General features: G+C 41.4%; 1 protein-coding gene and 1 long non-coding RNA gene across 2 annotated transcripts; both read left to right on the top strand.

Moving 5' to 3' along the window:
* Positions 1-38,728: 38,728 nt before the first annotated feature.
* Positions 38,729-70,277, top strand: LOC117257848 (uncharacterized). The gene is made up of 4 exons (XR_004501734.1): positions 38,729-38,894; positions 42,844-42,989; positions 69,604-69,715; positions 69,993-70,277. It is a non-coding gene; the product is annotated as an uncharacterized LOC117257848 (long non-coding RNA).
* Positions 43,297-45,104, top strand: bhlhe23 (basic helix-loop-helix family, member e23). Its single transcript, XM_033628195.2, has one exon. The coding sequence runs from the start codon at positions 43,720-43,722 to the stop codon at positions 44,401-44,403; it is 684 nt and encodes a 227-aa protein (XP_033484086.1). The 5' UTR covers positions 43,297-43,719; the 3' UTR covers positions 44,404-45,104.
* Positions 70,278-70,567: the final 290 nt, after the last annotated feature.

Genomic DNA, 70,567 nt, shown 5'->3' with positions numbered 1-70,567 from the left:
TAAACATTTGGGAAGATATTGTTGCTTGTTTTCATTGTTTGGTATTCCTGTGAGCTGCTGTCTCACTGTGAGAAGTCTGAAAGTCAGGCGAGAGCAAAAATTCATGGAATTCAAATAGAACTTTCTCACAAAGTGAACAGCACGCAAATAGATCCCTTAGATGTATCAGTCACATTGATATGCTGTGATTAAAGAAGGGCGAGATAAGGCGAATGAAAGAGATAGAGATAGGAGAAATGTAGAGCGAGATAGGCACATAAAAGGACAGAGCAGTGGCCCCTTCGGGCGGCTTGATTAACTTCTCTGAATGCAGCACTCCTCGTTCTATTTTCAGATTTTAACATCGACAAAAAAGCCAAAACAGAAATAAGCATTATCATGACTGTCCTCCTCTTCCTCACCTTCGTCAGCGGTGCTGTCCTTGTTAAATGTATCAGTCCCCTCATCGACATGATAGTTGTCATCTTCCCCTCTTCAAATGTCAGACTTTATCAAACATCCTCCACTTTTTACTCATCCTCATCACAATCATCTTTAACAAGGCCGTTCTTCTGAAATGCTCCTGCTAGAATACTTTCACAATAACAGTGGTTGTGTTTAAGTAAAAAACATTTACTGCTCCAACTTCTTCCTTCCTGCATACACAGTACTTCTCTGATTGACCATCAGCGCAGCAAGGTGTATGTCATTTGTAACTGGGCTGATTCTTAGATGCCACCATTGTCTTGTATGTGTTTAACAGCTCTGCCAAATAGACTTCCTCCATCTCAATTGCTGAAAGCCCAGTCAGTCTCATGGCATGTGAGCATCTCTCATTACTTCCAATTCAACACTAAACCCCAGAGAAAAGAGGGGTTGGCAGTCGGAGAGAAGAACAGGAGAGGAGGGAGAAAAGGATGAAAGGAATGAGAAAAGCGGGAGAACCAAAAATAACACACCATACCCCTCCACCCCACCGATTTACACCCACACCCTCAACCCCACCCTCTCACAGAAAGAGAGGGAAAAAATATGCAGACCCCCGTTGGAATTGCCAGTACCACTCAAGCATACTCTTATGCAAATTTTGCTGTGTCCGTGTCAACGGTTGCCGTGTTAACAGGGGGAGCTGTGGTACGCAGGCCCTCCTCACTGCCACATCATTTGTTTAAGTCATCCAAACAAAAGCCAGGGGAGAGAGCCACATGATTGGTGAAATATGCTTGTGTGGGACCACTGCAGTGGAATAATGATTGCGGCATTACTCCTGCGTGTGCCAGGGGCTGTGTGGCCATTTCATGCCAGCACTGAGTGAATGTAAGGGATGTTTATTCATGAGGGAGAGGCAGAGAGAGAGAGAGTAAGAAAAAGAGGGGTAATAAAGGATGGCGGGGAGGTGGGGGACACTGATATTACTCCTGTGTGAGCTGCCTGTGTCTGAATGTGCTGAGACTGTGGACCAGCAGAGGGAGGACGTGCAGGATGAAAAACAGAAAAGGTCTGCAGGTGCAAAGAAAAAAAAGATCACTTTGTTGTATGTCATTCAAATGGAAAAGCATTTTTTTTTCACATGGAGGTCAAGACAATTATGGGTTAGTGAAAATCTAAAACGTCTGCACTGCACATTCTTTATTATTCATAGCTATCGGAGGGTGTAAAGACTTCAATGTGGGCATTTATTAACATCATTTTCTTGATCTGTGACCATTCAACACACAAACAAAACCTATTTTAAGTGCTTTTAATTTGAAATCCAGTCAACATTTTCCTACAGTTTCTCCATCTGGAGCTTTTCAATGTGCGTGTGTTGCGCTGCAAGTTAACAGTGGTCGTTACGTGCTAATGCTGTGATGTGCTTCACTTGTTTTATGTTTCTGGGGGGATTTATCAACTTAAAGACATAAAACCACCTTAAAATGGTGACTGTAGTTACTTTAATTGAATTTAGCAGCCAGTGTCCTCTTTTGTGAATCATAATTAATGTGTGTCCTTCTCCAGCTTGTTTGATTTTTCATGTTTCCACCTGAGACGAGTACCAACATGTAAGATTTGGCATTTTTACAGAAGGTTATACAAATCTGCAACAAAAGCCTAACACCAAATTCTGGACCCTATGAATAAGCAGTCTCTGTGTGTAGGCCCCCACTCCCCCTCTGTCAGGGACAGTAAAAATGGAAGCTTATTTTGAAAAGACACAATGCATGTACCAGGCGGTAATTGACACACCGTCCCTGAGAGTCCAAAACTGATGAAGGAGGGGTACCTAGCACATTAATTTTGCACTCAGTCTTGGACTCACTTACTTATTACTCCCTGCCAACAGTAATTCTTTACATTTCTCGTTATGTTACTTTTCTGTTACAGCCCATAAAATTTAAAGCTTCATATCTTCCCAAAATTCCGATGTGTGCCTCTGTGTGAACATTCCACACCTGCCCTGTTTGGTTCGGTTCAATTGAACTCAAGTTCGTTTGCCCCCTAAGTGCGGTTTGTTCAGGCAGGTGTGAACAGAGCATGTGAGCGGAGCGAACCAGGTGAAAATTTCCACTCCTTGCTCGCAGACCTGTCACTTTGCGCCGCTCGTCCGCTCCGCCTGGTTCTGCGCATTCTTCACTCCGCTCCGGTCCACTCCATCATAAATTTTATCCCACTCCACTCGCTCACCACTCCGCTCAAAAAAACTGCGTCGTACTACCCTAACCTGTAATCTTTATTCACAAATAAAACATGAGCTTGGTAGATTTGATTCTGTCTTTCCCCAGACTACATAATTTCATTTAATTTAAAAAATACCACAACCCAACTCAACTAAGACATAAAGGTAATATTTCATTTTTAAGCAAAAACAGTGAGACCGTGGGTTATTAATTTAAAACGTATTATTTTTAAACCAAGAGAGACAAAACTGAGAAAATTGAGCAGAACTAGAGCTCCCAAAATTGTCGTCAATCTTCTAAAAGACCTGAGCAGCCAGAATGACAGTTTACTCCATAGTTTTGAAAGAAAATAGCGTGGGTGTGCGCAGGTGCAAAGATGCATTCTGGGTGGGGCATGAGCGACCGGAGCGAAATTGGAGCGAGAGAAAAGGCTCCGCTCCACCTTTTAAAAAAAAGAAGCTGCTCCTCACTCAACAACCTTCTTGAAGAGGTGGTCTCAGTCCGGTTACAAATGAACTCTGATGCAGTTCATTTGTGGTGAGAACGTGTTCCAACCTCGATCTGAAGCAACTACAGTTACATGACACATTGTTTGGGTTAAACATGAGCGTGTTAGAGTCCTGGAGGATTATTAATGTGCACCTCCTCCTGTACTGCCTTAATATGCACATTCAGCACATCCAATGCATCAAAACATTGTTTTCTAGTTGGAGCCGCGCCTTGTTTTCAAACTGTATGGTTTGACTAAAATGAACAATGACAGCAATATAGTCCACGATGACCAGCGCTAAAATCAACCTGCGTAGTTGTCTCTCCATTGTGACATTAGAAAGTTTAACTTTGTAACTAAATAAGTCCCTAATTTGGACCAAAGCAACTGAACCCTAGGTCTGAAAGCACTGAGTAATCGCCAGTAAGTGTAGATAAGGCTAGATAGCAAATTTTTTGTTTGTATGATTTTTACCCGGGGGTCTTCAGTTGCCTGTGACTAGTATTTTCCAAAGGCTCTGCCCGAAAGACAGAGAGACACTCATTGGGCAACATTTCATCTACAACATATCTGGTCACAAGCCTCATGACTTCTTCATAGCTGCAGCTGTCCACCAGTAAAATTGAGCTTTGGTTGTTTAATGCTACAGCTGACGTCTATGGCCGAAGAGGGCTCACCTTTGGTGGAGTGCATTTCCTCCAGCTTGATAATTAGTCACACAACACGTTCCTGGAAAAAGTAATATTATTACTGCCCAACAGTGGTTGTGCTCACCTTTCTTTTGAAAGAAAGAAGTCAAAAGCTGTTTTCCCCAGTTTGCTTTCTTTCTCTTTGCTTTCTGCCTTTGTTTTGTTGGAAACCTGATTTCCCTTTCTTGGAGAAAAACATGACAGTGTACATTTTTGCTCCAGCAGCATAAGCAGTCACTCACTCTGGCTCTTGCTGCATTTAGAGATAAATTCTAGCACAGGGGCGACTAAACCATTTTGCATATTTTGTAAGGGGTGAGAAGAGCCTCAGACAGTCTCCTTTTTTTCTAATACAAAGTTCAGTCTCTCAACCAGTTTATTCACCCATTTTTTATTTAGAAATGGCATCATTTACTTAGAAATAAAAAAAACTGCAAACACAACTAAACTTTTCATTCCAGGTTTTTCCAGGCCCTGGGTAATCGGTCCCATTTTCCCTCCACCAGTGTTACAGTAATAATATTACTTTTCCCAGTTATGAGTAGTGTAACAAATCCCTACTACAATTTCAGTAATAATGTCACAGTTATCCTCAAAACAAATAACCCTTTACACAGTGGTGGACGGTTACAAGGTACATTTAATTAAGTCATGTACTCGTACTTTTTTTTTTCAAACTTATTACTTTGACTCCTCTACATTTCTATGAAGGCTCTCAATACTCGTTACATTCGCTTTGAAGTCAGCAGATGATTTCTTTTTCCTTTCTAAAATGCAAAAGTCCATGAAGTGTAATCATGCAGTTCTACGTGTGGTTTGTTTGTAGAAGTGGTTTTTCCTGTACCTCTACCTCACACATGCGTTGCTCAGATTGGACAGCTCATAGGCACAGACAGATAGACAGGAGAGGTCATCAGCAGGCAGTTGTATTTGGTTAAGCAGTGTTACTATGGCTATGGCAGCAGATGGAGATGAAGATTCCCCACCAGATCACCCATGGCCATACCTCAAGTGTTTGGAGTTTTTGAGATGTAGAATGATTCGTATGGTTTTAAATGTTTGCTCTGTTTACTGCGCACACGCTAAATCATGGCCTACAAGAATTTGCCATCCAACCTGAGAAAGCATGTCAAGGTATATAAACATTTGCATAATTCCAGATGGATATTTCAAACAAAGTTGTCTGTGCTTGTAGTAGTTACAGTTTTTGTGATGCGTTTGGACTGTTGATGGATTTGCTCATGAAGTTGTCGTGCACTGTGTAATATTTTTACTCAGCATTTTCACTTTAGCTGTGGATTCATATTGGCCATATTGTGTGTGTGTGTGTGTGTACAACAATGCCATGAGATTTTTTTTTTTAAAAAGAAGTAAAAATAGTTGCATTAATGCTCCCTCCTCTGTTAAATGGTACCAAAGAGCATGGATACCAAGAGGCGAAGCTCAATAGAACGCCCCATAGCAACAAATTCCCCCATGGTTTCGTCCTACCGCCACCATTTTGGACTGTCAGCAGACCGCAGCAGACCCGCTTGCATACAAAAACACACAGACAAACTGAAGTATACTGCTATTAATTATGCTTACAATGCTACTCACCTCGTGATAACTTGGTCACAGCTGCTTCAAAATCACCCCATAAGCCAATCTACCAAAAAAATAAATAAATAATAAAAAAAAAATCAATATTTTAACTAGAAACACATTAATGGCGATGCCACATAGTCAGGAATAAAGATTTATTTACAGTTTGTACAGTAAGGGGACAGTAATAATAATAATAATAATATATAAGCTATTTTAATATGATATATTTTAATGCTAAAGCAGTAATCAGTTCTGATATAAATGGTCCAAGAGGTCATATATAGGCCTATATATGTATACATATATATACAGTACAGGCCAAAAGTTTGGACACACCTTCTCATTCAATGCGTTTTCTTTATTTTCATGACTATTTACATTGTAGATTCTCACTGAAGGCATCAAAACTATGAATGAACACATGTGGAGTTATGTACTTAACAAAAAAAGGTGAAATAACTGAAAACATGTTTTATATTCTAGTTTCTTCAAAATAGCCACCCTTTGCTCTGATTACTGCTTTGCACACTCTTGGCATTCTCTCCATGAGCTTCAAGAGGTAGTCACCTGAAATGGTTTCCACTTCACAGGTGTGCCTTATCAGGGTTAATTAGTGGAATTTCTTGCTTTATCAGTGGGGTTGGGACCATCAGTTGTGTTGTGCAGAAGTCAGGTTAATACACAGCCGACAGCCCTATTGGACAACTGTTACAATTCATATTATGGCAAGAACCAATCAGCTAACTAAAGAAAAACGAGTGGCCATCATTACTTTAAGAAATGAAGGTCAGTCAGTCCGGAAAATTGCAAAAACTTTAAATGTGTCCCCAAGTGGAGTCGCAAAAACCATCAAGCGCTACAACGAAACTGGCACACATGAGGACCGACCCAGGAAAGGAAGACCAAGAGTCACCTCTGCTTCTGAGGATAAGTTCATCCGAGTCACCAGCCTCACAAATCGCAAGTTAACAGCAGCTCAGATCAGAGACCAGATGAATGCCACACAGAGTTCTAGCAGCAGACCCATCTCTAGAACAACTGTTAAGAGGAGACTGCGCCAATCAGGCCTTCATGGTCAAATAGCTGCTAGGAAACCACTGCTAAAGAGAGGCAACAAGCAGAAGAGATTTGTTTGGGCCAAGAAACACAAGGAATGGACATTAGACCAGTGGAAATCTGTGCTTTGGTCTGATGAGTCCAAATTTGAGATCTTTGGTTCCAACTGCCGTGTCTTTGTGAGACGCAGAAAAGGTGAACGGATGGATTCCACATGCCTGGTTCCCACTGTGAAGCATGGAGGAGGAGGTGTGATGGTGTGGGGGTGTTTTGCTGGTGACACTGTTGGGGATTTATTCAAAATTGAAGGCACACTGAACCAGCATGGCTACCACAGCATCCTGCAGCGACATGCCATCCCATCCGGTTTGCGTTTAGTTGGACGATCATTTATTTTTCAACAGGACAATGACCCCAAACACACCTCCAGGCTGTGTAAGAGCAATTTGACCAAGAAGGAGAGTGATGGAGTGCTGCGGCAGATGACCTGGCCTCCACAGGCACCGGACCTGAACCCAATCGAGATGGTTTGGGGTGAGCTGGACCGCAGAGTGAAGGCAAAGGGGCCAACAAGTGCTAAACACCTCTGGGAACTCCTTCAAGACTGTTGGAAAACCATTTCAGGTGACTACCTCTTGAAGCTCATGGAGAGAATGCCAAGAGTGTGCAAAGCAGTAATCAGAGCAAAGGGTGGCTATTTTGAAGAAACTAGAATATAAAACATGTTTTCAGTTATTTCACCTTTTTTTGTTAAGTACATAACTCCACATGTGTTTATTCATAGTTTTGATGCCTTCAGTGAGAATCTACAATGTAAATAGTCATGAAAATAAAGAAAACGCATTGAATGAGAAGGTGTGTCCAAACTTTTGGCCTGTACTGTATATCTTCCCACGAAAACTGGTATATTAAATTGATATTAAAACACTTTAAAACGTACACCTCTGTCGGGATCCTTCGGGAAACGGTGGAAGGCCAGGTGCGGAGTGTTCCACCGATAGTTGTTGCAGTTAATTGCACTACACTGTTTTCTTTTATTTTTTTTCTCCTCTCTCCTTGACATCTTGCATGTTGTCTGGGCGCAACAGTCCAAGCTCAACAGTCCAAAATGGCGGCAGCGCCCCTAGTGGCTCTTGGCAAAAATTCAACGGAGCTTCGCCTCTTGGTATCCATGCTCTTTGATGGTATCTCCCAGGCACATTACGTCATCAAACCATGTGATGTTTGGTATTGCCGGATTCAGGAAACTCTCGACTTTTCAAAAATGATATCGTTTTTCTTTTATTTCTTATGTATTTCGCATCAGAGCAGCCTAAACACACAAATTCCAAAATCGCGATGAGTGGTGACAAGTCATGTCATGCCGTTTTTCGAGGGGAAAAGTTAAAGGATTACTCGCGATCTTATGCGGAGCCATCAGTGGAGACTTAGCTCTTTTATAAAAGGTAAGAGTCTTACTCGTACCACTATTTTTGGCTGAGATATACCGCCTAGAAAGTGGGATCATAACTTTCACGTTTCATATGGCTTTATTTGGTGATATTTTATGATGTTTCTGTGTCATAAACAACATCAGCTATCATAATCACACCTGATTTCAATAAGGTACAGTGTTTTAAGCTGGCTGAGTGTTGTTTGATCACTGATAGTACTGTTTTGAAGCCGAGTGAGCGTTCTTGTCATTTGGAGCTCCGCCTGGATCTTTTCATGGAAAAAACACTGTAGAATGGTCATACTTTGAGCAATTTTCTTTAAATTTGAATTCATCCTGAAAATCATTTTTTATTTTATTTTAGGCAAAATCTTCAACTTTTTACTGACTTCAGAGGCCCATTACTCTGTCTCTGTATCACCTAGAGTGTTTCTGACACATTGACAAGAAACTTCAGAGAGTTTTCTTTCTGGCAAGACCTCATGCATGCATGTAGTCAGAGCGGTTCAGACGCTACAGTCATTTTAATTTGGGTATGTCATTTTAGGCGTTTTCGCTACAAAATGGGGGTGGAGTGCAAGAGGTTAAATGCTGCAGTGCTATAACTCAAGTGAAAATTTTACTCAACAACTTTCACTTGTATTGGAGTAATATTTGACCAAGAGTATCCATACTTTGACTCAAGTAATAGAGTTCTGTATTTTGTCCACCACTGTCTCTACAACTTTACTTTTGTTGTCATCCTCCAACAATTGATGACATCTGTGATTAATTTTCATAATCGTCGCACATGCGCATCACAAAGTAGCAGGCTAGCTTGGAAGGTAGAAATGCTTAGCTCGAGTAGCTGGAAATATTCCCATTACTTTGATTTTGTCAGGAGGAAAGACAACAAGAACATCATTGTTCCAGGTAGAGGTACCAAGACTCTTTACACTGTGAAAAAAAAAACATAGACTGTAAAAATAATAGACGTAGCCTCCGTAACGGCCCCCACTGGTTTGTGAACTCTCATTTTGAATTTGGCCGTCACCATTTTAGGTTTTTGTAACTATATTTGGGCAAGAAGTTGGTAGTGGAGCAAGGGATGGATCTAACTGAGAAGCTGAGGATACCACTCAAAGCACCCCCAACCTTAATTATTCGTAACTTTAAGCCTTAATAAAATGTAAACAAGTGAGTTCCAAAAATGGAATTGAATATGATGAGTATGTTTTATTTTGTGTATAAACCACTGAAAATAAGAATCATTTGATTTTTGTTACCGTGCATGAGCTGTTTAAATCTACATAGGGTGCGTTCTGAAACCTTTGTGTTTTTTGAGGCAGTAGAGACCATATTTGTGCGAGAGGCACTGTGGAGTAGCGAGGAGTGGATCTGACTGAAAACCCAAGGACACTATCGGCAGACCACCTGTCACTCAAAGTGGCCTGCCCTTAATTATGCATAACTTTAAGCCTTTATAAAATGTAAACGGGTGAGTTATGTAAAAATTCACCCATGTCATGAGGGGGGATATAATCCCTAGAGACCAAACCGTGTTTTGTACCAGGCTGTAAACATGTTTATTTCTGCTGTGAAGTTGGGCATTTTAACATGGGGTTCTGAGGGGATCGACTCGCTTCTGGAGCCAGCCTCAAGTGGCCATCAGAGGAACTGCAATTTTTGGCACTTGGGTGGTGGCCTCATTTTTCAGCCCCTGAGGCAGCTGCTTGCTTGTGGCTGGATATGTGGTGGATGAAATGTTGCCTATCTCCAGGACTGACTCTGGTTTTCACACAGATTCTTAGGCAAATAGTGGTCACAGGCAACAGAAAAGTTCCAGGTGAAAAAAACATTTGCTATTGGCTGTACAGGGGGTTAACCAGACATTCATACAGAGGTGCACATGTGAAGTCTGAATTTTGAGAAAGAACATAATTACCAATATTGTGGGGCATAATGGAAAAGTAATGTAACAAGTAGTGTAATGAATTGGCATGAATTACATTTTTTGAGTAACGAGTAACACTGCCCATCACTACGACGCCCCTGAGTGTAAGCGCTGATCAATGGTCGGTCCTACGTTGATAGTTGAGGGTGATAGTTACATTCTCGCTACGCAGTGATCATCTGTTGGGTTTGCTGCTTGATCTCTCTTGTCTCTCGTGTTTAACACCAAGCTAATTAGAACATGTCTCACTCAGATGATCAAAGACACAGAGAAGTGTGTGTGTGTGTTCGGTGCTTCACTAGAGAAATGTAACCCTGCAAATAAATACACACACACACACACGCTGCATTGCCTGCGCACATCAAGAGAGGCTTTCACAGAAAGCTATCAGTCATCCACATGATGACATGCATATTTTAGGCTTCCCTTCCTGCACTCCACCTCTCCTCACTTTACTTCCTCCACTCCTCCTCTTCCATGTTTTCTTCCCTCACATTTCCCCCTCATTATCGGCGTGAGATATGACACGCTCTCTCCCTGTTCGGTAACTATTCCTCAACCCTGAACTCATTTGCAAAACGGGTCACTGCCACCTGCGTTGAGGTGTCCTTTGAAATATAGATAGTACAACGTACAGGGGCAAAATCTCCCGTGCTCGCCACAAACACACACGTATTGATGTGTACGGCTGCATGTGCAGGAATGTAAAACGTTTTAAAAGCCCCCTATTTTGCTCCCTGCTGTTATTGCATCTATATATATGGAGGGACTATGGGCCCAATCACAGCAGAAAGCGACATAGCATCAAAGAAATATGACAGCAGGATAAACAAGCCATTGTGATTGTGTGTGACAGAACAACAGGAAGATTGCAGATATTAGTCACAACAGGAGGTAACATTTCTGTAGCCTGCTGTTACCACATGGTCTGCACAAAAGGAGAAAGGTATTTATTTATAGCAGTGAGTGTGACTACTGGCTACTTATTTCGAAGACACTGATTTTCTGATGATCTTACACTGCATTTTACTGTGGACTGCAATACCAGGACCAAATCTAAAATGAACTTGACTGAGCAAAGGTCATCTGGTGAGCGCATGTGTGTATGTGTGTGTGTGTCAATGCAGTTAGCCCCTCGGCAGACATCCCCGGGCCCAGTGGCACATTTAACCAGCCAGGTGTGAAACATGCAGAAGGCCAGATGAGGAGAAAGCAACGTTCAAGTGGAGCAGAAATAACGCTGTGTTGCTTATTTGCATGGTTCTTCTGTTCTGTGCAGCAACCCGGCGGCATCCCTCAGAACCACAGCTAGTATTTTGCAATTTGCTATTTCTGTTGTTCTGTGTCTTTGATGTCGGAAAGGCTTTGTGTGGCTCTTCTCCACGCAGAGAACAAAAGCCAATGCTGACGACGCAAAGCTTGAATGCATATTCAAGTTGCCGCTGCAGAGTAATCCGGTAATCGCTATCTGTTCGACACAAGAGTTTGCAGAATGTGTGTGTGTGTGTGTGTGTGTGTGTGTGTATATAATAGCACATAAGGGTGTGCCTTTGAACATGTGTGCACGTATGTGTTGTTTTTGTGTGCTTGGACTTGAATGCATGTGTGTGTTTGTGTGTGTGTGTGTGTGCGTGTGTGTGTGTGTGTGTGTGTGTGTGTGTGTGAATATGTGTCAAGGCCTATACGGCATGCTAATTCAGATGAGAGGCCACACTAGTTATCGGTATTGAACACGCGCCACTGTCGGTGCGTGAGCCTTTGTTTGGGGGCTGTGCTGTTTAGTAATGAGAGGGACTCTGTCGCCTCCGTGTGAGCTGTGGAGGGAGAGGAGAAAGACGCAGGAGTAACACACACACACACACACACACACAAACACACACACACAAACACACGTCTCTTTCCAATCATGGACTCTGCTTCCTTAACCAACCTCAACAGTACATAAATTGTCAGGGGCAGTTGTGGAGCAGTGCTCCTTTCAAGAGCTAATAGCAATACATCTTTATTTCTCCACATTTCTGTACGTAGTTTGTTTTTATTTTTCTGTTCTGTGAGATTCTGCCACTTCATGGTGACATAATATCTTATTTTCAACAATGCATGTAACAAAAGATCATTTCTGACATGTAGAGAAATCCCGAATTCTGCTTACAGGTTACACACGTCTCTAAATTCTCTTGAGCTTGTACTACAGATTATGTGAAACTGTAACCCGGGGTTCATTTATTCTGTACCCTGAGCATCCTTACGATGGACAGATTTATTATGTATCAGTATATCAAAGCTAACGGAAGCCATTATATACACAAGTTGCCGTGATGAATAGGTTAATGAAAATCACATCTCACTAAAGGATCAGGGGGAGAGGAGAGGAGAGGAGAGGAGAGGAGAAGAGAGAAGAGGCATGGTACGACTTGTTGTGACCAGAGTGGTTGAGGGGGGGAGGGGGGTATAAGGAGGTGGATGGAAAAGGAGGAGTGCTGAGGAAAGAGGGGAACTTTGAGCCATGTACACCAGCCATTCAGAGCCGACCTTGTAATCAAAGAGAGTTGAAAAGCAATTAACTGGGACAATTATAGCAGCCAGAGGAGGCTGAATGGTTGGCTAAGTAAAGCAGTGTGTCATTGAATGGAGATTAATTGATGAGGGGAATATTTCAAGGTCTCTATTTGGCCTCTAGAAGTTTAAGTCAAACATGTTTTGTCACTGTCAAAGCACAGGAGCCTATTCAGGGATTTACCCATTCTCATTATCTGGCTGAGGTATCAAAACATTGGAGGTCAAAAAATGTAATCATCTTTCTATTAAGGTGCTATACAGTAAAAGGTTCATGAAACAGAATTAAGTTATTAATTTTACATGGCTATTATTATTAATATGGGGACTTAAAGGCATGTCTAATATGTCACATTAAAGATCACCTGCATAATGTAATCTGTTGCTAATGCTAATGGGGCTTTGGCTACATTTTGGTTTTTAAAGAGATGTTACAGTGGAGTTTAATAGAAGGACGACCCCACTGGTTCCTGTCACTCCGCGCTATGAGAGGGCAAATATCTTGACAAATTGAAAGCTCAGATTCCAAAAGAAAAATCCCAGCGACTGCTGGGCAAAAGCCAATCTGATATAATTTCAAGCTTTTCACCAGGATCAGCTAATTTAGGATGCAGGACAGAAAAATGAAAAGATGATTACAGTATACAGAGAGTTTATACGAGGGCAGCTACTGGACAAGCAAAAAGGGAGAGGGTCAGAAAGGTGATTTGTGTACTTGTTCAGACAGAGATGGAAGATAAGCATTTACACAGTGGTTCACATTTGACTGAATAATGAGTGCCTTCTGACTAACTACCTCATCTCCTTCAGTTATTTTTTTTTCTGCTGGAGCATTGTGTACTTGGACAACAAGATACCAGCTGGCTTGTCTGGCACGTACAGGTTCTCTACAGTCACCATGGAGAAACTTGGTACTCCTCCTCACTCTGTTACAAGAATCCACACAGCATGCATCACACATGAATAATCAAATTTGATCACTACATTCAAACACACTCGAGCCCATCGCTTCTCCTCCCCATTTCATTTTCTAGTGCAGTTTGCTCCGTCTATCAATAATTCAACAAGCGACAAGATGGAGGCGAATGATTGGGCTTGTTTTCTCTTTATGGTTGGTCGACAGTCAGTCCAATTAAAAGTGGAGACAGTGTTTTTTCAATTTCCCTTTCGTTTTGGGATTAATTAACGCGTATGTGTGTGCGTGAGTGCGTGTTCATGCGTGTGTGTGTTTTGAATAGAGGCTGAGAGCACAGGGTTCTGCCTGTGCCTAGTTATCAGTGAGGGCCAGCCACGCTGCCGTCTCACTCGGCCTCACACGCAGTCAATGGTGAACAAAATAGCAGAGAGAACCCTGTCGCTCACTCCCACGTGCACATGTATGCCCGTACAGTATGCACAAAAGCACATGAACATATCTCTAAATATGAACGCACACAAGATGCATTTGACTTTAGAAAAATCAAGCACAGCACACTCACAATTTAGAATCCATTTACATAAAGTTAAAGCGCCTTAAAGGACAACTCCTGTTTGTTACCACTTGGGTCTTTTTTTCCTTGGTTCTGGGCATTATTTCCATGATGATACTGTAATTGTTGAGCTCTGGGAACACGACAGCAGTGAATAATGTGGTTAAACGGGGCAAGAAACACAAGCAGTGAGACGACCTGCAGGGCTTTTCCATTGCCACTTTTGGCCACGCTGAGTAAACCATGCTGCGTTGATTTGTGGTTTAATTACCAAATCAAATTCGCAGAGTTTTGCCTGGTCTCACTCAAGATGGACTATCTCCTGAGTTGGCCACAGTGCACCCAACCGCCTCCAAGAGTGTGGCGGTGATGTCAGATGAGCTTCATCATGATTATTTAGAAAATAAAGCAAAAATCGCAAATTAGAAAAAAAAGTCAAAAGAGTGATGCACATTTCTTATACCAGTGGTTTTCAAACTTTTTGTGCCCAAGGCATCCCAAAGGGTGAGCCAAAATCTCAAGGCACACCTGTATTTATATCTGTACACAATAGCCTCTATAACATGTTATCACTCCTGTCACAACATAAATGCTTTATTTTTTTGCTAATATAATATATAATATAATACAAATAACAATTGACGAACCAACCATTACTCATGAAATAATTATTAACAAAAGGATTCAAGAATTGATTTTAAACAATTTTGAATTACATCAAGGCACCAATAACACATTCATTTAAATGGGAAAAAAATGTAAGATACCGCAAGATAATGTGATGTGTCACACCCTTATAATGCCCTCACGCAAACAGTGACAAATAGGTTCACTGTGAAGGTTTTTTTTTTCATTTTTTTAAAAATTCAATTAAATCAAACTTTTTAAGGGACAGTTTGCCTCTTTAGTTGGAAATTGGTCAATAACATACTGATACAGTTAGCAGTGTTGGGCTCGTTACTCTAAAAAAGTAATAGTATTACTTTACTTATTACTCCCTGCCAACAGTAATTCGTCACACTACTTGTTATATTACTTTTCCGTCACACCCCATAAAACCGATAGTTACGTATCTCCCAAAATTTCAGATATGTGCCTCTGTGTGAATGTCAGGGTAATCACTGGTAAGTGTAGATGAGGCTAGATAGATAGATTTTATTTGTTTATTTGTTTGTTTTTTAACTGGGGGTCCAGTATTTTCCCAAGGAGCTGCCTGAAAGATAGAAAGTCACTCATGGAGCAACATTTCATCCACCACATATCCAGCCACGAGCTTCATCACTTCTTTGTAGCTGCAGCTGTCTGCGATTAAAATCCAGTTTTGGTTGTTCAGCCAGTGCAGGGCTACAGCCGATGTCCACGGCCGAGGAGGGCTCACCTTTAATGGGTGCATTTCTTGGAGCTTCACGTTGTTGTGCTGTTGGTGTTTCAGACTGGTAAACGTTTCCATCTTCAAACCTAGCTTGCTGCTTTGTGATGTGCCTGCGCAGCGAGACAATTACAAAAATGAGTCTGCTGATGGGCTTGTTGTATTTCAAGTCAGTAGTGACGTGATAACGAAAGTAACATAATGAGTTGTTTGGTTTTGGGGTAACTTTAATATTATTCCTGAAATTTTATTTGTAATTAGTTACACTACTCGTTACTGGAAAAAGTAATGTTATTACAGTAATGCATTCCTATAAAACACTATAAAAAAAATGAGTTACCAGTAATGTGTTACTGCCCAACACTGACAGTTACCTAGCTATAGACTTGTACTTGTACTCATCATCCTCCGCTTATCCGGGTCCGGGTCGCGGGGGCAGCAGCCTCAGCAAAGAAGCCCAGACAGTCCTCTCCCCTGCCACTTCTGTCAGCTCTTTCGCGGGAACCCCGAGGCGTTCCCAGGCCAGCCGGGTGATGTAGTCCCTCCAGTGTGTCCTGGGGCGGCCCCGAGGTCTCCTCCCGGTTGGACATGCCCGAAACACCTCCCGTGGGAGGTGTCCGGAAGGTATCTTTACCAGATGCCCGAACCACCTCAACTGGCTCCTCTCGATGTGGAGGAGCAGCGGCTCTACTCCGAGTCCCTCCCGGATGTCCGAGCTCCTCACCCTATCCCTAAGGCTGAGCCCAGCCACCCTGCGGAGGAAACTCATTTCGGCTGCTTGTACTCGCGATCTCGTTCTTTCGGTCACTACCCAGAGCTCATGACCATAGGTGAGGGTTGGAACGTAGATTGACTGGTAAATCGAGAGCTTCACTTTCTGGCTAAGCTCCCTTTTCACCACAACGGACCGGTTAAGCGCCTGCATCACTGCTGACACCGCCCCAGTCCGCCTGTCAATCTCCTGCTCCATCCTATCCTCACTTGTGAACAAGATCCCGAGATACTTAAACTCCTCCACCTGAGGAAGGACCTCCCCCCCGACCTGGAGTGGGCAATCCACCCTTTTCCGGCTGAGGACCATGGCCTCAGACTTGGAGGTGCTGATTCTCATCCCAGCCGCTTCACACTCGGCTGCGAACCGTCCCAGCAAGAGCTGGAGGGCACTGTTCGATGGAGCTAGGAAGACCACGTCATCCGCAAAAAGCATGGACGAGATCCTCCCGTCACCAAACCTGACACCCTCCACCACTCGGCTGCACCTAGAAATTCTGTCCATGAAAGTTATGAACAGAACCGGTGACAAAGGGCAGCCCTGGCGGAGTCCAACCCACACCGGGAAAAGATCCGACTTACTACCGGCCACATGAACCAGACTCACGCTTCTTCGGTACAGGGACTGGATGGCTCTTAGCAAGGGGCCACCAACCCCATATTCCCTGAGCACCCCCCACAGGATGCCCCTGGGGACACAGTCGTAAACCTTCTCCAAATCCACAAAACACATGTGGACTGGTTGGGCGAACTCCCATGCCCCCTCCAGCACCCTGGTGAGGGTGGCAACAGAAGTACCAGCAATAGTTCTCAACTTCTTCTGTCATGCCCCCCATCAGAGGCCAAAAAGAGTTCATGCCCCTCCAACCCACAATTTTTTTAACAATCAGTAACAATAACTGGGAAATCAACTCATAATAAAGGATCCATATTGATTTTTGGGGAAATAAAGGTCAGCTTGATGGCATCTGTGAACTCTTGTTTGTTTTTTTCCCTACATAAATTATATTAATTCAACTTAGTTTCATTTCATATTTTCCCCTGGTCATTCACACCCCACTGCAGTAGCTTTCTCTGGGCCTGCCCCACAGGTTGAGAACCACTGAGTTAAAGGCACACCTTCAAGCAGGTAGCCCTGTTATATGGAGATGCAAATCCCTTCCATGCTGGGCTACATGCCAAGCCAAACTGAGTCAAGTGAAACCAGCACGTGTATGGAACAGGGCTATTGATAGTTTGGCCAGATTATCTGAACCTGAAAGTGAGCCCACCTGAAATGCAGATAAAACCCCTCATTGTAGGTCTCAAGAATAGAGTGTGTGTACACAGCAACAGAAAGATCAGCAGGTCAAAACTGAACCAGGAAGTCAGTCTGTTAGGTGTGATGAATGTTTACAATGGACAGTAATAATTTAACCATATATATTTGTCTTCGAACCTCTGGTTTGATAGCAAACTAAGCTTAAACACAACACAGACATCTTAATGTACTGGTGGGGCAAACATTGCTTGTGTATACCTATCCAGCAGACAGAGCAGCATTATCAATCCTCTGGAGTCATGATTGTCTTTTTGATGAATGTAAGTGCAGCTCTCCTTTAAGCTCTATTTTGGTCTCCATCAAATCCTGAGAGGAATAATCTGACTCTTTATCTGCTAAATGCTCCGCTTTGTTCACAAGCTAGCCGCTAACAATGTCTGTCTGCCAGGCAGGTCGCAGACAATCGGTATGTCGGAGCTTTTTTTGTTGAATCAGAAACAGAAACAGAAAGTTTGCACATAGGCTACAAAGACTTTGTCTTGGTGTTGTGGTGCATAACAAACACAGTGCAAAAGTCAAGAGACATAATATTAAATAGAAATAACTTGCAAAAGAAAATGAAAACATAAGGAATACCTGAAGAAAAAATATCAGTTTTCAACAGCAGGCTGCTGCTGATTGAATCAGAGTTGATGAGACTGAAATTCTGGGGATAGTTTAACTGATTTTTAGCAGGTTTAGTGTCCTCCAGTTCAGTGGTTCCCAACTGGTCCAGCCATAGGGTCCGGATTTCTCCATAGTCATTGGTTCAAGGTCCAGAAAGTTTAATATATTCAGCATCATACTCTTGTTTGGCCATGTCGTTGAGCTGTTTTGCTGTCTCTCTTAAGTAGCTGTCTGTTATTCATTCACTCTACAACAGGAAATGACACTTCAAAATAAAAGCTTGTGAGTAAATTTACTACAGTTCAGAAATAAAGAGCATTTTTTACAAACATGACAGACATTTGCAAGTCACCTGCAATCCATTCAGAATGGACCCATGACCCACTTTTGGACCGTGACCCACCAGTGGGGAACCTCTGCCTAGTTCGTCTTGTTAGTGTGCTAACATTTGGAAATCAGCAGTAAACCCAAAGTGCAATTGAGGCTGGTGGGAATGTTATAAACGTCGACCTCAAGATGGCAATGAGTGAAAAGTTATGTTATGAGTGAAAATGTTATGGCAACCTGTCCAATAGTTGTTGAGCTACATCACAAAACAATCAAAGATATCAATCAGAGGAGACATCAAAGTCAATAGAGCCTCTTTCCCAGTCTACAAAAAAACCCTCTCTAACATCTGCGAAGCTTACAATGGGCATTCACACCCGGGTGAAATGCCTCTGTAGTAGTCAGGGGTATTTATCCGCTCTGGCTCCAATCAGCAGTGATAAAAATACAATACTTGAGTGAATGTGTTAATATTAGCCCCTTTATCGGTGAGATGCAATGACACTCCACCACAAAATACCGTCCGTCTTCACCCAAGCAGCGCTCAACATGGTTCCAAATTAATCAGCACAGAGTTTGAAAGAAAGACTGAGTAAGTCAGAGATATATAGAAAGAAGTAACCACTTTAACATTTTCACTTACACTTCATACTGCTTTCTACTGTTTACTAACCTGTTTTCCAGCCTGTCCATGATATTGAACGTGACACACTAGTAGAAAAAAAACAGAAAGGCATACTCACCTGCTGCAAATCTGTGTACACGACTCTAGTCTTCTGACAATGGGAAAGGAGTCTATCGCCTACTTTAGGTAGGTTTTCCCATGTTTAAAAAACCTGCATACGTGCGCTAATTTTGGTGGGAAAGAGGTATGCGGTTCATCTTCTGGGCACCACAAATATCTGTACAAAATGCCATGTCATCCAACAGTTGCTGACAGGGGCAATTCTAGGATCAGAGGTTTAGGGGTGCTGAGCACCCAGAGAGCTGCCTGGCCAGGCAAGATAAATGTTACTGTTTTGTACATTTTAACTCAGTTTCATTCCCACATTTGTGAAAGAAAAGTACAACACTTTTTGGGAAGGTCTGTGACTAAACCAACAAATCTGATAAAGGTTATTTAAATGCTGAGCCACAGCAAAAGAGGAATGGATTGGAATCATAAAAGAAACATATCGTAACCCTAATTTCTGGGGGAAGACAACTCATTTTGATACAGCAGGTCCTCAACATACACATAAACAGTATGTATGTTTCTGGAGTAAACCAGCCCCCTATAGTGAGTACCAAAAATACCAAAAATGGACCTTGGACTTATTTTTTGGACTTTTATTTGAAATGCAATGCACAACATGTAACATTAACACATTAACAGTAATTGACTTTTTCAATGTTTGTCTCTGCTTTTTTCCTTCTTGTCTGTATTATATAACACAAATACATAAATAAAAATACACTTCAAAAAAAGAAAAGTGCTTGAAATCTACAAAATAATAATAACAAATACACACAATAGGAGTTATAATGTTAATGGGCATCCAGTCAGTTAGCTAGTCAGTAGCACCTTGGCTTTAATATTAATTTTTTTTTGTTGTTAAAATATTACGTTGCAACCAAGTACTGTATGGTTTTGACACTTTTCTAGCTTGTTAAAAAGGGACATACTGTAAAAAAATAAATAAATAAAAAATCTCTCAAATTTTAGGGGTGCTAGGATTCAATTCAGGGGTGCTTCGGCACCCCCAAAAATGGGCTAGAAACGCCTATGGTTGTTGAGATATTTTAGTCTGAACCAAAGTGTAAGGCCGATTTAAGACAAAACTGCCACCTCTACCAATAGCTAAAATTGTTGATAAGTGCAGCATGAAACCTTAGTTGACTTTACTTCCAGTGGTCTGGATTCCCAGACTTTAGCAAACAATGTGATGAGTAAAAAGTCATTATCACTTGTTGAAATGTTGGTTAAAACAGTGAAAACAAGAGCCAGATTGTAATAAACCACAGTTCAAGCTGAGGGACCTGAGACTTGACCTGGACCTGCTTTGCTTTGTTTAGTTCTCCAGGAATATTTATAGTATAAAGGTTGAGTGCGTTCATCTTATTTCTCAGCCACAGCAAGAGGAGCCACATTTTCATTGCACAATATTTGCACGGAAATGCCTCAGAAACCTACATATGCCTTGATATTGAGTCGTCGCCCCAATGATCTCTATTAGGCTAATTAAGCCAATTAACCTACTGAAACAATTCAGCGAGGCCGCTGCAACACCTCGCCAACGCTGACCGAAACCCTGAAGGTACATCGCGCAGAGGCGTGTGTGTGACTGATCCCTTCCCAGATACACCAAAAGGACAAGCACTGTTTCATATCATTACCATAAACAAATTAGGGCATCGCTCCCTCGTTAGGCCAAATATGTCTCATTAGTGCCACAGCTGAACAAACCTCCTGATTAGGCCTCACTGTCTCCCTTTGAAGCCCGCAAAAGGAGAGTCTATTTTTTAATTAAGCTCATTTGCATTTACAAATGAGAAGCTAATTAATGAGACTCGTTTTCTGGGGCTTTTCTAGTTTGGCAGGAAGCATGTGGAACAGTTTCTACTTGCATGCAGAGAAGCAATAAGTAAAAAAGAGACCAAGAAAGCAGAAAGTGGAGTAACAGAGAGCCGTAATGATGCTGTCTGCACTCTTGAAACGGCCGGCCAAATTGGTGCTGTTACATAATTCCAAATGACTTAATGCGCACAGCAGAGAAAACATTATAATTGAGATGTTTTTCATCCTTTATGTGTTTTCGGCTATATGAATTTACAAACAAGCCTATAACCAATCATAATCTTAGATAAGACGCGCACAACATTTTGCTGCTCTGATGGGAGCGATTGATTCAAGTTGGTTTTTGCAGGTTCACACGAGCTACAGGCCATCACAAATCTCCAGGGAGCTAAAGGTGGGCAGGATGGAGCCAGGAGAAGCGTGGGCTGTGTGTCACGCAAGGATAAGAAGGTGACAGGGCAAATACGGTGTGTGCGTTGTGTGTGTGTGTGTGCGTGAATGTACATGTTTGAGGAAGAAAAGAGGGAGAACAAGAGGGAGAGAAAAAGGGAAAGAGAGGTGTGATATCATCAATTAAATAACCCTCCCACACAGCATCTGGTGCTCTCTCTCAGGCCGTCTGTCTCTTTCCCGACCATTGCACGCTGATTTTCTGCTTCTGCGTTTCTTCTTCCTGTCGTTTGGTAGCATCAGTCCCTTTCGTTTCTCAGCCTGAGCATGCTAGTTAGCCCAGGTCACAGAGTGCAGCTTCACCCCCTCTGCCTCTCTGAGTGTTACATCTTCCATCCACCTCAAAAATACACACGGGTTCGCTTGAATTCAGCAGCCGATGGGGGAGTTGATGTAACCAAGCAGAAGAGTGTTAAGAGGAAAACCCACTGACCGCACATTAACCAGGCAGATGTGCACACTTTCATTAAGTTGCTAATTAATTCCTAACTCGTTGTGCTAACTGTGCTACCTTACTCCATGATTCAACGAGACACTTTTTCCATGCTAATGAGACGACTGTCCTCTCTGTCCTCCTTTGCCTCTCCATCTCTCTCCCTCTGTCTGTCTGTCTTATCGTGGAATAGGGCCAGTTGGTTTTCTATCGTGGAAATATGAGATCGAATGATGAGGATGAGGAAAGCTTTTATATTAATAGGCAGAATCCAATTATAAATTTGTGTGAACTGAGCTAGCCAGGCAAATTAATTTGCATTTTAACATTTCGGTTTGATGTTAGATTCCAAGATGAGAGAAGGAGGGGAAGCTCTGAAATAAGGAAAAAAAGAGGGGGGGCATTATTGGTGTGAATGGATTGAATCAGTAGTTGGATCTTTCAAGGTGCAAAGTGATGAGAGGAAAGGAGAGATCTTGTAGCAAATTAGGGTGAGACGTTGGGTTGTCTTGGTTTTTTAGTCTGAGTGTGTGTGCTGACAGGGGGCAACATCTCTCATTTAATGCGCCTGATTTTTGGAATCTAGGTCAGCGTGGTGAATTAGAAACAATCTGCATCCCTCTGCATGGCTACAGTGAAGCCCTCCAATGAGGATCCATGTACATGCGCTTTCACATGCACACAACACCCACGCACAAAATACACACACACACACACACACACACACACACACACACAAATCAGTCAAGCCCTAACAAACGTCATCCAATTTTAGATGCGAGCATTAGTATCTCAAAAATTCTCAAAGATTTGAGAGAAGAAAATATTAAAGGAATTTCTATTAGGCCTGCTGACAAAAAAAATGGTGTGTGCCTTCGACAAATGAGGGCATTTTTTTTCACACAGCAGTTCAGTGCAAGAGAATGATGAGTGTGACACCAGTGTGTGGGAATGAGTGGGATTTGATGGAGTCTGCGCTTTGTTGTAGAAACACTCTTGGTTAATGATATGCCTCTCTCATCCAGCCCGACTCTCGGCTCCCCTCCCATTCTGCGAGCGAGGAGAGATAACGAGGGAGCAGACAGCCCCAAAAAGTTCACACAAAGAGGAGAGGAATCAGCACAACGCACGATCTCAGCCTTCACTCGCAGAAACTTTCTCTTCTTCTCCGTCTCCTTTCTCCTCCGTCTGTTTCCCGACAGTCTTCAGATGCTTGTTCAAACTTGTTCAAATACGCCTACTGATCAAGTAGGGGACAGCTGCACTTGTGTAACTCAAATGTTGGAGGGCTCTCTGGAAACAAGTCCAATTTGAATGTAGTATATGAACAAAACTGAATTTGAGTGTAGCTCAAGGCGTGAACAGCAGTAGGGTGACGGAGACACTTTGAGTGCGTGACTCATAAGTATGAAGAGTGTTGGTTTGAGAATGTGCCTCCTGCTACTCTGTGCATGTTCGTGCGCGTGCATTTGCCATGCATGTTGGTGTATACAGGCGTGCACCAGTTTGCGCGTGCTTGCATGAATTCATGCATGTATGTGCGACTCGGTGGGACAGAGGCTCATCCCTCTCTAGAGCACCATGCTCTGATGGATGTTAATGTGGACTGACGCAGGGGTGTCCCCCGAGGGAGGGAACACGGCCAGCGAGGGAGAGGGAGGAAGGGTGTGAGTGTGTGTGTGTGTGTGTTGGGGAGGGGGATTCATTCCTCTAATCCTCTCCCTTCTTCACAGAGCCGGAGCGGGGAAGAGGCACTGAACCGCCCAATGAATAAATAAAAGCCTCAGCCCCCACCTCCCCTCCGCTCCAGCCTGAAGCCCTGCACAGGAGCACTTAAAAGCATTTTAACAAGAGAGTCACTTCATTAAATATGGACTTCCTGTTCGCAAAAAACCCTAGAAGGAAAACTCTGGGTGACTTTTCACATTGTGAAATATGGGGAAGAGTGCGGGGGGTTGGAGGGGGGCATGCATGGGAGATGGAGGCAGAAAGAGAAACTATTGCGCAGAGAGACAAAGGGAGAGAAATATAGCAGAGCTGGGGAAAAAAAGGATAAGCAAGGCGAGATAACGGAAGCAGTGAGCTGGAAATTGGCGAGGACCTTTCAGATCTCTCTAAATTTGCACAGAGCCCACATCAGGTCAGTTTTGCATTCATAGCGTGTCCTTTTTTGTGTTTTTGCGTATTGTTATCTATATTCAAAACCCCGACAGAAAACAAATGTCATGAAATCATTACAGAGGCAAAGAACCAGATTTAAGAAGAAGTAGAAATAGGAGAAAAAGACACTGTGGGAAGCAGCTATGGGAAGAAAATGAGTTCTGCTCTGAGATCAGTTCAATAACATTCGAAATTCAAAGGCTTTGAATCTGACTGGCACCAAACTGTTTTTCAGAAATTTCAAGTTATGTAAAATGTTGAGATCTGATGTGTGATAGCTTTCTTTGTATTTTTCCGAAGCCTTTGCAAGAATGGCTTTGACTGCCTAACTTCAGCTCACTGTTGCATCATAAATAAACCATTTGTTATGAACAGTTGTGTTTGTGTTCAAACAGAGCAGCGTTAAAAGAGAATATATTACTTCTGAGCCCTTTTCACCCATAGATGATTCATAAGTCACAAAATACAAGTTCAAGTCAAGTGTCAAGTCGTAGAGTCCATGTCACATCTGAAGTCTCCATAATGAATCACACATAACACAGAGGCTACTTCACTGCCTGTCAGTTATACACTGTTGAGTAAGTAATGAGAGTTTAAAGCAGGGGTGTCAAGCTTACAGCCCGAGGGACAGAACCGGCCCGCCAAAGGGTCCAATCCGACCCACTAGTTGACTTTGCACAACTTATATTGAAGCAGTTGTGAAGGCTAAGAGGTGCAGCTTTCAGGAACAAGTTAAACGAGTATCCTATGTCAAAAATGCTCCTTCAGAGGTGTTTCCATCCTGACCACAATACAGTTCTCTGACAAAACAATAATCATTGTGGTCATATTTAAAGATATTGAACATTGTGCAAAATATTGTCAACCAGCAGCTTCAGCACAAAATAATCTATATCAGACTTCTATTTTAAAACACTTTTGGTGGAATCCAACAGCTAAGTTATGGCCAGAAGTTTAGATATGTAAATGGTTTTTGAGGCGCAGATGACTTGACCTGCTTCTTCAATAGCTTCCACTTTAGTTTGGTGTGGTGATGCCAGCATTACTGCAAAAGAGTGGAAATGTATGGACAAATGTAATGACAGTAAGTTGTAGTCTCACTGAATGTGGAAAAACTGTACTTGCACTTCTTTACGCTAAAGAGAAGGAAAAATGTGAAGGTTGTTATTATTTCTAGGTTATTCTACCATGGTTTTACTGGTCTGGCCCATTTGAGATCAAATATGGCTGAATAAGGCCCATGAACTAAAATGAGTTTGACACCCCTGGTATAAAGGAACCACATCTGTAGTATGGCCTTAAAGCATCATACCTGGTCTGTGTAGTAATGATTAGAGGCTCTTAGCTTTTTACATTTCATTCACAGTGTTGGGTATCATCAAATTAAAAGTAACCTTACAAGATTACTGGCATGAAACAGTAACTCGTAACATAACAGCGTTACCTACTTAGAAAATAACTTGTCACAGTGCTTTTGTCTTACCAAAAATTAAATAAAAACAACCCTTTTCTTCCTTTGTACTGCAGGTAGTGTAACTGATGACCATAATTAACTCACAAAATGTCAAGAAAGAAAAAAATGTACACCTATTTTCCTTTTTAAACAGAAAATACAATCGAGCATCTCCTGAATTCAAATTTATCTCTTTCACTGAACTAAAACTAATGTCAGGGGAATCACCTTATTAACTTATCGTAAAACACATTTCATCCAAACTCAACAGAAACAAACCAATAAAAATAAAAAATCAACAACAATAAATTCTTCATCAAATCATCTTGGTCCCCTGTGTTGTGGCTTACACTCATTCATCCCTCCAACAACCTGACAGTAGGCACCAGGCCCCCAGAAAGTGCACCAGGCTCTAAAACCAATCTTTGTATTGGCCAAACAGTGTAATTACACCATCATGTGATGCCCTATGACCCAAAGAGACTTTTCCCCATTGACTTAAGTGGCAAAAGAGACGTCTGTGAGTGTCACAGTGCCTGCGAAATTACTTGTTTCTAGGGATGCACCGAATATTCGGTAACCGAATATATTCGGCCGAATATTGCAAAAAAACCCACACATTTGGTATTCGGTGGAATAAGTTAAAAGCAAGGCCAAATAATAGCAGCGTGGTTTTGATAACGCAATCAAACAGCGTGCCGTGACGGGCGGATTAAAATGTCGGCAGTGTGGCGATCCGTCCCTCACTGCACTCGCATTTGCGACTAAAAATAGTTTTGAGCAAGCAAAATAAATGATTCAGCACGCTGTGCGAGCAGCCTACAGGTTTCAACCACCAGCAGAAACGAAAGGCGAATCCCACCAATTGTGGGTTGAACGGGGGTCACAGACACAGACAGTAATGCATTCCTGTCAAATACGGCGGCCATAGGCTTACCAGCGAGGAGAAGTCGGCTCCAATAATATCCTCTTCTTGGCGTCATGACTGCCCAGAAGTACCTGAACAGCCGAGCCAGCCGAACACAGGTATGTGATGTGTCAGAGGAGAAACGAGCCGTTAACGGTCCACAAACCTCACCGCACTTTAGGGACTGTTCGTTACTTATGAAGGGACTTGTCAGGGGAGGAGGGTGGCTGGTTGATTTTTATTTCATTTATTTATTTTATTTTGATCCCCCCTATGTTAATCACTGATTGATGCTGTTTTTGAAGTATGAATAAGTCAATAAGTAATTTATTTCATTGAAATATCATTGATGTATTATAGAAAAGTGATTTATCTTTTTATAAATGACAAAAGGCACATCTGCCTCATTTTCGTTGTGGTATCGTGACACTACTCAGAACCGTGATATTTTCATTGGTATCGTACAGTGGGTCCCAATTTTGGTACCGTGACAACACTAATCTGGAGGGGGTTCATCTGCAAAAACTAATGAAAATCTAAACAATGATATTCGGTATTCGGTACTCGGTATTCGGCCAAGCATTTAATTTTATTCGGCTTCGGCTTTGGCCACAAATTTTCATTTCGGTGCATCCCTACTTGTTTCATTATTGGATTTAATCCATTTAGTCCGATAACATTTGGAAAGTTAGTGGAACGCTGATCTGGGAGTAGCCACTCTGCTGGAGGAAGTCCCTAGCGGACCAGGTCTAAAGGCCACATTGTGTGGAAGCTGTGCCATCATTAGGGTAACTTTAAATGCATCAGTTAAGATTTTTGGGTTTATGCACCACTGAACAACTTTAATAGAAACGAACGTGGCCCCGCCTCTTTCGTTTTACCCAGGTCTCTTTACACATCCATGATAGGTGCAGCCTACACTGCCTCCATAAAAACAGCCACAGGGTCCAGATTCTTCCTTAGTCATTAGTTCAAGGTCCACACAGTTTAATATATTCGGCGTCATACTTTCATTTGGCCATGTCGTCGAGCTAGTTTGCTGTCTCTGTCAAGTAGCTGTCTGTTCTCTCTTATTATACAGCAGGAAACTGCACTTCAAAATAAGAGCTCTGTACCAGAAATTCACCATACATAAAAACAAAGGGTATAACCACAACAGGTACAACCAGAACAGCTTGTTGTCTGTTGTCTGAAAGACTCCCTGTTTCAAAGTCACTACAGTCGAGTGTGATTCAACTTTTTTCAATAAACAGGTTGCTAGTATTGATTTGCGAGTCGAGCATATGTCACCCACATGAGTCACACCTATTCTGGCTTATTCACTGCACATAGCTGCCAATGACAATCAGACGTACTGAAATTAGACTTAACTGATCTATTGAATACACTCAGCTCCTTGAATACAGCAGTGTTTATCAGTGGCCCTGCCACCAGTCAGACGAGGAGCTGGCTGATGACTCAGCATGTGACAGCGCCCACACACAATAAGAGACACACTCTGGACTCAATCATCTCGAAGGCAAGGGTCGTAACATTTCTAAAGTTGTAGTATCTGACGATGTTTTTTCTGACCGGTTCCGGTGTTTTCCTTTAGATAACTACCTCTGTGCACACAATCAGAGGTAATCACAAAGCAGTACATTGCTGGAAACACCTGTGAATTATTCATTCAGGCTTCCTCTTCCACACCTGCTCTCTCTTGGGTCTCAGTCAATGATCTTGTTGATCATTTCAGCTCTAAAATTACAAATGTTATTGATGCCATCTCCCCCACTGAGGTAAAGTAGTCTCTGCAGTAAGAAAAGAGCAGCATGAAGAAATGCTACTTTTTTAAAAATTGAGAAAAAAAAAGTGTTGAAAAGCTGAACGCAGGTGGCGAAAAACAAATCTCGAGTTTTATTATAAGTAAATCTATGAAAAGAGACTTTGCATTTTTAATTTAGAACCGAGAAATATAAAGCAGTCCACACTCTATTGCCAAAAATGATAATAACACACTTGTCTTTTTTTGCTACTGTTCACACGCTGACAGCCCCTCCTCTGTCAGTAGCTCCTGAACTTCTGTTCACTCCTTCATGCCATGAGTTTGCCTCTCCTTCTTCACTGACAAAATTCAGAAAATTAGACAAGCAGTCAGTCCCCATATCAAGCACAGGGTCTGTACTGCCTCCACTTAAGACCAATTCAAGTAGCATGGAACAATTTGAAACCCTGGAAGAAATTGTGCAACATCTGAAATTCTTCTCCTGCTGCCCTGATATTCTGTTTACAGGCTTTTTTAAAAAATAATGTTTTAACTGCATGGCGTCAGATATTCTACTGTACAAATAGTCAACACTTTCCTTCTCTCAGGCTATTTCCCACAGGCCCTGAAACTGCTGTTATTAAGCCACTCTTCAAAAAAGTATAATCTAGACAACAGATAAAGGAACAATTATAGGCCATTTTTTGTAAACTGAACACCTTCTTCGCCTCTAACAACTGCACTGACACTGCTCTCGTTAAAGGAGCTGTATGCAACATTTAGAGCATTAACATAGCAGCAAACTACTACTTGCTGTGTAAAGATATAATGGAGTATGAAGTTAAGTTTCTGTCTGATTTGTTCTAGTGAGCTGGTTCGGCCACGCGTGCATGTTGGTATATGTGTGTATCCAGCTATTTCCCATTGCTGTCACTTTGCACTGTGCTCATATGGCGGTTACCACTGATATCAGGATGCCGTCGTTAGCACTGTTTGCTCTGTCAGCACTGTTGCCATCGTTCAGCGCTGCTCACCTTCAAAGCTCTCCACAGCCACCACCTATTTCTCTGACCTTCTCCAGGAGTACACGCCCTCCCACTCCCTGCACTCTCCCTCTGCTGATCTCCTGACCATTCCCATCTCATACCAGGGCTTTCAGCTGCACTGCTCCCAGGCTCTGGAACTCCCTACCTCCACAAATTCGACAGTCTGACAGCATAACCTCCTTCAAATCCCCTCTTAAAACCTTTACGTTGTAAGGTGACCTTGGGTGTTTTGAAAGGCACCTTTTAAATAAAATGTACTATTATTATTATTATTATTATTATTATTATTATTATTATTATCATTATCATGCACCATTATCTGCTAGCCGCTGGCTCAGCCTCTTCCATGTTGAGAACTGTATCCAGACAACTCATAGGCTCTGAATTTCCGACACTATATCTTATCTTAATTATGCAGACGACACAGAGATTTATATAACAGTATCATCAGATGACTATGGTATCTTGTAAGCACTGAGTAGGCGCATTGAATAAATCAGAGATTTGAAGTGGAAATATTTTCTTCAGTTAAACAAAGTTAAAACTGAAATAATTGTTTTTGGTCAGCCTCAGTTGCTAACGTTGAAAGTCCAGTGTGTAGAATTTAGGGTCATCTATTGGCAGAAATGGCGTATAATATTAATCACTATATTTTATTAGTTTATAATCACCTGAAAATCAGAACTGTTGTGTTTTTGTTGCCTTACAATGAGTTGTTTATATCTGCACAGGGTCCTCTCCTATGGAGTCCTCCATGTTGTTCTACGGTAGCCCAGAGTGTACAAATCAAATGTTGGCTCTAGAGAGGACCATTAGCCATTTCGCATCAGCTGCAGTAGATCTCCTACACACACAAAGTTTCAAGTCTGCAACCTCACTGCTAGATGACACTAAATCCTACACACTGGACCTTGAAAGACTGCATCCAAAGAAAGAAATCTTCGTGTAGTTAAAAACCCACATCAGTCGCATCAGTACTGTGTGATTTGTGTCAAAGAATTAACTTTAGAATTCTGTTGTTGGTTTATAAAGCACTGAATGGTTTATGGCCAGCATACAATTGTCCAGACCTGGGACAGGAGTCAAAACTGAACACAGAGAGGCAGCATTCAGGCTTTATGCGCCACATATCTGGAAAAAACTTGAAGTCTGCTAATCTCTCAGCTCTATTTATATATTGTAACTGCACTGTAATTTTTATTCTCCTGTTTTATCTGTTTTTCTCTGTTTTAGCTCATTTTTTCTTGTTTTATTTTTCTCTTTTTAAATCCTATTTAAATGTGTCTTTTTATATTGCCTCGTGTTTCTTGTTTTACCTTTTATGTCTTATGTAAAGCACTTTTAATTACCTGGTTGTTCAAAAGAGCTATACAAATAAACCCGCCTCACCTTGAGCCCATAATTCTGTTATCACCAACATCATTGAAAAAGGAACAGTATATTTCACTATTTCTCATCTCCTCCACATATGAATGCCTTCACCCATGCGTGTGTGTGTGTGTGTGTGTGTGTGTGTGTGTGTGTGTGTGTGTGTCCAATCTCTGTGGTGAGCAACAAAATTGGCCAACATTTCAAAAGAGTTCCTCGGCCCTCCAGAGACTGGTGCGGACAAAGGAGCCTATAATCACTTTTACACTGGATGTGAACTGGAAGCTGGATTCCATGATGGTCAGGACATTGTTACTGAACACACTGAGGATTTAAATATAAACAAAAAAGTTCTTCACAGTCCTAACAGCATTAATTACTGGGGTCGTCGTAACTTGGTTTTGTTCATAGCCATAACATTCACCAAAACTCTTCTAATGTCATTTTTTGCTCTTTTTAGCAGTAATGTCTGCTGACTAAAAAACTTCCACAGCTCTGTCCTGATTTTATTACAGACATGTCTGAGATAACTGCGGCCCCTCTATTCACCCTTCGACTTACCTCCTCCATCAAGCCATAAAGTTTAGGGCTTATGGGAAATGTTGTTCATTAAAGGCCATGAAAAAAAGAGATATTAAAGCATCATGACACTAAAAGTGGATTTGTGATTGTTTGTTTCAGGTTCTCTGCACATGGTTCTCAGCATGGAGGTGGCTGAGCCAGCCAGCTAACAGTGCTAACGGTGCGGACAGTGCTTACATTGACAACAGTGCTGACAGAGCTAACAGTGTAAATCAATCAGAAACCAAAGGGCGGGTTTGCTGCTGTCCTGATATCAGTGGTAACCATCATGTGAGTGCAGTGTAAACCAGCGGTGATGAGCATATCAGTGGGATACACACACAAGCAATCACAGGAACTTACATGCACCAAAATGCATGCACAGCCAGACCATCAACCACAACAACAGTGAGCTTTGGATTACAACACATACAGAGGGACTTTGCTCAGAGACGTTGCAATATTAGATATACTATCACATTAGATATCGCTACTATGCAGGATTTTCTTTAAAAAAAAATCCATCGGCTCACACAGAAGTGATCCCTCTCAATCATAATTTACGACCCACTAGAAGTGTGTGGTGAGGTATTTATCAGGGTATCAGTACGAGTATCATACAAGTAAAATGTGTCATTATCTGTACTCATGATGAAGGACAATCCTCATTTGGGTAGCTGTGTTTAATCTATTTTTCTTGTGATAAAAAATGATCTGAAGCTCAATTCTAAGACTGTTCTGTAAATACTTTTCTCATAGGTAATAAATATTGCAACTTTGGATTAATCAACATAAATTTCAGGGTTAAAATAACAACGTCCAGTTAGGCCCAACCCACCTTCGATTTAAACTCCATCCACCTCTGGCATAAACCCCGCCCATTCCGAATACAGATACCGATAATGGTGTACCCGCTCATCCCAAGTATTTATCTGCAGAGACTCCACCCTCTGTCTGTATCTTCTTATTTTCTTCTGATTTTGCTGTGTTTGGGAATACAGGGCATTGTGTACAGGTGAGGTCAGGACTGTATAAAAAGGCAGTGCCCACGTGCCCGTAAGCAGCCCACATCCAAGAGAAAATCATGGACAAAGCACTGTATAGAAAAAGAACAGAAAAGAAATATAGCAAGGTGAAATGCTTCCTGGGGTTTGCCTGGGTCTGACTTTCACTTTTGCTGGTGAGCATGTTTACAAACAGTAACCAACAATGCCCTGCATAGTATACTTTTAATGCAACCTTTGAATAAATTATATTAGATCTGTAATTTAAAGAAACAGCTCTTATCTAGGCACATGAGGTGAAACACTGTGTAGCCCACTGTTCAGTAGGGCTCTGTTCCAGGATTGGAGCTACTGACATTATGATAAATGTCAATGGGATATTAAATGAGGTTTTAACAGTTAACAAACAAATCTTTTTGAGTTTGATACCACTGACACAGACGTTGCTCTCACATTCTCCTGCCTACTTGACTTTTATGATACCAAACTAACGACCAGCAATCAAAATAGAAGTGCTACATTCTAAAGCATCATCACAAACTCACTATGTACTGTACGATGATATACTTTAACAGTGGAGGTGGTAACTGACAGGCCTGCCGTCACAGGGGGTTAAAATAACCCCAGCTCGAGGCCCATGGGGGGGGGGGGCAAGCAAAGACCTATGCACCACTCCGCTGGAATGGGTGTGAATAAGGGGCCCAGTTTGGAAATACTTATGCCCCTGTCCATATTTCCTAATGGCTGGCCTGGTGAGTGATGGACACATTTTCCTGCTGTATGAGCTCTCTGCTGAGACTGTTCAGTTCTACAAGCCCATGTACTCGACTCGACTTGGCTGCTGCTGATACCAGCTCTCATGCATGCTCACTGCCATCCACACTTCTTGTACATGCCGAACTGCAGCCTGTATGCCGAAAAACACAGCAGAGACCAGTTTGGGGCTGCAGGACTGGCTAGATTTGTTCATGTACAGGAGTCAGACACTTATCTCAGTACTTGTTAGCCTGCTATTTTCTGGGTTTCTTTACTTTAGCTTGATCCTGCTATCTTATGGCTAGCTGCTACATCTACTGGACCCCTCCCTTTTACACAATCCATTAAGTAGTCCAAAACGTTTTTCAAAAACGCTTGTGAGTGGGTAACGCAGGTAAGAAGACTCTATGCTTGGGCTAATAATACTGGTTATGAACAAGTCAAATGTTTCTAAGATAGCTGTAGAGATTGATATGGCAGTGGAGACCACGCAACTCACCAGTGAATTGGTTCATGCATTTGTGGTGCTCTTTTTAACATCCTGTGTTGACTTAAGACAGAGTAGGGCTGCGGCACCTTTAAGGGGGGCGAAAGGGACTCCAAAGTGGGTCAGAGTAAAAATATCTTCAACAATTATTCATGGTACCCCGCCTATCTCTACCATACCTCCACCCTGTGAAAAATCTGCATTGCACTGCAGTGAGGGGAGACAAAATGGAAAGAAAAGAGATAAGGAGTGAGGAGAGACATGGATGAGAGAGGTTTGGGGTAAAAAAGAGCAAAGACAGAGAAAAGAGTGGGTACATTGTTTACTTATTTCGGCTTGGCTTGTGATGAAACGTGGGTGCAATGTGCAATGCACAATGTACAATGTGTGCCGCGCAAACACTTCCTTTGATGCTCGATGCTAAACATTTGCTCCACCATCGTCAGCAAGCCTCCCACCAAACACCAACACTGTACCCACCATTTCAAATGACTGCCAAGACTGGCTGAATTAAACATGTACCACACTAGTCTTCATCTTTCTCATGTAACTTTCTGTTTATTCTAAGATGAAGCAAAGGGTTTGGATTGGGTGGAAAGGCTTTTACAAAGCAGACTTTGTGAAGTCTCTCTGATTGGGCAGGTACAGCGTATGCCGGCCTGTGATTTGTGACAGCGGTGGGATTTTGGAGACTTTGGGTTGGGCGCTTGAGGTCGAATGAGTGTGAACGTTTGGTTTGTTTCGTTCTTTTGTGAGTGCCTGTGTGAAAAGCGTCGTGATTGGAGCGATGAATAAAATCAAGTGCTGTGATTGGTTTCGAGGAAAACTAGATTCCAGCGCAGCAGAAGAGTGTCATGGCTGCCAGGTCCCTGTAGGTCTGCACTGTAAATCCACACATTAATCAGAGCCGGCAGGGAGAGATCAAAGGAGCCTGTTCCATCTTTACTCAGAGCAGCACTTTGATGTGTGTGTGTGAGAGAGAGGGGGGGCCGAGAGCGCGGGAGAAAGAGAGAGAAGGAGTGTATGTATGAGAAAGGGGGGAGAGAGTCAGACAGAGAGAGGGGTTGAAAATTAGGATATGAGAGACAGCCTGGAGAGAAAACCCTCATGTTTGGATCCTGCTGGGTCTCGATATAAAACATATTAGCAATAATCAAGACCTGCTGCAACTTTGAATATCAACACCAGCTAACACTAAAGCATGTGTACAGTTCATACACAATGTTCTCATTCCACTGCAGCCACAGAACAAACAGCACAATCAACAGTGACAGTGTAAGGTTGATGCAGCACATTTGACAGTACAGTACGGGTCTGCATGCATGTATTTATATACACATTTGTGCACACATGCATTGTTCCTGTCAAATCTGACAGCGCCGCCATATTCTCAGCCATAGAAAATACTTTTCTGCCCCACGGTGGTCCTCTCCTGTCACTGCAAAGTAACCCCCCCCCCCCCCCCCAAATGTGGAGTGCCACCATTGTATGGCAGCTGAGCCTGCAGTTGCCATGGCGACGCCGAGCAGCAGCGCAGGCTTTAAAAGCATCATGTATTATTAGTTGGTGTGTTGACACTTTTGCGTTTCTTCCATTCTCTGTGAATCAGAAGCTTTTAGTGCTCAGTCCCCCTGGAGAAAGGTGACGACTGTAGTGCTGTCAGTCGAACACTAGGGGATGTGATCATAATGTACCATGACTGCCTGCACTGGATACTTTTCTTACTGTGGATCAGTAGTTGATTTAGCTTGAGAATATTTTCATTAAACAGACGCTCAGAGAGTGTAGACAGTGATGCCTTTCTTTTGTCTGCATCTTGTTTACAAATTGCTGTTGTTATTGTGCCACAGTTAGATTAACATGATTATTGTATAAAATCAAGATATCCGCTGTACAAACTAAAAATAAATATATATGAAAAAAAAACCTCAGCCTATACTAAATTGTTTTGTCTGACTGATACACATCTGACTGATTCCATTCTGCATCTGAAGTATTTTGTCAACTGATGGGCTTTCCTGCCATCTGCTGGTTGAAGTATTGCTCATCATCCTGTGGTGGTGAAAAGAAAACTCTTTGCTGCAGTCAGTTAAAACTTTGTCTCCTTGTTCTTCATCAAGCCACATGTACAGAAGAGCCTTAAACACCCCAGTGGCTGGAGGCACATATTTGAATATGGATATGTTGATGTTAAAGGTCCAGTATACAGGATTTGGGGGGTTAGGTGGGCAGAGATTGTAGCCTATATAATAGTTATAACTGTGTTTTCATTAGTTTATGATCATCTCAAAATAAGAATTGTTTTGTTTTCTGCAGAATGAGCCATTTAAATCTACATAATGGAGCCCCTCCAAGATGAGAGCGTTGGAAAAACACAGATGTTTTTATGTGATACTGCTTTATTCTCTGTTTTCACCAGTTTAAACCACTGGGTTCATTTGTTTTGGACAGAAGGAGACCTCTGCGGATAATTCAGCTCCTGGTAAAAACTGCCTCAACATCTGGATCTTAAGTTATCAGAGAAGAAAGATGAGCAAACATTAGCATGTGCTAGGCTAGCCGCGCATCTCTGACACGCCAAACACTGTCAGAGGAATATTGATTTGTAACATGAAACTGCTGTATTCGGTGTTTTTACCTGTTTAAATCAGCAGGTCAATTTGTTTGGGCGAGGAAGAGAACGTCTGGTTTAGAAATAAGGTGAGCACACATTTGATCATCAGAGACAAAAAGGTGAGCACACTTTAGCAGGTGCTGGGCGAGCAACCCATCTGAAACATGCCAAACAGTGTAGGAGAAACACTGATTCACAATGTGAAACTGCTTTACGTTATTCACGTTATTCAGATCCTCGTATCAATAATGAGAGTCAGACAAAGTGTGTGTGTTACTGCAACATCATCAAGGTCGACGTCTTATCTTCCAGGCAGGAGTCTTGCAAAATGAAACAGATGAGTGTGAAGGGCACTGGTGTTTCTGAGGTCAAATACATGTCATTGTCATGTATAATCAAATTAAACATTCTTATAGGGCACTGAATCAAACATTTCTTTATGATCAAAAATTCCTTCACACTCTCCTCTCAGGTCAAGCAGCATCTCAAACATGAAAATGTATGATCAAAATTGCATGCTGTTAGCATAGCTAACCAGCTAGCTGTTGTAAAATTTTTTCCAGTGCTACTTGTTGGTGTCAAAGGTCAGAGCTTGAGTATTGTAAAAAGTAGCCTCATGCTACACCTCTTCAGGCTGCACTAAATCTTTATGCTGTGTTATGTTGTTCTCTACTCTACATTTAGGATAATAGGCCTTTTCATAGTAAAGCACAGGTGTAAATGTTAACAGCTGAATCCCAATTAGCTGCTTCAGTTTCAGGGCCCTGATGTGCATGCTGGCTCACTCTCACACTATCACGGCTTAACGAGATGCTTGAATAAAACGGGCCATCGTTAATGTTATTAGTAACACCTGTTCTTTTCCTTCAATGACAAATCAAAACTGTGAAAAAGGCCGACTGACTTTTTTATGGAGTGAACCTTGTGTAATTACTAACAGACGAAAATACGTTTCACATGCTTTTATTTATAGTGTTAGTTTTGTATGTTTGTTTTCTTTTCTCAATCAGACTGCTTTTAGTCATGGTGTTGAGAGTGATTTTTTTGTGTGTTTTACGTCATGTTGGTTGTTTTGACCAGTTATTGTTTGCATAAATTCAAACCTTTGCCGTCATCTTCCTGTTTTGTTTTCATTTTGTTGTTATTGATCGCTCCTGTATGAATGCATTCATCTTGTGTTGCTTTTTCTCACAAAATCAATCCCATATTTTTATGTTCTTGTTTGGTGTTTTTCTGCTGTCTGGTTCACGGCGAGACTGTATTCAGCACTGATGAACACACACACACAACCACAGAGAAATTACACTGAACACACTGAAACACATTAAATACAAATGCTATCGATAATGAGAGTCAACTATACCCATTAAAACATTTGACGATTATTACGGCGTAAATCAGGTCAGGATGTCATGTAAGGCGCCAGAGAGGTATGTAGCAGAGGTGAAACCAAGTCTCAAGTATGTCTCAAGTCTTTGCAGTCAAGTCCTGAGTCCTACACAAGTCATAATGTGCTCTTCAAAGCATCAAATATAATGCAATTTTAGGAACAGACTAATAATATATTAAATTTATCAAAATCATGAATGCTTTTTAAACATTTGTTTACATTTGTAAAATCAAGTTTGATGAAAGTTGTTGTGTCTCCGTCTATTATTTTCTACCTCAACTGTGGAATTGTCTTCGGTACAGGGGTATAAGTATAAAGAGTGCAGGCAGTGCTGTTGCATGAATGGTATCTTATGAGTGATTGCCATCTTGAAAATATGCCTGTGTTCAGGGTGTCTGTAGCATAGTGGATAGTGCCAGCGCCCCATGTACAGAGGCAATGCCTTGCTGCAGCAGTCGCAGGTTCAACTCTAACTTGCAACCCTTTGCTGCATGTCAGCCCCCACTCTCTCTCTCACCCCATTTCACTCTGTCTTGTTCATTAAAGGCAAAAAGCCCCAAAAAAAATCTTTAAAAAAGAAAAGAAAATATGCCTGTGTTCAAAGAAGAATTCTCATTCAATTAAAAACAGTGCAATAAGCTATATATGCCCTTGAAAATGGCAAACCGATCTGTGTCATGTTCAGTTTTTCTTATTTTTGTAAAATAGTCAATACCATCTATAACAAAATTATATGCTTATTCTATAACTATAAATCAGCTATTAAAATTGTTAAATTAATGATTTCTTATTTTCCTTGGTGTTCTTTGTTATATACAAATATGTAATGATGATTGTTGGGTAATATGTCTGTTGATGTTATCCAATGTCAAGTCTCTGATCATGTGACAATATGTGCATGATAGTGTGCACTAGGGCCCATCATAACAGCATGCACTGGGGCCCGTCATAACTACCTTATGCCACTACTTTGGTGTCATTTCTTTTCCAGCTGGTGCTCAGTAACATAATGCTTGTCTTCCTGGTTCTTTCCTGCAGCTTGATTGGATGTTGTCGAATTGGTTCAAAGTGGATCTGATGGATTAAGCGCTGACTTGAATGAATGGCCTTAATGTTAAATGATTCAGGAAATGAAGAGAAATTCATTGATTTGTAGCACACTTTTTAACATGTTTTTTAATCTTTGGGTTTGGGGTAAGTTGTCAGGCATTTTCAAGGTAAAAGGCCCAAATCATTGGTGTTAAAGTCCAAGTTGTCACAAACTGGCTCAATGAATGTGACAAGTAGGGAGTCCACACAAAAGATTTAGTTAAAACATGCATAATTTATTCAACTAAGATTAACTTCAATAACCAACAGAGTGTGTAGGTCAGCAAAGTCAGTAATGAAAGCCATGCATGGGTGTGTCAGGTGTGTTGTGGAGGTGTTGAGGGTGCAAACCAAAAGCAATGATGCCAGGTGGATATCTGCTGCAGGAAGGGAGTGAGCAAGTGAAAATATAAGGCAACATTTATCGCCTGGAGGGCCCAGGTGAGCTCAATCGAGGCAACGACCCTTCCATCTCAGCCAGCTCCCTGATGTGGTGGCTAGAACATCCTCCAAGACAGTGGAAGGGGCGTCACAGGGTCAAGTCTTTTTTGATTTTGTTGAGTTAAAAGTCATCCTATTTGTGACTCCAGTCTGACTCAACTCCACGTCACTGGACTTAAGTCCACATCTCTGGTATGTAAAGCACATGTATTGTATAACAAGTATGAACAGTATCTTATTCAGACGTGATTGTGCCTCTGACTGTTTAACAATTCAGGCAATGGCTTCTTTACATCCCGATTACAGTGACAGCTGAACAATTAGGTCATTATGAGCTAAATACCAATTAGCGGGATGTGTCAGCTTTAATGAAAGTCTGCTAATCACTATTTTATTAGTGGGTTTTTGAGGCAATGCAAAGTGCAGTAACTTACACGTGATGTGAAAAAGAGAAAAGGCTCAAAAATAATAACACCATTTGCATACACGATAATAATTACATTAGGAAAGAAGATCAGTGGTCACAAAAAAACCTTTGCCTACACTCACTTACATGGAATTTACTCTGGTGTTTTGGGGCATATAAAATAAATATAATGTAACTTATAAAGAGGAAATAGAGGCAAAGTACTGCAAACATAAATATAGAATAGAAGATTTACAGTAAAACATGAAAAGGGTACTATAAAAATGCTATAATATAATAAATAGGTACAACAAATATAGTCAGAAAACAAAGGTTCATTGGGGTTCTATATAAAACATCAAAGTTTTAATAGAACCACAAGTTGCTTTGAATAAATATTTGTGTCTGATATGGTTTATGGTTAATAAGTCATGTTTCCGCATCACACTTGTATAAGTAGCACATTGTGATGCCTTGAAATCATGCAACTTAAACTGAGATTTAACAGCAACAAACTCAAACAAATAGCATTTATGTACATTGATAAACATACACAACAACACAAATAGGACCACACACACACACACACACACACACACACACACACACACACACATAAACACACTACTATTTTTCCTGCTGCCACAAATATCACTAATACAATGGTGTAAGTAAGCTAGGACAGGCCTTTGTCCACGCAATTGTGCATGTATTGTCTTGACATAAAAAGAAACTTGACATTGGACAGCATCAACATACATATTACCAGGCAGCCATCACTGCATATCTGACAAAAATATCAAAGAGAATTAATCATTTAATTGAATAGTTTTTGTAGTTTGTAGATTTTATAAAAATAGTAAAGAAAAAATAAGAAAGGAGGTGGGTTTGCCTTTTTAAGGACACATATGGCAAACAGCACCATTTTTAAATTAGGAACTTTTTTTCTTTTTGTTTTTATCATTCCTCTTTGAACACATTCAAGGTGGCAATCTGTCACTTGCAAGGGCCCGCTCTCTCTACAGGACCCTCCACCCCACGGGCCCAATGCAACTGCACTCCCTGCACATCTACAGTTAATCTCTTGCATTCTATATTTAGGGTCCGGGCAGCTAAGCTGCCAGGACACTGTTGTAATCCTAGGTATTCTTCTTCTTTCTTCTTTCTTCTTCCGAAGAAATCATACTTCCTATGGGTGAAAACTTTGCACAAAGGTCCAGTCTCATGCCAGATGTCCTCAGCTCAACTCAAGCCAATAGTCCTGATGGTGGCACTACAGCAAGCATCTAAAGTTCAAAACTTTGAAAATTCATAACAAATCAACCATATGTGCTACAACTTCACAACTTTCATCAAACTGTAGCCCCAATACTGAAGAAACTTTTGTACATTTAAACCTATTAAAAATTATGAAGTTCATCACTCTGTTTTTTTTTTAAAAAGTGTAAAACTTCTTAAACCTATCTCCCCTCACAATTTTTGCTCAATTGACACCAAACTTGCTACAGAGTATCTTCAGACTGTCCTACACAAACTACATTTCTCAGATTTTTAATTTATCAAAAATTGAGCCTACAGTGCATCAAAATGTTTAACTGTAAACAGTACTGTAAACATATACATGCAAATTCTTGCTAAATAAATCTTCAATGGTCATGAAAAAAAATTCTAGAGTCATGGTAGATGATGGGTGGCAAATTTCAGCATTTTGAATTTTGCTCTAATGTGAACAATTGGAGTCAATGTAAAAATGGCAATTTTAAACATCAGTTTTTCACTTATGAAGCAAATCGATCATTGTTAAAATAAATTACCAACATCTCCATGCTGTCTAGATGCAATTTGTGTATTTTCAGATTTTTGTTTTGATAACTGAATTTTTTACAGTGGTTTGAAATCTGCTTTTCCATGCATGGACGGCTGCTAAACCTGCACATCTGGCTTAGTCAATTTGTGAAGCGACACATGAATTGTCACTGACTAATTAGCTCAGTGAGCTAGAAATTGATTCTTAGTCTCAGAGGTTGTTAGTTCAAGCCTCAGCTGATGCAAAAGGCAGATTGTGTTGCTAAATGTCTTCCAATTCTTCTGCTTGTTGCTCAGAATTGTCTAAAAATGCCCGGACCCGACCCATCACTGCGCAGCAGCTATAATTATTTTTTAATCCTTTATTTAAACAGGTATTCTTGTTGAGATCAGAACCTCTTTTTCAAGAGAGACCTGTGTACAAAAATAACATGAACAGTTCAAATACAGAGAAATGTTAACACTTAAGATATGCAATTACAAGTGTGATTGCAAACACATAAGTACAACCTTTTAAAATGTCCACATGGAATAAGAGAATGTAACTTAAACATCTTGGAGCTCATTCCATTTGTATGCAGCATAGTGTTTGAAGCCATGTTTTCCAAGTTTAGTGTGAACTAGAGGTACAGTGGATGTTAGGATGTCCTGAGACCTATTATTGCTAGATACTGAATTTAAATGCAACCAGAGAGCAGAAGTAACTGGGCAGTTTTTGCAGGAGAGCCTTATAAAAATAACAACATACAGTGCTGCTCCCTTCTGTGTGTTAAGGAGGAACATCCTACCATTTCATATAAGACACAACAGTTTGTGAGAAATGTATCACCCAGATGAAGCACAGCGCACTGTTAAACACTGAGTCGAGAGGCTTTAAGGTGCAGAGAGAAGGATGCATATGTACAATATCAGCATAATCAAGCATATACATAGTTGTAGATTGCACAGTGGTTATATGATGTTAATCTGTACCCCGTCCTATCTTCCTGTTTGCATGTACCCTGCCTCTCGCCCAATGTCAGCTGGGATAGGCTCCAGCTCCCTGCGACCCCAAGGATAAGTGGTTACTAAAAATGAATGCAACAATGGCAAAAAAAACTTTTCTCCTTCAACAGGTGAATGTGAAAACAGCTTTCTGGTGTCTCACATACATCACTCTGTACAGTGAAGGTCAAACACCAATAGGAGTAAGTGAAACACATGTATTTATAACAGAGGGGGGACTACAAATGGTCTCAAAAAGGAACACACATCAAGTTGGTGTTAACCTCAGATCCACAAGGTGGCACCATCACCCAAACAATTTCCCCAAGAATACACTGTGGACTACAACCTGCAAGAAACTGAACCTGCAGGAAGCCAGATGTGAAGTTGAGCTGGAGTAGTTGATCACACGTGGAACATCGTCATAGTGTAATGCTCCGTACTGGACACTGAGTGGCAGCCTCACCTTCTCTATTGAATTTCACGCTTAGGACACCTGTTTCTTTGCCTCAGGAGACCTTTTACTTGAAAAGGTTTGCTATTATACTACCTGTTGTGTCTGGTTTGGGTTCTTATACATACATCCACTGATTCACTAGGCCTATAGGGGGTTACTCAGTTTTCTTAACACTTTGTATCGCCTGTGGCATTACTATATGTGCAGGTGCAAAAGCCTGTAGGTGGCCTATATGATAGTCTTAAAATGTACTAATAGCAGCTTGTAGTGTTCATGATCTATGACTCAGTGAAGGCAACTTTGAAGCCATTTGTCCTTCACTACTGACTGGCCAGTGTAAGATGCTGCCTGTAAAGGTGACTGAGTGTAACTTGTCATTGAGCATTTGGTGCCAGTGCTGACTCTGCTTGCATGCAAGGTGAAAAGATAAACTTATTGATCTGTCCAGAGCAGTAAAGCCAACCTATCACTGTGATTTACATGCACAGCCCCAAGAGTCTGCACCAGAAAGAAGAGTCTGGAGGTCAGCTGTTCAAACCTCACAACCTCCTTACATCCTGTCTGTGCCCTCCTGCTCCCCTTCTTGATCTCTCATTGTGTGTTCCTGATCTAGACAGACATCTCCTTCAGACAGGTGAGTGCTTTATATCCACCTACCTGTCTGATGCTGCTACATGAAGGTTTGCACCCAGCTCAGGTTGCATCTGCAAAATATCATTACATATCTCTTGTTTTAAGTTTGTTTAAATGCCTTATAATGAAACATGTTTGAATATGTCAGTGCACAATACAGTAGCAGCAGTGAGGCTGGGCTGCGTGTCAGTTTGCGTTGCAATTATCACATTATGATTGAAATTGGGAGTAGACTCGCGCTCATCCCGAGTTAATTAAAACGCCCCCCTGATTGGACGGGCAGATAATCCCGGCGGGCCTCCTGCTCCTACTAACTTGCGAGCAGGGCAGAGCGCGAGTCACAATCTGCCCAAGGCGAGGGAGGGCACGAAAGACGCGCGAGAGGAAACCGACCGTACGAGGGGGGACACGAGCGCTCCGATCTCAGCGAGCACAATTAGAGAAGTGTTGCTGAACGTGGGCTATGCGCGCAACAAGGGGGGAGCGCAGTGTACAGAGGAGGTGAACGCTCGTAGAGGCTCAGCTTCAGACTCACAGCCTCCTTCTTGAAGAGTCACTGCACTGACAGAGGAAAGGAGTGAAGGGAAGAGAGGGACTCCTAGAAAACAGCAACTCTTGGAGAGAACTACGTGAGTACTACAGCATACAGTTTCCAAAACAAAAAGGGTAGCGGTAGAGAAACAAGCGGAAGAGTAGACTTTTCCTGGTCACAATCTGCTCTGGAAGAGAAAATGAATGTCAGCGAAGAGAACCTGCTCAAGTCCATCAGCAACGACGCGCTCCTCGACCTGACGCAGCGCTACGGCCAGTCAGCCTTCGGGTTCGGACCCGCGCACGGCGCTGGGAGTCCCGGTCGGTTCCCTCTCACACCGGCCACCGACTTCCTCTCCGGGCAGACCGCGAAGTCCAACGAGAGCGGCGGGGAGCACACAAGCGACGACGAGGACGGCTTCGACTCGCTGGAGTCCCGGAAGAGAGGCTCGTCATTTGGGGACGACAAGCCCGGGGGGCCCCTCGCCAAAAAGTCCAAGGAGCAGCGGTCCCTGCGGCTCAGCATCAACGCCCGGGAGAGGAGGAGGATGCATGATCTGAACGACGCGCTGGACGGCCTGCGCGCTGTTATCCCCTACGCCCACAGCCCCTCGGTGAGAAAACTCTCCAAAATAGCCACTCTCCTCCTGGCCAAGAACTATATCCTCATGCAGGCTCAGGCTCTGGAGGAGATGAGGCGGCTGGTGGCGTATCTGAACCAAGGACAGACCATAACTTCACCAATCCCCACCGCCCTGGCGCCCTTTGGACAGGCTGCCGTCTACCCGTTCTCGGGCTCTGCACTCGCCACCTGTGCCGAAAAGTGCACCACTTATTCCGGGACACCGTCGAGTCTCTTCAAACACTGCAACGACAAGCCTTGATTTGGTTTCATTCTCTTTTCCTGAACTTTTACCTTTACTGCACCCATGTCCGTCTCTCTCTCCCACTCTAGTTATTTTTAAATCATTCTGTGGAAAAATAAAACAAGTTTAGTCTAATGCATAAAATATGGTTAAGTAATTATACTGCAATGTCTCATCCAGATTTAACAAACGCTACATAGAAAATAAACACTTTGGGCCTTCCTATAAGATGAAGTTGTCGCTCGTACTTTACACACACCACAGGCCATGTCCAAAATATGAGTTTGATTAAATTTTTAGGAGGATTAAGTTATCAGCTCTTATTTGTAATCTATGCAACATTTACCAACATGACAAGTAGAAATGCCAAGAAATGCGACCTAATTACACCTTTTAGATTTATTAACCCAGCAATCATGAAAGGACTTCCCTCGACTGACTGTACTGATGCTCTGTGGAGGAACACATGTGATGTTGGCTGATATATTTTCTGAAACGATGTGTTTGGGTTTTTTTTTAATTTTTATTTAAGTTATGGCACATTCTCACATGATTGTATTGTACAACTGTGGAAAATCACTTGCTCCAAGCCCGGCTATACTAATGGTTATATAACTACAGCCTATACATTGAAGAAGCGTTTTTTTGGTTGTGTTGCAACATGGATTTCATATATTGTTTATATGTCTTTATAATTAAAACACATATCTATGCTTGGACCCGGTTTGCTTCATTTCAACAGACATTTTTTGTCACACTAAGAGCACATTAAATGACACATAAAACGTGAAATGCCAGCCACGTTTGCATACGACATATTTAATTTGCTTTTTTTATATAATTATTTCAAACATTTATTTTTGCTAATTGTGTTTATTATGCTGTGGGCAATATGTGTGATAGTTTAAGACTGATAAAACTGATCCACTTTTAATGTAAAAAAAAAAACTAAATCATGAAAATTAACCGCAAATTGTAGTGGTTAAAAAAAATCTGACAAACAAACAGTCGCCTCTCACGCTGCTAACATGATTTCCACTTCTCACCCTCTGACTGGCCCTCCCTAAAAATGACTTGGCAACTTCTCTTTTCTTGCATGAGAGACCCTCTGACATGAGGAGCCGGGTCTAAACGAGCTCACATGGCCTGGTGGGGCCCGTTTGGCACGCAGTGGGGTCGGTGGCGCTGAGGGGAAGGGCGCACGAGCCGCCCGGGGCACCCACGACCTGTCTCTGGGTATTTGGGTGATTGCAGGCTTCCTTGGCGGGCTCTTATACTCCGGAAGCTATTAACACGATTTCAGCTGCTGTCTCCCCGCTCCACTTAATTCAGTGAACGTTGCAGGGTCAGTTTTGCTCTGCAGGTTGTGACTTGTGAGTGGATGAATTTAGGAAAGAATAATACAGTGGTATTTATATTCCTGAAAACATATCTGTGTGTGTGTTTTCTTTGTCTACTGACTGTCTCCTTTGACAGCAGTCACCTTCACCTGGATACTGACACTTTCTTGGTCCACATTTGCATGTTAGTCTTGGCTGATGTTGGTGCTATAATGTTTGGGTTAATCATTATATTTAAATTCAGGATTTTCTTGGTGTGAATAAAAACACCTGGCTTGATAACAGTAAGAGATGCTTACAGTGTTTTAGAGCAAATTAACACCAGCGAGGGGGAATTATTTTCCAGTATATACCATACAGAGCTGAATTAGATTATGCAGAAATTATATTGAGTTCTCAAACTAGTAAAAATGTTTTTCCCCATCACACCCAGTCCGCAAAGTTTTAAGATCATTTTTAATGTGCCAAACCAACAAAAATCATTACTTTTACCCCCTCTGGCACTCGTCTTTTATCAGCCTTTCTCCATTAATTTGGCTTTTCACAAACTACATGTGGTTTTGAAGACATCAGACCAGACATTTAGATCAGTCTATTTATGCAAGTCAGAGAGTGACTAAGTGATCCACCCTAGTCTCTCTTACAATTTAGCTGCATGTCACAACAACAGGCCACCCATGGCATCTTAAATTGGCCCTCTGATGACACATGTCTCGTCTGAGGCCCCACAACACAGTCAGGGCATCGGGGATGAAATGTGACAAATGCTGCCGATGATGTGGGGGCTCGGGCCACGCGCTCCATCAGTCCCTGCACAGCCTAATTGCCATAAATGAGATGGTTGCCTTTTTTTTTTTGCACGGATGGTTGAGTGGTCACTTTCCGTCCCCTATAGGCCTCTAATGTGGAGCTGCTGAAATATATGTTTTATTGTGTCACCTTATTATCTTAATGGCCGTCAGAGTGCATGGTGGCAGTGTGTCATTTGGTGTGTAGGCTAAATCTATACGTTAGGACAGATTTGTGATTTTGCTAGTCACATGGTTTAGTGTTTCCTGACCCTATAGCCCACCAGTAATGGATGGTGTGTGTATAAAATCACCAGTCATCTTCATCTTTCTCTTTAGAGAGATAAATATGTAGTTAAGAGATGTGTAAGCTACGTTTTCTTTCTGTATTTTGCTTTTTCCTAGATGAACGGCTGCTAAGTATTAAAACAATATCATTAAATAAGTGGCAAAGCCTGCCAAGTGCCCAGTGTATTTATGTTACTGTGTAATATGTGTTGAGTGTTCATTTGATTTGATAATAGAGTGAGATACTTTCTCAGTTTAATTCATTTTTAAAAAATGAATACACAATTTATGCCTCCTATCGCTTTTGCATTCTGGTACAACAGCAGATAAAATATAATGAAACTGGTCAGAAACTCAATTTAGTGTGTTTATACCAGGCAAATATACAACACAAAGACTAAAACAAACATGCAAGAGGATGATTTTTTAGCAATTCAATTAGAACTGTACAAACACATTCAAATTTTGGATGCAACAAAGCAAACAGATCAATGCTTCAGTATGCCCTGGGCATGCCCCTGCAGAAAGTCTGCCATGTGTGTCAAGATGTAAAAAACAAAAACACCAAGTGAGCCCGTCTGAAACACTTGAAAAGAATGCAATCATTCAAAAACGTTGGCAAAATGATGCTTTAAAAAAAAAAAGCAATATATTTTATAGAGAAAGCCAATCATGCACATTTAAAATATTCAATAAAATATCTAAGTGGCATCTTATCGATTTGTTGGATGAAGGCACATTTTGACCCCCACACCAACCATCAACCAGATGGAGCATTGCAAATAACCACAATTTCACCTGTAATTATAATGAAATGTTCATGCCACATTGTTGCCGCAATTTGTTATATGCGATGTTTTACAAAATACTAAACAACCCATGTAGTTCAAACTGTTTAACCCTCTATCTGGCATGTAAATACAAAATATAGATGCTTAATAAATGGCTTCCAACACACTATAATGTAGCCATGAGCAGATATAAAGACATTTGTGAGCACAATTCATATTGGTCAACAATTACAGCTTCCATTACAAGGACATTTAGATAACTATAACTGTGTTTTACTACATTGTTGTTTCTTTACACACCTGCCCACAGGAGGAGTTATAGATGTTGACACAAGCTTTTATTAAATGTTTATGTACTGCTTCTAAATGCTAAACAAGAGAGTTGGAGTGTTATAGAATTAATGCTAGACTCAAATTCATGCTATATAGAATAGGATAAAATATATCAGATATAGTAACATTACAAAGAACATCCTGCTGCTTACTCTTACCTATTGTCTGTTGTTGACAGAGTCTTTATGCAGACAAACACACAGCACCACAGTCAGTGCACCAGCACTCTGACGACAGCCCAGTGTGGTGCAGGAGTACGGACAGACTGTGTGATGTCTGTAAACATTTGTGTTTGCTCTCAGTGGGATAGAAAGGGAGTGATTTCATTAGCATGGCTCAGAGCTTTGAGGTATGTTTGTGTGGTTTTCTCCAACCCGATGGTATAGTACTAAAACCATATGCCCTTAAGTGCGTACCTCTGCCTAATGCATCTGACAGCGCTGTTTTCTCTAATTAAGTTCTCTCTATGTGCAAGCTCATGTGTCTGATGCACATTGTAGCACTTCATCACACACACACACACAGACTGTACTTACAACAGGGGGCCTTGAAGGAAAATGAACATACTTCAGCTCTGATTATGCTTACAGTGGGGGATAAAGGGGCTTTATAAAACATTTGAATTTTTTTTTTTCTGTTATTAAAATTTGCTCACAGAAGCATCGCTGTGGCTGTAGAGGCCAAGTGGCATGGAAGATTTTGTTGTTCCGGGCAGGTTCATGACGGGGGGTAGGGGTGAGGAGGTGAGATAAACAATAGGGCTAAACAAGTGAGTGTGTGCATGTGTGTGTGGGGTGGCGGAAAGATGGAACGTAGGATGTGGAGGAAGAGATAGTGCCTCAGTGTTTTTGTGCCGGCGGTGGCACTGTAAGGACCCCCCACCCACCCATCACCCATGGACCCCCCAACTTCTCTGCTCCACTATGACATCACACTCTGTCGTCCCTCGCAGCCCCGCCTTGTCGGAAGCGATGAGCGGGTGAGTCAGTTGGTTCCGAGGAGCCATGTGATTCGGGGCGACGTTGCTGCAAGTGCAGCGGGATGGGCCGGGGCCCTTCATTCGTTAATCAGACTTCCAAAGGGGGGTGGAGAGCAGGATGTCTGTTTGTATGTGTCTGTGTGTTTTGTGCATTGTGTGTGTGTGTGTTTTGTGCTCATATGGCCGCAAACCCTCGAAACATGGCAGTCAGGCAAAGCGTTTTGCCTATCGCCACAAGGCACCTGACACCATGCATGGTAGACCCAGACAGTGTGGCAGGGGCCAAATTGGGCCTGGTGGGAGGGAGCAGAGATGGAGGAGGGGTTGTTGAATATGATGTCCTACTCAGGTCCGCGGCGGCTCATCATCTCCCATAGGTGCTCTTTGTGAGTGTGGAGACAGATCTCATGACGTCCCAGTTTTGTTGCACCACTTCCCTTCCATTTTGCTAAAGCATGCCAACATGCCTCCATGTTTTCTCCTCCCTCCACAGTCCCTCCCCCCGTTTCCATCACTCTCACTCTTCTCCTTTTAGCTTGTTGTCTTGACAGAGGATGCGAGTTGACAATCAGGGGCATCCGTTACTGTAGCACTGCCTAATCTCTGTAATGGCCCCCACAGATACAGGACTGGTGGTGAGCAAACACACACACACACACACACATAGACACACACCTCAACTCGCTGGACAAATATACATGCAAAGCCCTGAGGTCAACAACCATCTCTGTGTTCAGCCTTTTGTACACACCATAACCTCCTCACTCACATTGTCTACTCTCTGTTACTCTTTCTCCCTCGTTGTCTCTCTCTCTCTCTCACACACACACACACATACACAGACACATACACATGGCCCAGCACCCCTCTCCCTGTTCAGTACCAGCTGAGGAGCACCGTGGTTTTGTGGGGAGCAGGGGGAGCTCGTTATCCTCATTAATTAATGACAAAAGCGATGTAATTGGCCATCCATAATCCTCCATGCGGAGAAGGTGTGACAGGCAGGGCCGGGACCATCCTCTCTACAGCGAGTGCAACTCATAAACACACACAGAGAAAATGAAGACACATTTCATCCTGTTTGTGTGTCTGTGTGGGTGTGTGTGTGTGATGCACTTGAATAGGAAGACTTGGCGTGTAATTACAAAGTGATGTTAAAGGTCTCAACAGAAGGGAAATGTAAAACTGTGTATTTCCATTGCTTCATTCTGAATCTACACAAATGAAAAACAACTCAAAGTATGCCACTTGATTTTCTATTTCTCATTCTGTTGTGGCATTTGAGGCTGCAACATGCTGTGCCCCCCGCCCCCCCCCCCCCCCCCCCTTCTCTGAATGAAAAGACAAGATTAATGGCACTTCCTGTCGCCGACGATCTTGCGCTAGCCTAATTAAAACCATTGGAACATGCGCGTGGCCAAGGATCAGTGGCTTTTAATGAGGAGCTTGTAGGCTGATTTGGGCCTCATTTTCTGCTTAATAAGGCCGGTTTAAAAAGTAATTTTGGAGGGATGTGACTCCTTTAAACCTGCTCATTATCAATGATAGCGCTTCACTTAAGTACTTCAGGAAACGCTGTGTTTAATTAATATTGTGTCGCGCACGTGGATTAGCTGACAGGCTGGAATGGTGCGAGTGCGAGCAAGTGAGCAAGGGAGCTAAAATTGATGAAGAACTTTCAAGGGCACTGATTTCATTAAGCAGCTTCATTACAGCCCAAATAACTCTTCATGTCATTTCAATGCTTCAGTCGCTCTCACCACACACACACACACACACACACACACAAAATAATCCTATGCTGAATGAGGAAGGTGCACTGAGGATTTTTACATTTTAAGTGAAAATAAGACAATGGAGCTTTTGCTTCAGGCAATGACATCTATTCTCTACCTGCTACCTGACAACATTTTTTTGTATTCTTTCTTTGTGTGTAATTCTGACTACAATATTTGCCGTGCTTTGTTTTCCCATTTTATGAATTGTGTTTTCTATTTATTATGCCTTTGTCATTTCAGAGCTCTTTTTCTTTGCGAGCTCATAAACAGAGCTTTTAAGGTCAAGCAGTTTAAGGGCTTGGGAGTGCGGTGGCAACTTTCACTGTGCGCTTCTCCCACAACACTGAGGCCACAAAGGCTCTTACGGCCTCTTCATCCCATTGTGATAATCTTCTTAGCCCCCTGACTCAACTGTTCAATATGTATAGAGCCGAAAAAAAAAAACGCTGGACTTGAGGGGCTTTGAGTGTCCTGCAGCTCAGTCTCTGGGATTTCCTCTCTCTAGGACCAATTACCACATGCAAACAGTCCGAGCACTTTGCTCTATGACATGAGGCTCCTTTGTTACACTGTGACGAGGCTTAGTGTACATCAGTCAGTCGATCAAGTTCTCAGTCACCCTACAGGTGATTATTTCCGGTCCATTTACTTTGCCTTGATGTACAAAACTGATTAGCTTATGACAATGTGGGAAAATGTGCTCAGAGGGTTTTGTAGCTCAAAATGCAACTGAATTAGTTATTTAAGTAGGTAAACAAAGCCAGAGCTTTTTTGGGTCCCCGATTTCACTTGTTATCAAGAGAATGAAAAACATATGAAGTCCTTAAGCATAAGATACAAATAATATAGAAGCAAACAACTTAAATAATACAGTCATGCTAGCAGCTTTGGGATAAATGCTAACATCAGCATAGCAACATGCTCACACTGACAATGTCAACATGCTGTTGTTTCAGCAGGTATGGTTTGTTTGTTGCAGCGGGTGAGTCTAGTGTGGAGGATTTATATCCTGTACCAGGAAATTTTTATTAAATTTCATAGACTATAGACTATTTCATAAGTTTGTAGACTCCTGATTTGAAGCCTCAAGTTTGGCATTCTGGCCGTCACCATCTTGGATATTTGGAGCCATAAATGACCCGAGGTAACCATTTCGTTGAGAGGGTGGAGCTGGGGAGTGGCAATGATGCGTGAGTTACTTGAATGAACTGAGGTGTCGCCTTGCAAACAGACTGTCAATCAAAGCAGCCCACCCTTTATTATGCATAACTTTAAGTCTAGATAACAGTTAGGAGAAATTAGCTATAGAGACCAGAACTGTTTTTTGCACCAGGCATGTTTATTTCTACTGTAAAGTTGTCATTTTAACATTGGTGTCTGGGGTTTTAACTGGCTTCTGGAGCCAGCCTCATGTGGTCATTATAGGAACTGCAGTTTTTGGCACTTCCACGTTGGCTTCATTTTTCAATCCTAGAGGTTGCCGCTTGGATATAATAATCTACTGTTTAAGAGGGTCATCCACGAATCACAGAATTGGCAGTTCAATCACCAGCTTCTTCTATCCACGTGTGTGAGTGTCCTCTGGCAAAACACTAAACTGACTGTCAGACCAGTACCTTTAATGGTAGCCTGCTGTCATTGGCGTGTGATTGGGTGAATGAGAGGAAAATTTTAAAGTGGTTTGACCTGATGATGGCGCGAGAAGAAACATGTAGGGATCATGAGTGAGACATGAATTTGTGCACTAAATTTCATGGCAATCTATCCAACAGTTGCTGAGACGTTTCACTCAAAAACAGAAATGTCACCCTCATTATGGTGCTAGAGGGAAAGTCGGGATCATCATCTGGGAACCATGAATTTCTTTACAAAGTTTGTGCCAATATACCAAATAGATGTTGAGATATTTCACTGTACATGTGACTTACACTTGCTGGTGTTTCTGGAGAAAATGTCAGAGGATCACCAAAGTCATTTAAATAAATTGTCTGGGAACCATGAATATCAACAACATTGTGAATGCTGTGGCAATACATCTGATAGTTGTTGAGATATTTCAGTTTGGACCAAAGTGGTGAGCCGAACAACTTCCGGGGCTGAAAAATGAAACCAACATGGAAGTTCTAAAAACTGCAGTTCCTCTAACGGCCACTTGAGGCTGGCTCCAAAAGCAAGTCAATCCCCATAGACACCCATGTTAAAATGGCCAACTTTACAGCAGAAATAAAAATGTTAACAAAAACTCTTTTGGTCTCTATAGCTAATTTCAACATTCATGACAACTGTACAAGGGGTGAATTTTTTTTAGAACTCACCCATTTATATCTTATTAAGGCTTAAAGTTATGCATAATTGAGGGCATGGGTGCTTGACTGACAGGCTGTCTGCGAGGCATCATCACAGATTATGAGTCAGATCCACCCTTCGCTCCTCCACAGCTCCACATTTTCTTCCAAACATCAAGAATCTAAGATGCTGACAGCCAAAGTGCCAAATTCAATCCAAAAACCAATGGGTGACATCACGCTAACAACATCCATTATCATATACAGTCTGGGACCGACCTAATGACCAACTGACCATCAGACTGACCTTGCCATCTTTCGGAACCCCAAGTTACTTGTACAGCTAAAAATTACAATTGTTTCATTGAGAGGTGAGGTTTCTCCCCTTCAGATGTCCCCCATGGGACCTTATTTAGAGAAAAAAAAAGTACAGTAGTCAACAGTCTGAAACAATAATTTTTTGATCCCATTAAATTGTGCCATCCATTTAGTTTTTTGATGTATATCTCTGGTCTTGCACAATATACGTCACCAACACCAGTGTGGCCGTTACCTTGGCATATTTCACTTCGTTCATATAGACAGACTAAAAAAGTATTAAAATATCGTAAGACTTCAATAAATAGCCCAATGGACTTAAATCACTGAAATCAATTGGCCTATATTTGAGACAGGCCTTTAATTCCTTTAACATAAAACTGTTGCTCAGCAAAGATCAGAAATACAATCACATTGTTTATTTGAATCTGTATGAATATTATTTGTTTAAAACTTTAGGCTTCAGATAATATAACAATTATGAATTATTCATTTGGTCTAGCTGATATGAATAACTTACAGGGTATTCGAGAAATGGACACATAATTTGAGGTAGCTAACAACCTGCTTTTATACATCTGAAGTACTTCTATAAAAAAAGTACTTGGCAACCAGACCAGGTGTCTAATTGAGACAGGCCTTTATTTGTCAAAATTTGTAGCCACACCAGGGAAAAAGGGACTGGGCATTTAATTGGGACTAGGCTTTTAATTGAAGTCTTACAGTAGGTGAAAATCACCATAAGTCTGGCCACGCTGAGAGCTGCAGCTATGCAAATGGAGAGTTAGTCAATTCCAAAAGAGGCATTGTAGCTTCAGCAAGAGACAGATATGACAGCCCTCATGTGACTTTTGGGTGTGTTGTCCTTCTAATTACATATTTTATGAGAATGTGACTTTCTTGACTTGGAAAATTGGCGATTAAATTGTTTTAAATTTACAAACATCATATGTGTAATTAATGGCACAATTCAAACAGGATCAAATTAGCGTATGTATTTTTCACAAATAACGTCCCATGCTGGTCTGCCAGAAGGGGAGGGACTTTGTCTCTCTATATAATCTCATTTTAAGTACATTTTTTACTTACAAGTTGTTCCCCAAACTCTCCTTTTACTCCCTCATAATTGACCTCTTTCTCTTCACTAACCCCTGCCCTGCACAATTTGTACTTTACTACTGTTTTATAAACTGTGGGACAAAGCAAAAGAAGCTAGTAGCCTGGAGTTGGTTGATAATTCAATCTGGGGGACAGAGGAGGGAGAGTGGGTGAAATACAGAGAAAACGAGGCGTTACATTTCAGGGAAGAGATAAATTGGGAGAGAGACATGCTTGGTCTAATCTCCACAATGGGGACCTGCTTACATTATTTTCGGCATGTCTTGTTGATAGTATTCACACTGTACAACATCCTATCAGGTAATATCACAGTCTTTGAAGGATTAGCGGGAATAAGAGGGGTTTTATTCTGTTTTGTGGAAGGGGATAATTCCTCTGAAATACTCTAACATTTTCATACTAATATGGAAATGGATTTTAGCTTTTTTTTTCTATGCGGAGGTTCCTTCAGGACACAGTGATAGAAGAGTGGATTTTGGTGATTGAATGAGAGTGGGAGAAACAAATAGAAACAGATAGATGGAAGGGATGTCAGCAGAAATGTTATTCAATAAAGCCATCTCTCTTGTTCTCTCTCAGTGAGAAATACTTTCAAGGCTTTTGATTTTTGTCACCCTCTCTCGATGTAGTGTTGTGGGCTACATGAACAAGTTAGCATTAGGCCTGCTAATGCCACAATGGTTAGTACAAAAGCTCTAGATAAGCCACAGCTCCACTACCTTGTTATTTTTCATAGAATGCAAATAAGAGGATAATAACGTCGGATATGATCCGCCTGAAACAGTTCTCCAATTGTTTTTGGTCCTGAGTCAAACAACAGAAAAACACCTCTTGTTTGTTTCCACGGTATCCCCCGCTGTTTTTGTTTTGCTAATATGAATATCTGGAAAGAGATGAACTCATATGTGAGACATACCAAACACTGCAGTGAAAACATCACCTTGTTAGAAGGCAATATTGCTCTCAATTAATGAATCAATTAACTTATCTAACTGCCAGGCTACTGTATATAAATCATTCATTATCATTGCTCTGCTAACCTTCCAGTGTTATCTCAGTGGTCCAATAGACGTCCCCCAGGTCCCTCTGTCTCAAGGTTGATCTGCACAGACGATGGACAAGAGACAGCTGCCCATCAGTCTCCTGCTACAGCGGGCCATTAGAGCACGGCCTGTGTTTGCGTCTGCCTGTGTGTTTGTCATTTACAGGTTTAATTAGACACTGCTGTTAATGGCGGAGATGACTTTGGGGCGATGGATGAATGACACTCTCAGGCAGCAGGGATACAATATGTTTCACTAAGAGTTGAGGAGGGGAGGCAAAGAGAGGAAGCTACAATGGAGGAGTGGAGATAAAGCGGAGGGAAGGAGTGAAGGGTGAAGGGAGGGTCATATTGATATTATTTATGAATGGATGGTTCTGTGTGTGTGTGTGAAAATGTGTATAAAACATGTGTGTGTGTGTGTGTGTGTTTGTTAATGAAGCCCCATACTGTATCTCTGCTGGTCCAGGTCACCTGCCGTTCCCTCTGTCGTGCTAAGGATTATCCCAGGAAGTGAATTGGAGCAACAGTAATGTGGAGCGTGCCTCTTACTGTAAGCCCGCCCAGGAGTCTCACACACACACACACATGGATTTCTGGAGAGGACAGTCCTCCCCACACATACACACACACACACACACACACACACACACAAACTGACATACATTAAACATGCATAATTCATCAAAGGGAGACAATGATGACTTTGCATGTTATCTGGTTTTGCATGTTTTGAGCTGTTGATTACAAAATCACATATAACCTGCATCACTGCTGTAAATTGTTAGCGGCCTGATGGAAAATCTCTTTGTAGAGACTTGAAACTTGTTTAAAATTCATACTTTTTTAAAGGAAGAGTGTGTAAGATTTAGTGGCATCTAACAGGGAGGATTGCAGCTTGCAAAACAGCTGAAATTTCTCAAGGCTGTAATCCTTAAGTGATCTTGTTCTGGAGGTTTTTACCTCGAGCCGAATCATCCGCAGAGGTCTCTTCCTCTCAAAAACAAATGAACCAGGTGATTAAAACCAGTAAAAACTCGAAATTAAGCAGTGTTACATTCAAAATCAGTGTTTCTCTTACGCTGATTGGCAAGTCGCTAGCCCAGCACTAACTAATGTGTTCTCACCTGATTTCTGATCCAGACATTCAGGAGGTTTTTATCACGAGTCAGCAGAGCTCTCCTCCCTTTTCCAAACAAATGGATCCACTGATTTAAACTGGTAAAAAGTTTGAATAAAGCAGTTTCACGTTACAAATCAGTGTTTTGCCAATGCTGTTTGGCATGTCGGAGTCAGGCCGCTAGCCTAGCACTTGCTAATGTGTGTTCACTTTTTCTCTCTGATAACCTAAGAACCAGATGTTCATGGGTTTTTTTACCAGGCCAAATTATCCACAGAGGTCTCTTCCTCTCCAAAGCAAACATAGCCAGTGATTTAAACTGGTAAAAACACTGAATAAAGCAGTTTCACATTAAAAATAAGTGTTTTCACAATGCTGTTTGGCTTGTCATGAAGGGCCTTTTAACTATGGTGGCAGATGTGAAAACGTGAATGGCCTTATCTACAGCCAGTGGTTGGTTTGTTTGCTCTGGGCTACTGTAGAAACATGGCAGTGCAACATGGCGATCTCTGTGAATGAGGACCTGCTCCCTATGTAAATATAAACAGCTCATTCTAAGGTAACGACAACATAGCGATTCTTAATTTCAGGTGATTATAAATTAAAGAAAACATTATATTGTATATCTGCCATTATATCAAAATCAGCATTATGTGGTTTTGATTTAGTTGTTCATTGATTCCTGCAAATATGAGTTATTACCGGATTGTAGTTATAAATAAAGGTGACAAAATGTGATGGATTGTCCAATTTAAGTTTCAAGCGTGCTCAAGTTGATTTCATACTGTGAAAAAATGGAAGCCATCGCATACTTGGAACAACAAACAGTCAATAAGTCGATCAACAGAAATTTAATTGGCAACTTTTTTGATAATTGTATTAATGCTGGTTATTTGTAATGCTGGTCTCACCAAGATGTGATGCATCTCTTTGTCACACATGATAGTAAATTGAATATTTTCGGGTTTTGGATGGTTTGTTGGACAAATAAGATGTTTGAAGACATTCCCTTGGGATGTGGCGAGTTGTACCAGGCATTTTCTTTTACTATTTTCTGTAACTAATAATTGGCACATTAATCAATAATGGAAATAACTATGGCTATGGAGCATGAATATATTTGTATTTCATATTTTAAAACCAGTACTTTACTGCCTGACTTGTGAACAACCAGAAAAATCCAGCAGCACTCTGTGTGATGTTATGAGTTTCACCAACTGCTGTACAGGTGCTTCCGTGCTGTTGTGCATCACAATAAAAACATGTTTTCCTGAATACACGGTGCTCATAAACAAATTAATTTATTACTTTTTGAGAATGGAAATGCTAAATATTACTAATCCAATCCCATCAATCATAATCTTTCTTCTTTTAATATTGCAAACAATAAGAACAGTGTTTTGTGATCCAAGCCAGGGAATTACACAGGACACATTTATATTATCCCCTTTTTGTGCACGTGTGTGTGCGCACACACACACACACACACACACACACACACACACACATGCATACTTCTGATCTTCCTTATAAGGTGAACATGGGATTTCTGGTAATGTCCCGGCTCCATTTTCATTTTAATCACGGCAATGGGATCAGACAAGCTGGTAGGGTGGGCTTGGCCTGGCTTGGTTGATTGTTCTGATTGAGTTTTCTTTGTTTGGCAGATATGTAATACAGCCTGCTTAAGAGGATTTGATAAGAGGAAGGAGGTTATTGTGTGATTTAATCATGTTCACTGAGGTGAACCTGCACTTCCTGACAGGCAGACAGCGACCTTAATGTCTCAGCACACAGAGGGACAAGTTTGTTGGCATTTAAACCATACTGCTGGTATGCCACAAAGCACTGTGGTGCAGTTTATGGCAGGAAATATTTGTGCCCTTTTTCCCTTTGTTCTTGAGTAATAAGTGATGTAATATATACATCCAGAGAATATTCAGACATCTGCATATTTGTCATGTTGCACCCTGATGCTTGAATTTTTTTTTTTTTTTCAAATTTCCCCTCATCAGACTACACTTAATACCCTACAAATACGAAGTGAAATTCTGCAAATTCATTAAAAAGGAGAAAGTGAAATATCACACTGATTTAAGGATTCAGACCATTTGCTGTGACACTTGAAATTAAGCTCAGGTGCCTCCCATTCCTCTTAATCATGTGTGAGGTGTTTCAATAGCTTGATTGGAGTCCACCTGCAGTAAATCCAACTGATTGGACCTGATTTGGAAAAGGACACACCTGTCTATATAAGAGGCCGTTTACACGTTGCCGGCTATTTTCATAAACGGACATTTCACCGTCTCCGTTTTCAAAAAGATCTTCGTTTACACTTACCCGTGTATATACACACAAGAGCATGCCAAACCTGTAGGTGGCAGTGTAACGAGAAGCTCAAGCCTTCCATGTATCCATTGTCACCATAGCAACATAGGTCGCACTTTTTACACAGGCGCAAGTTCCGGCGCATACTGTGACGTGGGCTGCCTATAACTCCGTTTATCTGTGTTTATCTCAGTTTACATGCAAACGCGCAACCGGAGTTTTCCAAAATCTCCACTCTGGCCGGAGTTTTTAGAAAGACTCGTTTTCAGAGGAGAAATCTCCGTTTGCGTGTAAACGAAGGGCACAAACGAAGGAAGATGTCTCCGTTTATCAAAATCACTGTGTACGTGTAAACGGCCTCTAAGATCTCACAGCTTACAGTGCATGTCAAACTGCCCTGCAGATCTCAGATACAGGATTGCATTCAGGCATAGATCTAGGGAAGGCTACAAAAACATTCCCATGAGCACAGTGGCCTCCATAATTCTTAAATGAGGAAGTCTGGAACAAGCAGGACTCTTCCTAGAGCTAGTGGCCTGGCAAAACTGAGTAATTGGGGTAAAAAGGCCTCAGTAAGAGAGGTGACAGAGAACCTAATGGACCTCAAACTCTGCCAAAGGCTCGCCTTCTGAGTGGACAATGACCCTGAGCACATAGTTGAGACAATGCAGGAGTGGCTTGGGGACACATCTGTGAATGTCCTGGAGCTCAAACTCAATCGAACATCTCTGGAGAGACCTTAGAATAACCGTCCACCGGCTGTCCCCATCCAACCTGACGGAACAAGAGCGGATCTGCAGAAATCCCCAAATCCCTGTTAAGGGTCTGAATCCATGTGTCATTGTGATATTACATTTTTTTCTTTACAATAAATCTGCAAAAAAATCTGAAATCCTGTTTTCGCTTCATCATTATGTGGTGTTGAATGTTTTTTAAGTATTTTAGCTGAAGACTGCAACACAAAATGTGGAAAAAAGTGAACGTATCTCAAAGCTTCCTGAATGCACTGTATTTGTGCTTCAGTTTGTGTGACTGGAGTTGGGAGCAGAAGGGCCAGTGTTTTTGCAAACAGACAAAACGTGGGTTTGATAATGACACTGGTTGTCAAGATTTTAAAGGCAGTAGCTGCAATATTCTATTAAATCCATAAAAAGATAAACCAGCAATGTTTTAGGCTGTGTATCAAAATTGTTTGACGTCCTATACCCCGTCTATGACAAACACTACTGAAGACGTCAATCTTTAAAATGGTCATTAGAACACAAACCTAAACATATTTCCTAAAATAGCTGAATAGTACATTTGTGGGGGACTATTTTCAGCTTCAGATTCGGTGTGTAAGTGAGTCTTCATGGCAGCAGGACGATGCACTGTGTGGGATTGAGAAAATCAACTACAGCGTGTGTGTGTTCACTGTTACGAGTGAATGCGTCACCAGTGCCACAGTGTGGTTCATGAATGTGCTTCTGACACTAAAATATAGATCTATGGCTACAGAGGTGATACTTGTCAGCAGCATCAATTAATTGTTGGTTTGGGCTTTTTCTTGAGGATTTGTCGACACTAAAAGTAGAATTCCACCACTTGTTTTTAAAGGTTTTGTCGCCACAGATGCACAGTTTGAAGAGAAAGTGTAGGGTTTTGAAGGATGTCTGGATGGGTTGCGTCTGGCACTGAGGGGGATCTTTCACATTTTAATGTGAAACAAAGATGGATTAGTTAGAGGAACATCCGCAGACAGATAATAGACAGATTATGGATGAGCAAATGTCAAGCGGATAAACTATGTCATGAACAATGCACAAAAGGTGAAACAATGCAAACAGTCACTGACATATCTTGAGGACTTATAGGTTTTTAGAGAAACTGAAAATGTACATGTTTTTTTCCATTTTAAAATGGGCTTGAGAGCAACCTAAAATCTTACTGTATCAGCTTTCTATAACATATATTATTTAAAAAGCATATAATTTTTATGCTTTAATCATTTGTCACATTCATATTAATGACAAATGCTGGCACCAAGGTAAAGACAGTGCTCTAAATATGTCCATAAGGGTTTCCTGATGTCTAACTGGTCTTGCCGTCTGCCACTGGGAGGATTAAGCATGGGGCTGAGGTGGTGATCTGACCCCCTTCCCCTGATGTTCACTCTCCCTCTTACGTTTTCACTCTGCTCCTCGTTAACACCAGTGACAAAAATTATCTGAAGAAATAATCATCCCAGCTCGTTGGATTCATCTGCAGTTAATTCAGCATTGAAGAGATGAGGCAAAGCAAACTTGTAATGTAATGCAGCGTGTGTGTGTGTGTGTGTGTGACTGTAAATGTGTGTGTGTGACAGCGAGAGGCAGAGAGAGAGAGTTAAGCCTAGCATTAGCTTTGCTCAGTTTGTGGCTTTTCCTCCATCAGCAGCAGTATTATTTACATGAGTCCCAGCAGGGTGCCTGCTCCTGGTCCAACACTTCAGCTGGTTACTCGCTGGTATTTTGACATGACAGTTTAATCTAGATTGAGAGAAACAAGACGCACAACACGCAAACTCCCACTTCTGCAATTAAATTACATAAGAGATATCATAAATGTCTCTTTTCATAGTTTGACACTTACACAATTTCAAGAGAGAGATCGCACTGCGGGTTTGGATTTCCTGGATCTAAGCATTACAATATTAATATACATTTTTTAACAGTGTACCCTTAATTACTTAATCCTCTTATTCCCTCTGCAGTGCTCTGAAAAACAGGGTCATCTGTGTTTGTGTGTGTGTGATTATGTGCTTGCATCTACTGAATATCATGAGAAAATCTACTGTACGTGTGTGTGTGTGTCTAATATGTCCTGACACAGTACTGCACCCAAACACACCGCAGCTCCACGACCTCAACTAACTTCAGCCCCTCCTTCCACCTCTGTCAACCTCTGCACAAACACTCAGTCGTGCCAGTCACATCATAATCACATCAAGATATATGTGTATGCATATGCACGTAAGTGGGGGAAGACACATCCCTCTTAATATTTACAACATGAGCATTTGTCCACTCCGAATAAAAACATTAAAGTAGACATTTACAACATAAATTGATGCAGAAAAGGAAAAAACGGTGCATAAAAAATCACTAGAATGCAGGAAATTAAGTGTTTAATGCTACCCCCAAACCCCTTGCTTCATATGTGTGTCCCCGAAATGCTGAGACAAAAGCTACGCCCTTGCATGTACAGTATTTATCAGCAGCAGCAACAACCTGAGTGGCATCTTTAAACTTTAATACTGTTAATAATTTATTCACTAAAATCTCCTTTTTTCTGCAAAATTGTCAACATGCTACATGAATTTTTCCTTTTTTTCGGTGTCAGACAACCACGTGTCTTAGCTCAGTTGTTTTTATACAAAACACATTCATGAATTATTACTTCAACCAATATCTGCTAACTATTTCTGAAAAATATTTCCATCTCCTCCTTTCTTGTGGCATTTTGGGCCTGCCGACCCCACAGAGGCTTTGCGGCTGACTTGCTGGCTGGTTGAGTGTGACTGGTTGGCTTAGCGTCAGCTGTTGGCCCAGCCAGGCTCAGCTCAGATTGCTCCAGATTAGGAGATGGGGCACTCTGAGAGCAACTATGATCCATATTAAAGCTGCATAAAATGAAAATTGCAAAGATTTAGAGGCGGATCATAGGCCACAGAGAATTTAATCACAACCTGGCAGTGTGTGTGTGTGTGTGTGTGTGTGTGTGTGTGTGCTCGCAACTCTCTGCATAATACAGAGCGCATAGTGACATGAGGATTTTTGATGTAGGCTGTATTTACTTATCAACCCAGTGTTCCGAGATGTATCACAAATGTTTTATCAGTGCTGCAGCTCCTTCTCTGTCATGGCTACCCGAGAGCATGATGATGCATGAAAACTGTGGAGGTTTTTTTTTGGGTTTTAAAGACTGTGGAGACAAATGTGATGTGTTCACAGACAAAAAACGGACATGCATTTGTTCTGTGTTGGTGTGCGAGTGGGCGAGAGAGAGAGAGTGTGTGCGTGTGTGTTTATGTGTGAGTGGACGCAGCCGGGAATGATACTGTTCCGGTGTCCTCAACACTTGTAATCCCCCTAAAGCTTTAATACTGTTACTGTGTATTCAAAGGGTGGTCTAGTAATAGATAGCTGTATAGAGGTCCTTCATGTTTGGTTGTTATATTTTAGATATATTTTATTTCATATGATAAAACATTTGCCTTCTTATACCTTCAAAACTATTAATTAGATCTCACATAACTCAACACTAACTCTTCTTTATACTGTCAATTATACAGTATATTAGACTCAACTTTGGCATGTAGGTATGATGAACACCTTAAATGACAAAGAACACAATTTATTTGGACTGGTGGAAAAATTATTACTCACTCAGGATTTAAGCATACCTGCACTTAGCTTATTTCAATATATGATACTTTATATTTCTACTGTTTCTCATTACATGTCAAAGGAAAATACTGTACTTTTTCTGCACAGTAGTAGTTTAATAGCTGCATTCAAGGGCTAAAGTTTCGATTCAACACTGGGGAGGACACATATAAAATCAAGGGGGGTTGTGGGTCCTCTAACAAAACATTTTGAGCATTCTGAAGAATGCTGGGGTATTTTTGAGCACCAATTAGTCACTTTCCTGCATCAGTTAATGGTATAAATATCTTTAAATTTTCAAGTCCTTGGCTACTTTCATGTTTTAATTAGGGGTGACAAATGCACATGTTCTAAATATTTATGCACCTTTTGGCTGTATTTATTTTGCAGATTCATACAAACACACAAAACATGCAGTCAGTGCATTAAATCTGATGTTGTAGATGTAGATTAAACCATCAAATGGCACAGAAAGTATAATATATAGAATATAGAATTGGTTCTACTTCGACCAGCCAATTCTTTTTAGACAAAATCATTTCACTCCAATGTTAGAATGATGGGGTCCATTCTGCATAATGAGTACTTTACTTTAATACTTACAGTAAATCAGTTTAACTGATATTTTTTCTGTGCTTTCACTTCAGTAAAATATTAATGCAGTTTTATTAGTAATGGCATTTTCCTTCATGGTGGTGCTGCTGCTTTTACCAAAGTAAAAAAATCTGAATATTTCCTCCACTTTGTGTGTGTGTGTGTGTGTGTGTGTGTGTGTGTGTGTGTGTGTGTGCGCGCACTGTGTTGTTAACACAAATCTTGAAGATGTATATATTAGAGGTGGGAATTGCCAGAGGCCCCACGATACAATGTTATCACGATATTTATGTATTTAAGTCACGATACAATATACAATATACAAATACAATATATATGTTTGCAATATGCCGAGTATTGCGATTACATATATTGTGATATATTGCGATTTAATACCTGTTTTCAACTGTCAGTTATGTCCCCAGAGGAAAACTTTCTCAACGTCAATTTTCATTTGATGAAATAAAGTTTTCAGTCTGTTCATCACACCTCAGCCATTTTTACTGCAGCAAAATGTATCTTGTGGACTAAAAAAGCAACTGATTTTGTTATTGTAGTAGAATACCAGAATTTTAGTATTTGCAGCATTAACAATTTATATGGTTAAATAATCAATAGTCAGCACAATATTGCAACACAAAATTGTGCAATATTATGTTATAATATGTATCAGTTATTCCTAATCTCTATTGTAGCTCAAATTAGGGCTGGGCGATATGAAAAACATCAAATATCATGGTATTTTTTACCAAATACCTTGATATCAGTATTGCCATCATATTTTAGGGTTGACTATTGGTTCTCTCAATTAATAGATTTTTCTGTTAAAAAAATCAAATAACATCTAAAACAGTCTCGTAAGTTCAGAAAATTACATCACTTTACCGTAATGCTAGATCTGCAGCGTTTAATCAATTAGTTGTTAACTATGAAATGAATCACCTAATTTAATAACCGATTAATTGGTTTGAGTAATTTTTTAAGAAACAGTCAAAATTTTCTGATTCCAGCTTCTTAAATGTAAATATTTTATGGTTTCTTTACTCCTCTATGACAGTAAACTGAATATCTTTGGGCTGTTGACAAAACAAGGCATTTGGGGACGTCATCTTGTGCTTTGGGAGACACTGATCAACATTTTCTGACATTTTATAAAACAAACAATTAATCAGTTAATCGAGAAAATAATCAGCAGATTCATTGACAATGGAAATAATCATTTAGTTGCAGCCTTATGTCATGCAGCCTTTCAAACCAGGAAAAGACAACACTTACACAATATATTGATATCCAAAATCTAAGACGGTATCTATTCTCATATCAGGATGTCAGCCCTGTTTCAGATGTCATCTTCCTTTATGGTATCAGTAATGAAAACCTTTCTATTCCTTTATAGTGAGTTGTGCATGTTTTTAGTGTATGTGTCCAGAGCCTGTGTGTTTGCAGCCATGGGCTACATGTGCTTGAGAAACCTGACAGAATTCATGACTTGTGCCCTATTTGTGCTCACCTGTATCTGCGTCTGCGCTACATCTAAACACACATGATGTTGCCTACATGAATATCATTCCTTTCCTCTCACTTTCATTGTCTCTTTCAGGTCTCTCTTCTGTTAGCTGCTTCCTCCTCTTATTCGTCCTCCCTCCCTTTTCTTCCATTCCATATTTCCAAATCCCTCTCCAAGAGCACATTGTGTGTGTGTGCGTGTGTGTGTGTGTGCCGGCATCATTGTCGTACACACAAATGTGCACACACACACATGCACAGAACGCAGACTTAGATCGAGCAGATGGTGACCGTATTCATTTTTTCCCCGACTAACATTAACCATTCATTATAGACAGCAGACTAAGCCAATCCCACATCCTCCCCCATGCAACATGTACACACACATCCACACACATGTCCAATAATTTTGCCATCAGCCCATTGACAGTCCCAAAATCTTGTGTGCCCCTCAGTCAGTGTTGATACTCTCTCCTTCCAGACGGTCCCAGCTCTGCTCTGACTCAATCTGTTGACATTTCTGATTCCGTCCCCATGACTCAAATTTCTCCTCCTTCACTTCAGCAGCCCACAACAGGAATAAGGAGCATCTGACGCTTCCCTCTGCCTCCCCTTCCATCCAATCCTGCAATTTTTTTTTGTCTTTGTTCCTTCCACTTTCACTGTCTGGCTTCTTCTGGCAACTTCCCCATAAGTAAGAGACACAATCACTCCGTTTTCTTCCTTTGTTTCTCTTTCCCTCTGTGTCTCATTTACCTCCTCTCGTCATTTCTCTCTCTGTAATCAAATAGAAAAAAAAACCTAAAACCTGTTAGGCGGTAAATCAGGTTTAATCTCTGGCTTGAAGAAAAGATGAACATTAATCCACATCTGTCCATACAAATGTTTACCGCTCATATTTCAGACCTCATTAGGCCCTGCTGTTAAGCTGCATGCTCACGGTTATACATGCATGCTGCAAGAAAAAATAGAAGAGGGTGCAGGCAGAGAGGCTAATGTGTGTGTAAAAATGTGTTTTTGTGTCAAAGTTTGTGTGCTCGCAGACATGCACGCTCACCTCCCTGGTTGCCTCCCCTGTAGTGAAAGCCATCTGAGGAGGATTTGGCCCTCTGCCTCTCTGTGTTGTCTGAAGGGTGCAGAGGCAGAGAACTCTCACACACTTAAACTAATGAGAGTTTTAGATGCAGTCAGAGAACAGTGTGAGTTAGTGTTCCTCAGCCACCCGCTGGACATCAATCGCCCTGCGGCCTGAAGGCTTTACTCAGTTCCTTTTGCTAAACTGCACCCATCGCTGCCCTTTCCACACACTTGCACAGACCCACATGCACAGACACAGTCGAGGCATCCTGAGGAGTCGAAACTTTCTGTGATCTACAGTGGAAAGAAATTTACCAACATAGTCTGCAGCAGTCTCTTCCAGACAGAAGACTTTTTTTAAATGACAGTATTGTGATTTTTGCAGCAAGAAATGGACACAAATTTGAGTAGCTCTAAAAAAAAAAATTAAGGTTGTTTTAAAGGTACACTGTGTAGTTTCTGACCACTGGGTGTGCTATGGAGCAGTGTTGTTAAAAGTGGATCTCTGTTTTGTTTGTATCTTACACATGAGCAGTTGATGCAATATGCAATACTAACACTCAAGCTTCAACGTCCAGGGCTTGCCATTCGGGTAGTTCCCCAAATGGCCACTTGAGGCTTGCTCCAAGAGCAAATCACTTCATGTTAAAATGCCAAACTTTACAGCAGAAATAGCCTGGTACAAAAAAAACAGTATTGGTCTCCTATCAATTAAGGGCATGGCTGATTTGAGTGACAGGTGGGTGCCGTCCAAGTTGCTACCATAGTTCAGTGTAGGTTAGATAGGCTAAAGTACCCATGGCATAACCCCAGATTCACGGAATGTGGAGTATAGACTGAATCACAATGTTTGTTTACAATCACTACCAGGTAGAAAACTCCAGCATCACATACATAAAATCATATGGCGCTGAGCAGATGCTGCCTCAACTGGTTAGTTTTGGCTACTTACAAAAGTCCCACCTAAAAAATAAAAAAGTACCAGTTTAAGTGTACCCTATATAGCTTTACTTGTGACAGACAGACAGCCTTTTCCAATGGGGAATGGAAGCCATTATCTCAGAGCCACCAGACTCCATTGGAAAAAACAGGAATTTTACTCAGCAGAACACTGGAGTTGCTGGTCTACCGCGACCTCACTTGGTTAGGGTGTAAGGTAAAGCTGAGCAAACATTACACTTACACACACAGTACACACACAGCACAGTAAATAAGCAGAAACATTAGATAGGTCTGTATCTTATAAATGTTACAGTTACAGCTGAACATGACAACAGAAATAAATAAGTCTGCCACTTGTACAGATTTCCGCAATTGAAATCGGTTACCAGTTGTCTGCCTGAAGTGATTGCTGTTGTTAGCACTACATCATGGTGATTCAGCCTATAGGTGTAGCTGTAGCTGTTGTCATTTCAGTGTGTCTTCAGAGCATGAACATTAACTGTAATGTTTTGGTCACCGGATAAAGTGTTGTTCAGCATTTAGCTGTACGGAAAGACCCTATAAGGAGTAGGATGTTTAGTTTTTCCAGTAAGGAGGCCTAAAATTTTTTTAATGGTTTTAAGCCTGTTTATCACAAGCAACAATTAGCATTAACATTAGTATTATCAAAGACTATACAACAAACACTGACTTTCACCCGAGAGAGCAGTGTTCGCATCCTGTAAGATCCTAATGCCAAACCCTTTTCTTTTTTCCTAAACCTAACCATACGCTTTTTTTGCCTAAACCCAACCATGTGCGTTTGTTGCTGAGGAAAAAAAAACGTCAATTCACGTTGTTGTACAGACATAGTGCATTTATTTTGAAAGAGACTGTATGTAAACATTAAATTTCCTGTGAAAACAGAAGTGTATTTTGAAAGAAGACAATGCAAATAACAGGCAGAACTGGACACAGTGTCCCAGAACGTCCACAGCCAATGCTCCCGGGGTACCTTGCATGTCGTATGTGGACATGGAAAGTCCATGACCAAATGTGGATATGTGACTAGGTCGGAGTGAGAATGTGTTGGTAAAGCACCACGCTAACTAAGCTAGTAGCTAGCGTTAGAGTTAGCTCCTCCATCATGTCCAAATATAGTCCCTTCTGGCTTCAGAAAAAAAACAAAATGGCGACATCCAAAATGTTGAACTCGAGGCTCCAAACCAGTAGGTGATGTCACAGTGGCTACGCCCATTAGTTTATACTGTGTGCTGCCACCATTACTGCTAAACAGATGGCGGCAGCAAAAGCAGTTAAGAGGAAGACTGCAAGCTAGCAAACACTGATGTAAAGCCTGATTTTATATATTCAGAAAATCAGCTTAGAAAATGTTTTATGAGGAAGGAAATATTTTGCTAAGTAATACCAAATGTAAACATAACTTAATTTACACGGAAACTCCCCAGAGCAGATTTAAATTGTATCATTTTACAGGTTAATGTATTGCAATCCAAAACTCAAGGTGGTAAGTGTTTTGTTGAAACAGTTTCAGTGAGGTGTTGCATTGACAGTGTGTAACACTGATGTATTGAATTGCATTAAATGTCAAGATCTCTTTTTTGGACATAATGACAGAAACACCATACTGATGCATTGTGAATTGTCACATAAGGATCAAAAACTACAGGCCCTAAAAATGTTAAAAATGAATCAGACCTCACTTAGAGTCTCATCAGAAACTGAATATAATAACCTTCATGTTAACTGCACAGCAAATCTATTGTGTTGTATTACATTGTGCATGTATTTATATTCTCTACCCACACATATACATAATAATATTATTCCCATTATGACACAGACACAGTGGTTGCCTTACATGTTGGCTTTATCACAATAAACTGTCATTATTTTCTTTATTGCACTCTCAGGTCATGCACCTTTATGTGTTGACTGTTGACTGAAATTCCTATTGAATCATTTATCAATTACAGGGCTATGATATTATGGGACACAACCCCTGCACGGGTTAGCCACATATATCACAGGTGTGTCAACATGCATTTGACTGTCTTTATCTCTTCATTTTGTGTGCCGTGTCTATATTTTTTTTTCAAAGTACAAACCCTCCCCCCAAAATACTGTAAAGACAAAACACATTAACACAACCCCTGTCTGTCCTTTTGTCTCCTCTCCATCCAGCTCCTCTTCTGTCAGTCACCCCGCTGCCCTAAAACTGTCCTAAATGACTTAATCTACAGGGCGACAGTACTCCACCAGAGAGGCTGCTGAGTGAGGAGCGTTTCTATGCGCTGTAAGGGGATTGCTGTAATTACTGGGATCTGTGCACCGTATTTATCTTTTCAAGGGACGGGTGATCCTGCCATAAAAAGCCCAACATTTGGCAGTTAACTAATGCACACCATTAGATTGATTGTGCTGGATTTGTGTTTGTGTGTGTGTATGTGTGTGTGTGTCCCATATTTCCCTACTGCTGCCATGCTCTGTGATGTGTGTTAAATAATGCTCGGTTGTTCTCTGTAATCCTGATTAAATGGGGGTTAATGTGTGTCTGTTATACTTTTTCACAGACTCTCCAGCCGTGACCTTCCACGACGAGAGAGAGAGAGTTTGCATAAATGAACTGGCTTACGAGACATGATTAGACGGAGGGAGATGCAGCGAGACAAGGCAGAGGTACGAGGTTCAGGTGGCATCAGTGTCTGTATTTGCTGCCTTGATGTCTCAGTACGTGGGAACAACAGAGACAGAACGACTGACATTTTGTCGAAAAATAAATAAAAATCATTGTCTGATATGCTCTTTTCTTAAACATAAACCTCAGCAGCTTTAAAAATCTGACATTAGGAGTACAATAAAAGGGAGAAAATAATGAAAGAAAATGAAATTATCACTCTTCTTGGATGTGGCAGAGAAACAAACAGATTGACCACGCTCTTCTTTCCAAAATCCTCCCCCGTGCAGGCAACATGTTCCTCACGTCCATCTTGGCTGTGTTTTTTTCAGATATTTGGTGTCAGTGTGTGTGTGTGTCTGTGTCTGTCTTTGTGTGTGCGTACGTGTAAATGTGAGCATGGGTTTGTGTGTGTGCGGGTTGTGAAGACGGAGGCTGCACCAGGCTGTCCAGCCTACACACAAACCGTCC

This window comes from Epinephelus lanceolatus, chromosome 8, assembly GCF_041903045.1.
Source record: "Epinephelus lanceolatus isolate andai-2023 chromosome 8, ASM4190304v1, whole genome shotgun sequence".
NCBI classification, from domain to species: domain Eukaryota; kingdom Metazoa; phylum Chordata; class Actinopteri; order Perciformes; family Serranidae; genus Epinephelus; species Epinephelus lanceolatus.
This window is presented reverse-complemented; position numbering and strand designations above follow the sequence as displayed.

What these genes read in the sequence shown, in the direction of transcription:
- bhlhe23 (XM_033628195.2), top strand. Translation starts at nt 43,720, where the DNA reads ATGAATGTCAGCGAAGAGAACCTGCTCAAGTCCATCAGCAACGACGCG.